The sequence below is a fragment of the Eurypyga helias genome, unplaced genomic scaffold (assembly GCF_000690775.1).
Source record: "Eurypyga helias isolate BGI_N326 unplaced genomic scaffold, ASM69077v1 scaffold9265, whole genome shotgun sequence".
Taxonomy (NCBI): domain Eukaryota; kingdom Metazoa; phylum Chordata; class Aves; order Eurypygiformes; family Eurypygidae; genus Eurypyga; species Eurypyga helias.
Genome location: NW_010252073.1, coordinates 1,776 through 70,091, shown reverse-complemented (window position 1 = coordinate 70,091; position 68,316 = coordinate 1,776). Strand labels below are relative to the sequence as shown.

Genomic DNA, 68,316 nt, shown 5'->3' with positions numbered 1-68,316 from the left:
GACTGCAGTATTGCCTTCTCTTATATTAAAATGCCGTATTTCCACTATGAATTTGCCTGACTTAAAATCAAGCATACAATATTTATATACTTCTGTTCAAGCATGTGGAAAGTAGGATGCCATTTCTTACGCCAGTAGCAGCGTAAAAGGCAGTTCTTTTACTGTGGCTTTTCAAAGCCCCTTATTCACTTCCTTGCGCTGTCACCTGCAAACATTAGCACAGCTCAGAAAAGAAATTTCCAAATAATTAAGTTTTTTTCTGTTTCCTGGGAGTTCTGAAAAAGCAGTAGAAATAGTTGCCTTAATATTATGGATTTTAGGGGAGTATGAAAAAGCTCTAGACCTATGAAACAGGTTTTATTAATACAGAAGGTAAGGCAGCAGTGAGTTAAATTTATAATAGGGCGTGAATGTCATTCACACACTGCAGCGATGGCACAATTCTAGCATTATATTCCAACTGTTAAAGCATTTGAATTTGGGTTCCCATCTCAAAGCCCTAAAATCTCAATCAAATAATATATACTTAAACTGCATCACAATGAAAAAAACCCCAGAGATCTGCAACAACTAAAAAACACTATACAGAGAAAGAATGACAGGAGATGCAGTACATAAGTTGGTGTTTGGTGGGTTTTTTTTCTTTTTTTTTTTTTCCTTAAGAATGTTGATCTCTTTCCACTTGGTCTTCAAAAAGGGCCCACACTTGGAATCAGCTAAAAGTAAGACATGCCATTTAACAATCACTGGCATGTCAGATAAGAAAGATCTTCATCATCTTCAAAATCCCTCTCTGTGATGGATATGCCTACGGATTTTCTCAAACTGTTCACTGTCAAGCAAATGCAGTAATCCCTACATCAGCTGGCAAGGCACCAGCAGACCAGAATTGCAATACACACCGTCTGACCTGCGCATCTTGCTTTTTCATGCTAGAAATGGAATGCCTGTGTAGCACCTTTGCACTGTTCAGCAGTCAGAGAATCCTGCAGCACAGACCAGCATCATGTCTTCGTTGTGATAAGGAGGCAATTTGTGTTCCCTGAAAAGAGGATCACAAATCAAAATGAATGTGATGACAAGTCTTCAAAAAGCATGCGGTACTTCATTCAGCAAATATATGGATTCTGAATCCAGCATTTGCTCTTGCCTATTTTTCTCTTTCAAAATATGATGGTTCTGTATCACTACAGTGTTTCTCTGCAGAGAACATCGCTATACCAAAGTTACATAATGGACTGCAAATAAATTCAATTTAGCCACAGCATGAACAATGGAATCCTACAAAGCATGAGGAAGTTGTCTTTAACAATTTCATGTTGTAGTATATAAAACTTTCTCCAAAAGTTTTAGATTATTGAGATGTTTGCTGCAAAAGAAATGTAATGGGGACAAAAATCATAAAACACAAAAGTTCTGGCTGATTCATGCATAAAATATAAATCAGATTGCCTCATAAAATTTAGGGGTAATGTTACACAAACACAAGCAATATGATAGAAGCCTTTTTAAGACTCATATTATTTCGTCTGCAAGAATTTTAAGAAATCATCTTATCCTTAATACCTTAGAATTTACGGGTATCTAAGACTTTTACTAATGACATAGCAGTGTCCATGTTTCATGGGGTTTTGAGCACACAGGTCTTTATAGATTCAGATCAGAGAAAAAATTATTTAAAACCTCCCAAAATATATTCTGGAGTTCAAGCAAAAGTGTCCTTACGATGTAATTTTAAAACTTACTTCCAGAAAAGAGATGAACAGAAATTTTAGCAGTCTCATTCACAGCTTTTCAAAGAAAAATAAACTCCATTCTATCCCAGAACAGAAGTAAAACTGTAGTATTTTAGAAAAATGCCTCATCACTGATGCAATCAGCTGTCAGTGTCTCACTGACAGTATATATTTAATGTATTTTTGTGGGGTTTTTCTGGGTGTTTTTTGTTTGTTTCTTTAATTATTAGTTTTCCAAATACACATAAATTATACACAGTATATTAGTACTGCAAAAAGGCACATTTGCCAAAGGAAACAAACATCTTCTAACTTTGGAGAAGCTATGTTGCAAGTTTAACAAGAAATTGTTGTTTGTTTGTTTTTTAATACAAGCATGAAAAGATGCCTACTTCACTTTCATGGTCCTAATCATAAGACAGTGAAAATACATCTCAGAACCACTACAGCTATCCTCAGTGTAGTTAGTTATCTACCTGAATCACAGGAGTAGTTGACGAGGCCACACAAAACCTTTGAGCTTCTGCTCTCTCACAGTTAAGACTGGCTTTACAAGAGGTGTTTACCTAATTGTTTCTGATTGACATCAGCCATCTATGAAAGCACATACACAGCCTGACAAACTTGCACGGCATTCTTTAATTTGACTAGAAAATGACTGAACATGAGTTTTTTATAAGGGGAGATATTTACCCATATGAACTTATCAGCAACAAGTTTTTCTGAAATACAAAAATGCATTAGGCAAATATACACTTGTCAAAGGAAAGCTATGTAAAGTTCTTAAAATATAGTATTTTAAGAGTAAAATTTAAGTACCGGTTGCACTAATCTGTTCTGGCATATTGCATTTTTTTCTAGTAAATCAAATATCCTCTGCTCAAAACCCCTTCCACTACAGTCACCCTACCCAATGCCATGATGGAAGCGTACTGATGAGCCAGGAATACTGCATTGCTTTCTTTTGACAGGTATCCAGCAAAACAGAATGGACAGGGATTGGTTTTGGCATGTAAATGTTGATTGGGGTCACAGACACTTTTTGGTATAGTCAATATGTTACCTGTCCTAAAGTACTTCTGTCCTGCCTGATACCGTTATATGAACATGGACAATAGTCAGGACAAATTGATTACTGAGACAATCTGCTCTCTGGTCCTTGCTTTAATGAGAGAAGAGTCATGGACAGCATAAAGCTAATTTATATATTGTAAAGCAAGGACAATAGCTTATTACTTTTCTAGGAAATCACGAAAAGATTTCTGAAGAGGTTCCTTAGAGCCTTAAATTGAAGCCAATGAAAAAATACTTAGCACATATGTTCTGGATTCAGTCAAGAAAGAGTTAACTCTCTTTACCGTGGCTGCTAGGTGGCTGTGTTCCTGGATGCAGAGTGCAGTATGAAGAGCAAAACCATATTATCATTGTAATGTTTAGACCAACACTGTGACATTTTTGCCAGAAAAATACCAATTTTTTTTTTTTTTTAACAGATTGATTTTGCTTATTAGGAATTAAATTATTTCTTATCTTCAGCTTCACAGACTCACAGACCTAGTTTTGTACCTATACAAGGATACAAGTGAGAAATTGAAATCTACCCCAAATAATTAAAAATAACAGGAAGTATGGGAAGCATCTTGTTACCTTTACTTTTATGGCTTATAAAATACAATCCATAGTTGTTGAATACAGAGTAAGCTTATTTCTCTCCACCTAAATACTTTTTCACAACTGTAAATATATAATGAGAGCTGTACCATAAACTAGCCAAGAAAGCAAGTCTGAGACTTACAGTTCTTTGCACAGTTTCAGTAGGGCCAATAATCACTTGAAACTGTGTATCCTTGACATTTTAAATTGCTGTACAACATTTGCAAACCAACAGACCATGCCACATAATTAAGAAATAAGAGGTGTCTGGCAAGATTTATGGGTTGGGGAGAACCCACTGAAACCTAATACGTTTTTGACAGGACTGAAAAAGAATGGACCAAACTTATTGACTATACTGGTGGACCATATAATTTCCTGACTAAGGAATTTCTTTTAAAGTTTTGTATTAAGTTTATTTGCTTGAAAAACAAGCAATTCGGGAGACTGTCTCAGACTCAAAATGGAACTATTTATATTAGGCTATTAGTGGAACTGTGTGGATTACATAACATAACACAGGAATTTTCACCTCGTTGTGTTCATATTCCTCTGCTATATTGAAGAGGTGAAAAATGGGTGTTCAGCCTAGGGTAAATAATATAGGAAAAAATATCAAAACTAACTTTGAGAAAAATGAGGAAGATAGAGAAAATAAAGAATAAAATAAGCTTTCATTTTTCTTTATTGCAGCCAGGCAATGAGCTTGCAGTTGAGTTTTCAGGAGGTGATGTCCTGTGAAAAAGCCTTCATGGAGCTTCTACTAATAAGTATAACTAAGGATGCAGGTCTTTTGTTTTTTAGCTCTCAGTCTTGCAAAAGCTGATTTATGCATCTAGCATAATGAGTTAACTACATGCTGGCAATGCATGATGTTTGGTATAGATAAATGTTTTTGCAGGACCGAGGAAGCCTCTTTTCCTCGCTCCCTGTGGTGGGGGAGCAAGGCCATTACACACCTGCTGCAAAGGGCAAACAAATAACAGGGCTGCTGCATTTCTGCCATATTTGGGCTCCTGATAAGGAATGATCTTAATGGTTAAGAGCCTAAAATTCCTTTCTGACTGTGTGCCTCCAAACAACTCTTGTCACTGGAGCCCACACTGACCCGAGCACTGAAGAGTCACTTCTCCTTCCCTGCAAGGTTATGGCACAGCAGGGCCTTCCATCCTGCCCCTCTTTGTGCTCCAACTATTGCAGTTATTCTGGGGACTGAAAAAAAATCTGAGTTATCCTTTATTTATTTATTTTTAAACAAGGTTTACTTCACTAGACTTTAATTGATACTTCTGCAAAAAAACCCAGGATAAAATTAAGAAGTTTCTTCAAAATTTAATGCTTCATATGAGTGTATTATAAACATAATTATATATAAAAATGAAAATGTAAAAGAAAACTGAAAAAAACATTCAGTTACATGCAAGTTTTGTTCAGTGTTAATGAAAATATTGAAAATATAAGATACTTAAAGAATTCTCCACTTTAGAACTAGGCAACTATAATTTTGCGGGTTGTTGCAGGAAGAAAATAATTTTTTTAGTGCTATAAAAAATAGGCAGAGTAATCTTCACCATTTTATTAAAGCTTCTTGAACTCTACCAAGTCTGTGAAAAGAATGTGATTAAAGATCCCAATAGATAAATTACGTGAATCGCAGAACAGCTTCTTAGAATTTCTGTATTGTTTCCTTTAGAGGATAAAATATGTGTTATTTTCAAGAGGACCGTACGTCCTAGTAATACAGTAATGCCTTTTCTGTGGCATGTACTTGTTATTATGTAAGTGAGAGGTCTGCAAGCCAGAATGATTAGACGTGTCAGGCAGAAAAACAATGAGGTGTGTTCAGAAAGCAATTTCAAAGGGAAAAAATACCTAAATGGATCAGCAAGACAGAGTTATTAAGTAAGGAGAGGCACATAGCTTTTCTTTTCCCACTGTTTTCTCCCATAACATTTTCATTAACATGAAACAGAAAATTATGAAGTAAAGCATTAAAAAATAAAATAAAATGAACTGCTAACAGTGATTAAGAGGCAATCACATGTCAAAGACTTTTCTGCACGCTTCAATGGTTAGCTGAATCTTGTATTTTAAAGCAGTAAATTTGGCAGGTGTTTTTTTCCTGTGATTATTAATTCCACATGAACACTTCCACAATTACAGACTTTGTTCTTTAAAGCCAATTGTATTTAACATTAAAATGGTGACAGTGTTTAGTATTCCTAAATGTTCACCATACCAAGAAAGAGTAAAGCCATCAGCTACTAATTAACAAGAGTATCAGTAACTTAATTTAGGAAACTCAGTAGGCCAAAACGTCAAACACACTCGCTCCAACCGTATCAAGCACCTTAAAATGTGTTCTAAAGCAAAGTAAAAGCACCTTATGACCTCTGATGTTAAAATTGAGATCTCAAAACAATTTGATGTAAACAGCCTTTTAAATCAACATAAACAACCACGAGCATCTCTCGTGTGTGACATATGCTAAACTATATTAGTTAGATATTGCCAATTTATTTCAGCAGAAGTTCAATTTCAGGAGGCTTGCTAGGCTTAATTTCTTCTAGAAGACCTCTCTGGTAGTGTATTTTCAATATGATTTAATTTATTACAGTACTCTGCTATTCCAGAATTTCTATATTAAATGCATGCAGCTACACGTATTTTCCTTAATCAAAGAGAAAAGGGCTACCTTCCATTGTCATATCTCATCAGTACACATACATCCATTAATAATGGGTATTTCTTTTCTGCATCTATTTCTGCACTTCAATGGACCTTTCCTGACATTATCACAGAAGGACCAGAAAGTCCTGCTGACCAATACAGTGCTGTAGAGTTGCTGGCTTCCAGACATGCAGACTAGACTATTTGCATCTCACTCAAACACCTAAAACTGAGCTTAAACTGGAAACTTAAAATAGAATTAAAGTTTTTGTTATAAGGGCTGCTTGTCTACAGCTTTTAACACAGAAACTCTGTTTTCATTGATGTTTGGGATGACACAGGGGACACCATAATTCGCGTTCAAGATTAGGAGGTATGGGACTGGATCAAATAAGACTATTGATGAAGCTTTGAAGAAAAATCTACAGAATAATCTGCAGAATAATCTACACTATAAGAAGAGATGCTGTTCTCCATCACATCCCTGTCCTTGTCTGTGACTGGATTTTTCAGCTGTTTTATGCTAAATAATCAGATTTACTATGTTGGGTTATCTTCTTCTGTTTCTCTTTCAACAGGCTGTATTTCCCTCTTCCTTTGGGAATCTGTCATTAATAGGTTTTGCTCAGAATATTGTATGTTATATTCAGTAATATGTGCTTTCTGGAGGTTTCATTTGCAACCTCGAGGCGTCTTGGCAGCTGAAAACAGCTAGAGCCAGGCTGAATGACAATAATATTGTGATGTGGATATATATGGCTTTTTGTCAAAGTAAAAATTAGTTTGTGCTTTTACAGGTGACATGACCGAAAGGATGGTGTCAGCATGCTGGGAGACAGCCTGCTGACAGAAGAGTGGTTTACAGTACTTTTTCAGATGTGCTTTGACCATGATGCTTATAATCATATGATTTTAACAAGTATTCTGTCACTTGCATTCTTATGGCATAGCAAAGGAGTGATCAAACATCTGGGAAAATTGGTAGGAATACTTATAAAAAATGAGAGGGAAACTGAAGGTAGAATTGGGGTTTGATGGATCATTTTGCTACAAAAACCCAACTGTAACAGCCTCGAATTTACTTGCTTTACTCATAAAACATCACATGCTTCTCTGTGTTAATCTAAAGGTAAAGCAGATTGTATACCAGAATGACTGTTTCCATGCTTGTAGGTACAACAAGCCAGCTTCTGTGAACTTGAGTGCCTGTGTTCGAATCAATATGTGTACTGGAAGTTAGATAAGTCATTAAGGAGAAGTGACTGCCTCAGACCTCTCAAACACCTGCCCCGAGGCAGGTTATTTTTCCATGAATAATCAAAGAGCTCTGTAACCTCTGATGTCGATGGTTTTCGAGGAGATGCCTGGCCACACGATCTAAGGATTTTTCATTGACATATATAGTGCCTTTCATGAGCCTCAGAAGACATTTGTAGGATTAAAAACGAAATGCATCTAAGAATCATTACATTCTACAATGCACAGAAATACAAATGTCTCAAGGGCATCCCTCTCTTGAAATTAAAGGCAGAATTGATTGCTTTTTAAGAGACAATGAAAAAGAATCACATTCAAAGAATTTACCAGAGAAGACTGACCTTGGGCATAAGTCCTTATTCTGTCAAGGCTTTGAGATGTCATACGATACAGACCTATACTGACAAGAGTCAAATCTAAACACTAGGTTTTGCTGAGGGTATGCCAGATGCCTTCCATATTCTTTAATATCCAATGATAATAATTGGTGGATAAAGAAGGGTTGTAATAATCACTTAATAAGCAGAAATTCAAGTATTTTCAACATGAACATAACTATCACGATCCTTTTCCTGTTATGGAATATATATCATATGCTAAGAATCAATGCTTATTTTGATACAGTTTTAACATGTAATAAATGAAATTAAAATTTGCATATACCATTCTGCTACTTAGTAGGTAAGTAGTCATTATCTTTTACTCAGCACGCATTAGACCACCTATGGAATACTGCCAAGTTTGCACACACACCCCCCAACAGCACAAGAAAGATATTGATAAACTGAAGTGAGTTCAGCAAATGGTCATGAAAATGGTTGGGGGCTGAAGCACTTGCCCAGGGAGTAAAGGCTGAGGGAGCAGGACTTGTTCAGCCTGGAGGAGACAGTTTCAGCAGCCTCCCAGTGCCTACAGGAAGGTCATCAAGAAGACTACGCTAGGCTCTTCACAGAGTATGGTGGGAGGAGGAAAGACATCAGGCCGTGGGCATAAATTAAAACAAGGGATGTTCAGATACATTATAAGAAGAACTTCTTCACTATTAGGACAGTCAAGCATTGGAAGAGGATTCCCAGAAGTGTTCTGAGATCTTCGTCCTAGAGTTTTTCAAGATGAAAGTAGATAAAACCTTGAATAACCTGCTCTGACCTCCTACTTGTCCCTGTGCTGATCAGGAGGTTGGGATAGAGAGCTCCTGAGGTCCCTTTCAACCACAATTATTCTATGACATCATAGCAGAAAAAGGTAAGGATACATTTTTGTGTGATACAGCCTATTACAGATTTGCATAAAAACTATAAATACTGTTGTTTAGAATATCCCCATATCTCTCAACACCACATTTTCTCAGTCATGTTGTGTAGGTAATTGTTTTTCCTTTGGATTCAGATTATTATTAAAAGAGAAAGTTCAATGCCAATTTATATAGGAAGTAGTGTAGAGTTAAGTTGATGACATCTAATAAAGAAACAATGCAGACATACTCGCATTTGCTTCAGTTTCTATTTGTAATAACTTGTTTGTATATTGGAAACATTACTATCAAAAAGGAGACTGTAATCTCTCAGTAAAATGGAATTAAAATACACAGTTTGTGTTTCACGGTTTAGTTTCATAGATAAATTTCCAATTGCTTGGTTAGTATATATATATTTTTTCACATGGCAGTAATGAAGACAAACTATATTTAGATCCTAGCTGCCTACCTAGTGTTCAATGTTACTGCAATAACAAGTTCATTCATGCATGCATCTTGCCAATGACCTGCTCAGATCTGTTTTCTTACAATAAAAAGGCTTGCCTACAAACTCTTATAGAAAATGCTCTTGCAGAAGACAATTAAGGGCCACTGAGAGAAGAATGAAAACAATTTGTCCTGGAGTACTCGAACTAGTAGGATACTTCAAGAATAAGCAAACAAACCAACCTTCAGATTAAAGAAAACCCCAAAACTGACAGACTTTTTCTGATTTGACAGTAGATATATTAGGGTTCAACTTTGCACTTATTTCTAGGAGTTGTGACATTTGTGTGCTTCTTGGAGTTAATAGGGGAAAAGGGATGTTTCCTGCATTTCTAAAACACAAGATGTTTGTTCCAAGTACTTTGTGCATTTTCCAGAAAACAACATAGGAACTATTAAATCAGTTACAATGGAAACAAAAGCTTGCTGTCCTCTCGCACTACAAACCTATGCAAACTATGTTAAGCAGATCAAACTTCTGGTAACTTTTGTAATAAGAAATATTAAGCTTGATAAAGAAGTGTTGCAGCTTAAAGACATGACTTTTCAAGACACTGAAGCAGCCTATTCCTAGCAAACTAACGCTAGAAGTTATGCTGAAACAGGTAGTAGCTACTGAGAATCCCAAATGAATAAAGCTACTTGCTTGAAATCTTTGGGGATAAAGGGTTTAGAAAATTGCATGAGATATATTAAGTATCTTTTACACATACAAAATGTATATTAGAATAATTTTATTGAACTCTCTGACCAAAAAGAAGAGAGAGTATGTCAGTAACAAGCAGAACCTGGATCACTGATGATGGCTTTTACTACCTCCCCAGTTCCTTGAGAAGTTATCCTTTTATTATTTGCAGTAGCTATATGGTTACAGCACAGTGTATCACACAGTGACTTGTAACATTTTTACGCTAATAATAACAAAGCTTGATTGTCAAGATCCAATTTTTTTTAAATTTAGGGGGTTGCTTAGAATACAATAACATTGTGAACATTAGTTTTAATCTATGTAGTTTATACTGACTATGCATGAAGTGACTGATTTATTAATATGTTGATCTTAAAGCCATAAATGGTGTATGTCATGTTTATATCTGAGTTTCCTAGTCTTTAGTAACAGCATATATGTCATAATGTCTTTTTATACTGTGTTCTCAGCTGACAAATGACCGTATAGGTGGTCAGTGGGAAACTGATTAAAAAATTATTTTCTCCTCATGTCTTCTTTTTTTTTTAAAAGCCAGCTTAAGATTTTTCTATTCCAAATACAATTAGTTCTGTATGCAATTATTTCTATTTTGCAGTGAAGAGAATTTTGTTTTGAATAGTTTTTCCCATTTTAGGTCTTAGATAAGTCTAAGTCCTATTTCCCCTCAACAAAGATCAATAAAATAATATAGTTTATTTAAATACTTGGCAGAACTTAGAAACAAAGACTAACCAGCCAGACCATCAATACCCTTAAATATTTAAATTCAGGCTAGTATCTCCACAGACTACAAAGTTTTGCTCTTACTTAATTGGTAAAAATCTAAACCAGAGTTTTTATCAAGTCATATATTAAAACACTTGTTTCTGAGACTTGCAGAACAAAACATTTCCTAGAAATGTAACTTTATTCCTCAAAAGAAAATCAGTATTAAGTCTGAAATTTCACCATGGAAGTTTCATAAGGATTTTTTTCATCTTGAGTATATTTTAAGTTATTTAAGACAAAATTTGCTTGTTTAACCCTCTTGGAAAAATGTTTTCTTAGAAATGGACCCTTAGAAATTAAAAATGCACCTATTAGTTTTCTACTCTATGTGTAATAGTATGCAAAATGCCATCTGTACATACAAAATTACAGACTGCCTTTTTCTGGTTTTGCTAATCCTTCTTGATAGTTGGAAATGTTACACTTCATAAGGGGCAGATTTTTTATAAGAGTAGCAGTTCTATGTAATTTATCTTCATAAGAATTCCATGAGTTTGTACATCAAGAAAGCCTGAAGTCTTTATAAGTAGCCTGGGAAGGAGCTGAGGAAAACCGCCCCCAGCATACCTCGTTCCAAACTCTCATACCAGCTGGCAGAGATTTAGAACAGTCACGGCTTCAGCAGAAGGGAAATGAGTTGGCAGAAGGTCTGTGTTACAGCTGTACCACATATCTGCAGGCTGAAAAAATGGATGCTGCAAACTGGCAGCATATTTAGAGTACCATTTTCCCTGTTAGTGTTGAACAGGGTAAGAATCATAGAATCACAGAATGGATGAGGTTGGAAAGAACCTCCAGAGGTCATCTGGTCCATGGTAAACCTTAAGGAAAAAGATAAAAGTTAGAGAAAATTATCTAAACTGAACAATATATTAAACTGTTCAACACAGCTTAACTAGCTGTGTTTTGGAAAGTGCTATCTATGTTTCTGTTTCTCAGATCTCTCAGGTAAGGCATCCAGAATACGTAATAATTTTGGAAAATCTTGGCCTTAACTCTTTGCCACCTTTCTTCATTATTCAAATCTGTTGGCAACTATCTTTTCTCTCTCATCTGCCCCAGTGCCTGACAGCAAATAATAGGCATATTTTGATGGGTTGAAAAAACTTGTTAGCTTAGGCAACTGATTTAATATTTCTGGGTACAGCAGAAGAACAAGTATGATAAAAGGCTGAATTTCACACTCAATGAACTCAACATCATTCTTAAGTTTTTCTACCTCTTCCATTTTAAAATGTTGTATTGTGGTCCTTGATTTTACCAGTAGGTAATTAAATAATTAACATAAAACAATTGGATTTTCTTGGACACAACAGTTAGAAAAATCAAGAAAAATGTCAAATTTTACAAAATATTATAAAATCAGTATGAAATATTTTTATGCTTCCTTGCATCTATCCACATTTTTCCATTCTTTTATATTTTGTTCTTGACCTGTGACAGGAGTTTCTCTTCAAGTGGTGTGTTTGAGCTTTCTCTTGCTGTACTAGTGTCATCACTTTCAAGTCCTTGCTCATGAGAGATCTTTCCCAGTCAGCTGTAAAGTGGATATCTGCTTTTTCTTATTACACTGTTAATATTCTGGTTTCATTTTGAGGCTGACAATATTATTCCTGTTTAGCGAGGTATTAATCAGACTTATTTATACCAGACTTCATTCTTGCATTCCTTTCCCTTGGATCTTTTAGAAATGCTGTGTTTTCTTCCAGTTTTGGCATACAGCTTTGTAGGTGGGTTGCAATCTGTGGTACATTTTCCAGTTATTCAAGGAAGAAATTGCATTTAAATGTGTCAACACTTTCCCTGAAGTGGATCATCTCTACTGCTTCTTTCAGTAGGAAGTATCAAAACTAACTGTCATAAACTGATCTGCATTTGTTGGGATTTAAATTTTTCTTTTAAAAGAAAGTTTGACTTTCCTGCACATTTTAATACATGTATTTGGTTTTGGTTTTGTCATGTTCTTTTCCATTTAACGTTGACTTCTGTTAATGCTGGTGCTGTGCTATGCAGCTGTTTCCTGAGACTTCTCTTTTGCAAAGGATGGATTAATGGGAGTTCTCTTGAAGCACTATTTTCAAAACAGTATAATGAAATATTCAATTTCTTGTTCTCTTCATGTGGTCTCATATGCAGTATTAGTACACAGAGTGAGTACACAGACTGTGAATACCCTGTAGCATACAGTGTTTGGGCAGAAAGCAATAGCTTTTTTACATAGGACTTCATTTACTTATCAACAATCTGTACATATGTAGATCTTGTTATAATGATTTCTCCAAATGCAAGCACTGTGGAGTATAAAGTACTGATATGAGCTTCTAATTAACTTCACTTTCTAAAAAATGTAATGTAAGAATAGACATCAAATGTCTTGGAAATGAGAAAAATTCTTGACTTTCTGTGCTCAGCTTGCTTTATTGATTGTCTCATTCAGCATATGCAGATTTTTCCTATTTCACTCAGTGAGTTTGGCATTGAAGACCTCTGGTCCAAAGCTACCCTTGACTTTCATCTAATAAAAACCCTCATTTTTTCTGGTCTGTCTCACATCCAGCAAATATCTACTTCATTAGCTCTTGCTAGTAACGTAGTCCTTGCAATAGTCCTGACTTCAGAGTCCGTAGATGGTATCTTTTTTGAATTATTCTACAAGGAAGTTAGATAATTCCTTTTTATTATTCTTTGCTAGGCTTGTGGGAACAGAGAGCTATATTTCTAATAGGCTTTTCATACATACAGTATACTACCAGCTTAGGGCAAAGAGAAAACGAGGAAGAAATCATTTGCTTTGTCACTTTTGCGAGAAGAATAAACATTACATAACTGCATTAATATAATCTGCTTGCTTAAAGTCTCAAAAAAAGAAATTACCAAGTTATTTAACTAGAAAATCTGGACATTTTTAAATGCACTAGAAAACTCCTTTATATAAAATGTTTTAGTGGCAAATGACCATGGGATGCAGCTCTAGCTAAAAGTAATTTTTGAAATTTATTTAATACATGATTTGTGATAGAATATTCTTAATTTCTTCTCATAGGTAGTTTATGACAAAAATGATTTTAAAATTTTCCAATTCAAATGTCATATTAGGTATTTACACTTGTAATCTTAAAATTATTATAGACACCTATTTAGACTCTTCCTATTAATATATATCTTTCAGATTATCTGGAAGTTCAGCATGTTTCTACAAACCTTTTTAAATGATGCTCAATTTGCTGCCAGATGCCGTTCTACCATCCTATTTAGTGCAATTTCCTAACCTGGAGAGAAGTCTTCCTCAGCTTATACCAATTGAAACAAAAGGAGGTTTTCAGAGACTTATTTTTTCTCAAATTACTAGCAAGCTTCCAACGAGAGGAACAACTAGAAATCCCCCACAACTGCCGGCAGTGATACTTAGCTGTTTTGCTACCAAACTGGAGTCAAGATTTCTAGAAATGTATCTCCTCTTCATGGCTGACAACTACATTAATTTTCCTTGGCTCTACTGTAGCCATTGGATAAGCATCTCAAACACCCCCTGGCATGTCACACAGTCACAGAATTAACAGGTTGGAAGGGACCTCTTCCAGTCTGACCAGCTGCTCAAAGCAAGTCAAGTTAAAGCAGTTACACAGGACCTAGTCCATTTGTGATCTGACTTTCTCTGAGGAAGGAGAAGCCACAGCCTCTCTCGGCAACCTCTTCCCACATGCATGACCACCCTCATGGGGAGAAAGATTTACTGGGTCTAATCTAACCATATTTTCCCATTTTACCAACATATGCCTGTTGCTTCGAGGCCTATCACTGGACACCTCTAAAATAGCCTGGCTCTGTGTTCTCTGTACTCTCCCATTAGGGAGAAGACAGCAGTAAGATGCTCCTGAGCCTGTTCTTCGTACAGTTGAACAAATCATGTTTTAGCAGCCTTCCCTCATCCATCATATGCTTCAGCTGTCTGGTCCTCTTGGTGGCCCCAGCTAGACTTGCTGCAGCCATTGAAACTCCTGTTCTTTGGAGATTTCCAACCATGAGGGGGGAAAAATAATATTGTTTTGGTGAATATCTATCTAAATTAGGAATAGTAATAACAGAAAAATCTTTTCACATTTAGAAGTTGGAATCCAGTCAGAGATATTCCTAAAAATATGTTAGAGATTTAGGAAGAAACCAGCATGAAGTAATTGTATTCACATTGTATTCAATTTCAAGGGAAAATACTTTTCTTACCAGAAGATGGATCTATATGATTAAAAGCACGTATATGGCATGTGTACGTATAAAAATGGTGCAGATTTATGCCACATACCTGCTTCTAATCATTTCAGGCCTGAAATTTTAGATTATTAAGTCACTTATACTGTCCTAGCACAGCACATCGAAATTTTAGCCAGAATGGTAACAAGCTGTGTGAAAAATAATCTACTTATGCCCTACCTGAAACATATTCTGTGCTGACTCAAGGTGACTTTTTGAGCAAGACCATCTCTTCAGCAAATTCCCAGTTTTACTATTTTAATTTTAGCTAGATACACTTTACATCTGCAAAAACAGGTGCTGAGTTAGTAGGAAACAGTGTAATTCATGAACAAAGTACTGTTTGTACATTCTTAAGTAAAATTCAAGGTATATGCTTTTGCTGATATCTGGGAATAAAGGATGACTTCTGCAAGAGTGATTTAAGGAGAGGAAATCGACGAAAGCTTTGTGAGATGGTGAAAAAATATGGATTAAATGTGTCAGAGCTGTTGCTAAGTGGAACTGACAGAGCCACTGAGATAGCTCAATGAACCTGATTAAGACAGTAGTGAGAAACCGTGCTCTGTCCACCTCCACAAGACTTTATCATAAAATATTTTGTTAACTTGGTATATTGAGTCTCCCTCCTTAAAATAGGTCTCAGATTGCATGGAGGCCACGCTGAGAAATATAAATAGATACCACTAGTGTCTCATTACTTTTACAAAATTCAATAGAATAGCCTCCATGTTCTCAACAAGCTTAAATTGAAACCCAGTGTTAAACTCACAAGCAGGCCTTTATATACCTTCATCTTAATATAACTTCCTAGAGTTAGAACAAGTTTTCTAGTTCCTATCATTCCTATAACATAAATGAAGTCTTTTAAAAGCATGTTCCTTTAAGAATACTTACAGTCTGATATTCTAAAACAGAAATCCATCTACCTTTTAATTTTCAAGTAAATATTACACAAGAACACAGTTTGCCTTAATGAAGTATTGTTAAATAGAGTATTATTTTTATAGGGAGCTGCACCAATTTGGGATACCCATATGTGACATTGTGGCAATCTTTGCTGTTCTGTAAACCGCGTGGGAAGAATCTTTAAATGCTGGGAAGAACAGCGGTAGAGTAGAAAGGTCCTTGCGTCAGAGCTGCAGAGACCCAGAGCCTGGTGTCTGAATATAAGCCAGCCGTTGCTGGGCCTTCAGTTGTGAATTTTAACTGAAGCAGCCAAGGCGCATGTGAGTTCTGATAACAGCTGCGAGAACAGTAACCCGTAGCAGAGAACGGGTCAGCGATGGGAGCGATTATGCCAAAGCCCTGCAGTAAGGTTTGCTGGGGCCTGTATTTAGCACACCCAAATAGTTTATTTTTTCATATTAAAAAAAATTCTTATCTGCAACCAAATTTTTCTTTTTCTGTCTGTCACGGACACTTACCCTACTATCAAAATCACATGTTAATGTACATTTTACCACAATACCTCAGCCTCAATATTCTACAGAACAACAAACATGCACTGGTAGGTCTCTCAATATCCTCTTTCCACAGCTTCTTCCTTTCTGCCTTTGATGGCCAAGTCTTTCTCATAGGTTTCATTTGTACAGTCTTTTCTTTCCCTCTATATATGTCTATATCTAAATAGTGTAATAACTTTCAACTATATTACTGTTCTAAACTTGTCCTGCAATTTCTCTCACATGCATGCAGTCCGTGATACTACACATAATTTTCTTGGACACCGTGAATAGGATAGGAGCTTGACAGCCCAGTGTAACGACTGGTGATTCCTTAGTCCTATCCTCTCATTTTGCTTTTTCTTTTCAAAACTCTACTTCACATTTCTCTGTTTGCATTACATGCAGCCAAAAAAGAAAATAAAGCAGATTTTAGCGTTTGAAGGGTCAACATCCCAATAGTAGAGTTTAGGAAAAAAAGAAAAAAATCACAACACAGGAAAAAGAAAGTTAAAATGGGAAAGTCTGAAGAGGAGATGTAAGAAGATGTGTCGGAGAGGGATATTCTCCTTAGTTCTAAATCCTGTTGTACTGACTCTGTTTTACAGCTATTTTATTTCTGCATGCTGTTTACAGTTGTATATATCATGAGTAGCAAACTGTAAAGCATATAATATAAGGAAAAATTGTGGTCCATTTAATTTTTTTCTATTTGTATGTGAAAACATTCTGTGTACATGGTTTCAAAACACACAGGGAACAGTTGTCAGAGCCCTGCCTGTAAACGAATGGATGGGAATGAATAAATATCCTCTATTAAATTTGCTGAAAACACATTACAGTGTACATTTTTAAAAGAAAGGTGTTTTCTAAAAAAACTCATACTCATTTCATTGTCCGTGAGAAATTAAGAGCAGGATAGCAAAGAGTGTTTACTCAGGCACTTAGCCAGGAAACTGTGTTTTCCACAGATACAGCCATTCAGGGAGCACATCTCTGATTTTCACAAGCTCCGTCCCTCTCTTCTCATACTTCAGTAATTATATCGAGAAATCTATCTGTAGGTGAGAAAATACATACAGTTTATTCAAATGCTGCCTCTTTCCTTTAGGCAAGTGCTACCACACTGAGGCCATTTGTAGGAATTTTACACAGCAAGATAAACAAATGAAAACCCCTTAAGGAAACACATGAACTGCAGGATAGTTTCACAGTGAATCGTTACCAAAAATCTGCGTAAGATGGCTATAAAAGAATTCTCTCTAAATCTTCTGTGAAATGCAGCACTGCTTATTAGCAGGCTTGATGGAAAACCTCATGAGGCAGAAAGTCTTGTCACTTTATTTGTCTGTGCTTTCCTGCATCTTAAGTTGCAGCTTAGGATCCCTCAGGATCATGTGAGGCTGGGTTATATATTAGAGAGCTGTGCTATAGTGCTGGGAGTGTGTAAGCCTAGCAGCTGGGTAGTGTTATGGTTGCTGCTTTCCTGTGCTAAGCTGATTTACTTGTTTAAGGTCTGACCTCATCATCCTGTCAGTATGGATTCCCACCTATACAGTTAGCAGCAGCTTAGCATCGGCTTGAAGAGCTTGCAGTATATTAATCAGAAGAGAGAGGGAGAGAGCTACCGGTATTTGTTCTTTTGTTGTCTTTTCTTAAGAAGAGGAGTTGGAACACAAGAGATAACAAAGAATCCATTTCCTTTCTAAAAGAATAGGCTTTTGCCTTTTTTTTTTTTTTCCTGTAAAAAATGTCAGTATCTGGAAAGAAAGAGTTTGATGTGAAGCAGATCCTGAGGCTCCGCTGGAGGTGGTTCAGTCACCCCTCGCAAGGCTCCACAGGCACGGGGGGCTGCCATCAGCAGGGAGGATATGAGCACAGAGGGACACCGGTTCAGAACAGGTTGAAGAACCACGCTCGGGACAGAAATGGGCTGAAGAAAAACAGCAGTCCTGTCCACCACAATATACTGGCACCTGTGCCAGGTCCAACCCCAGTGTACCACCGATCTATTCAAACCTGGCATCAACAAAATCTCATAGAACAGCTTCGATCAAATGAGGATATTCCCAAAACAAGCACAGAGGAAAACAGTGTCAAAGAAGATTCAAGTAAAACCACGCAGGAGTTGCAGATGATCACAGAAGAAAATTCAGATGAATCTGCAGAGAGGTAGGAGTTTTAAAGTCTGCACTTAGAAAGCTTTACTTCTATCCAAGTTATTCCCTAAACCTGTCTTTGTTTCTAACCACAGTTTCTTACTGTATTAGTCCTACTTTATATATGTGCACACCCACACTCAAATGAATACACATTCACATTCAAAAATGAACAAGAAAATTGTCATATGTTGATCTTTGCTTAAGAAACATAATTTCATAACCACTCCATAAAAATAAAATCTGCTAGCTTGTAGGATTTTCTGTGTTACAGTTTATAGCATATTATTTTTGGGGGTCTTGATTTATTATGTTTAAGTGCAATGAAAAAATGAGCCTTCTGAAATACTGCCCTCATTCTGACTTTATCAATGGGTGCAACTTTGACAAATGGGAACTGCTGGAGGTGCACAGTCTGTGTGGTTGCCATCGATCTGCCAAATTTCTCACGGCTTTTTTTTTTACTGCCTTCTTGACAAGTATAATTAACCTTCAATAAAATAGAAAGGAAGCATCATTGCTTGCTTTTTTAAAGGTTTGTTTGATATCACATTACTTTCACAGCTTGATTAGTATACTGAGAGCCAAACACTTTCTGCAAGGTCAGGTGAAAAAACATTACAGCTATGAAACCTTAAAGGTATAAGCACAAAGGAAGAGCTATGTTAAGATGTTAACACAGAGAAGAAAATATTAGTACAAGTTATATGAGTAGTCAGGCCACTTATTTTTTTATTATTTACTTCAAAATTGATGTCAATATTATTAGCTTATACAGCCACAATTTTACCCCACCTTGAACTCAAATTATGCATTTATAATGTGATTATTTGCATCGTTTGATGACATTGTCATCAGTCTTCGGGAATAATTTAGGTTTCTTGCATTGTATTTAAATAAAAATCTATCTTACTTGAAGTTAGAGTTTCTCTCATTAAAAACAAAGATGACAGTTTGTGTATTTTTAGCAGTTATTCTTTTTCAAGTTGTACATCTGGTATAGGGAACATCTGCAGACTGAACAGAAAGTAAATGCATTCCAAAATGTCATTCTGAAAACAGGACTAGTAGTCAGTGTGCACTACATAAAATCATTACAGAATAAAATCAGTGAGATAGGCATGTGGTAGCTCTGTATGTTTACTGGGGTACAAGTTTTTAATGTGTATCTTAGTATAACTTGTTTTGAATGGCAGTACAAATTTCCTTGGGGGAGGGGCGGGGGGGAGGGGAAGTAATTTTAGACACACCTTAGAAAGAAAGTCAATTTAATTTGAAGAAAGATCAGGAACACTGAATAATCAAAATAAGATTCTATATCAGGTGAAGAGGAAGGAAAAAAAAAATCAGTTTGGAAGGTAATAAGCCACTGTCTTCTAAAATATGATATTTCATTTTCTCCAGCTATATATAAACTTTATGCTAAGACATCATGAAGTTTTGTGCCTTCATATTCCATCAAATGTAAGTTCTTCTCTTGAGCTGTTTAAATTTACAGCTTTTAGAGAAGTTTTGGGAATATATACCTCTTACAAAGTATTGTTATATTCAAGTGAGTGCATTTTCTTTAGAGTTCTCAATAAAAGCTTTTTATGCATATTGAAGGTTAAAACCTCTCTTAATATACACTTTAAAAGGCTGAATTTGAAAGAAATTCTTTAGAAAGTGATTCGTTATTATGAGTTTCTCTATAAGTAAAACTTAATTTCAAAAAATTAAAATAGATGATTAAAGACACCTCAACATAGCTCCAATTTTTTAAATATGTACCAACAGAAATCATTAAGTAAATCATCATTCTCTTCCCCTATAGCATCCAGCACAGGCCACACAGAAATTAATATGTTAATTGATTTGGTAGGAATGAAATATTGAGAAGAAGACATGAAAAGAAGCAACCTTATATCTAGTTGCTAGATATATTTGCCATCTCTTCAGAACAATAACTTCTCTTATACCTTTGAAATCATCCTTTTAATCATCCAAATTATTTTGGGCCTCCTTTTTCTTTGGATGTTCCAAATAGTCACAATCGATTGTAATCAATGGGATCTAATAGTAATTAACACATCTGAAAAAATAAAGCATTTGCAGGATTCCCTGACTGCATCTTCTTATACTATTAAAGCCACTGCATCATGGAGTGTACAACTATTGCAGCCACATGATCTTTCACATCCATACCTGAGGACACCGAAGACAATCTCGTACATATTTGCCTTTTATTACATAAAAGGAATTCTATCTTCAGTGGTTGCCCCTAATCCAACGAGTTTATCTCTGCCTGTAGGAGTCCCATTTTTATCTGGACTCTTAAGAAGGAAACTGCTACATGTCACCTGAACATCAAAATAGTATAAAAGTATAGAAAGTCAGGCCATTACCTCAAACTTGAGCAGACTACGAAAGTGATTTCTACTATCAGCTTGATGCTTCCTACCAAAAAGCTTTGGGAACATGAAAACAATATTTTCAATTTTTTTCAGAAAAAATTGAGATGTCTACTCTAGAAACTCAGGACGTAACTCTTTCAGTGATAGGGACATGGTACCCTGGGGCTTGTTTATTGAGGAGGAAAGATAAATAAAAATTCCAAGCAATAGTTCCACTGTTAATACACTGTCATCAATACACTAGTTTCTGCTTTCTTCAATCTTTTTTGGTACTCCTGCACCCAAAATAAGTAGCAACTAAAGAACCCCTTCTGACCTACACACTTGTTCCTGAATGACAAATGGCAGAAAAAGTAAATGACAGCTTAAGTCACCAAAACTCATTAGTTTTGTATTAACAGTAGCCAGTTAAGATGGGAACAACCAATAAATGCTAGGTGCATAACACGTGAAATGCTTATTGGCATAAGGTTCAGTAAAGCCTCTCTGTGTACTTGGAGACTGTCTTACCCCATGTTGCTAAGGGAACATACTCAAAAGGTATCAAAAAGTCTTCTAGAAACACCTAAAATGATGGGCCTTGACCCATTCTAAAATCCTTATGGAAGTTGCATCTGTGGTTTTGAAAAAAGTCTAACAGTGGAAGATGCACATTGCATTGACCGAGTCTGATTCTCACCAATCTACTCCGTGAATAAGGACTGGTGCATTTTCCCAGATGAAAACCAGAGAAACTAGCTAAAACCTGAATAGATACCAAGTTACTTTGTTTACTTGTACACTGTATTTCCCACTATGAAATATTATGGTATTACTGGGATGGTCAGAAAGCTAAACCCACAGAATATGGCCAGGCAAATGAAGAGCTAAAACCTTCAAAGATTTTCAGTTTGTCTTAAAGTAGTGGCTTAAGTGAGCTCTGAAACTGTGCATGATATTAAACTGTGAATTGCTTCTGATTCAGAAGGTATGGTTGTGGATTTCTCTGCACTTTTGTTAGCTGATGATCATCCCTGATCTCCTCTAACTGTCTAGAATACATTGGGTTTCAGGCTCCTCCATCAGGGAGACTTTGAAGCAGTTCCATGTCTTTCAAAGAAAGTGATCTGGAGGGTCCAAAGAAATCAGCAGAAACTGGAGGGATTTGATTGTTAGAGTTCGGTTGATGGTCAACAACAAAAAAAGAATCTATGATATTGAATTACCTTGATTACCTCCCTTGATAAAGTTTGGACTCGCAAACACCATTGTATTGACCTTTCAATATGAATACGACACCCAATATTTATTAATATTGTGCTATTTCGCGACATCCGTTTATGCATGCTTCCTGGGAGGTATGATTCTGTAAGTGTACAAGTGAAGACCATGTGTGCTGGTAACATATGCGTGAACCTCTTCTCCTAGTTGCCCAAAGGCAGTTAGCTTTCAGGAATGAATGTAGCATCCATTCATCAATTTTCTCATGCGTTTTTTCTAATTACGTGGCCGAAAAATTGCTGACAAACCCTAGTTGGTCGACACACTGTAGTTTTGCTGGAGATACATGCTTTCTAATTTACCAGATGAGGCAAAATATACTTCTAATTCATTTTAATAGAATATTTTGATGTCATAATCCAAGAATTCAGTACTGATGTACATGGAAACAGATATTCAGGAGTATCCTCTTAACTGAGGCAATACGTTTTTTGCAGTGACTACGATGTTCAGTTATTTTGATAGTTTATCTTAAGACATGAAAACTCATCTTTTTTTTTTTTTTCTTTTACCAGCCATATGGACAAACCAGACCATTTCCCTCACTGTGTCTGACATATACATATATACACACAACCATTTCAGATATTGTTCCTTATATGAGGGTTTTCCCTGAAGTTCTATTTTTATTCCAGTAGCAGATAACAGCCTTGGCTCACATTCCAGTGTGAAATAAAGGTACCACAAGGAAAAAATACCCCTTTAATTATTGCAGTATCCCAGAAGATACTGAACAGGTGGAAATGAATAAATGAGTGTGCAGTGCCTGACCCCTATTTCTTGCACATATGATGCCATTTTTTGGTTAGGTAAACAGATCAAGGAAACATGCTGAGCACTTTTTTGGGGAGATCCATTACACTACATATTCATCATGCCCTCTAAAGTTTGTAACAGGTACTCATTGAAATGATGTCTGCTTAGTTTTCTGGTGCAAAATATAATTTCCAAAAAAGAAAAAAGTTGATAATTTTCCTGGTGAAAATGAATTGTTTTATGAAACCACTGGTCAAACCAGAATGAGAGGATGTTTTGCATTAAGAGCACAGTTCTGGGTATCCAAATAAGCATTGCCCTACCACTGATACACAAGAATGATTGGTAATGAATGGCAGTACACCTAGTAAATGGAAGGCCTGCGGTGTATCCTTTGCAGAGAAGATGATAAAGTGCCACAACCAGAGTAGTACCTCATGATACTATTTTCCTCTCTTGTGTAAGAATTCAGTTTCATGAACCATCTCTGTGAAACAAAAGCTTAGAAATGATCATTCCTATTCTCACACAGCAGCAGCCTTTATTTTTAAATGAGAACATGACTGCTCCAATTTTATTTTCACTGAATTTACAACATTTGGGAAAAAAAGCTTTCAAAAATCTCAACTTTAACAAATAAAAGGTTTGCAAATATAATAAAGGATATTAGCCATGACAGCATGTCAATTCTATGACAAAGTTGAATCAACTATATTTAGGTGTTTCCTTGGCTATCTGTAGTATAATTTAAGTTCCTTATTTCCTTGATCTTCTCCCCATGGATACGGGTAGCACATTGTTCCCCTTATTCTTATCCCCAAATAATTTTTTACAGCCCAAAAATCCCCGAATTCTTTACAGCCTTTTTTACATATTTGAAAACTGCAGTAGGTCTAAAGTACTGCAATTACTGAAACCCTTTTTTCAGAAGTCCTATGATAGACAACTATGATAATTTGCATTGCTCTCCTGACTTTCTCCAGGATGTCTGTCTGTACTTGCTGTACTATGGTCAGATTCAAATTCAGTCGTAGTGGAACTTCGGTGGGAAGTTCCTTAGGCCCACTTTGATTTAGCTACCTATTTATCAGCGAACCATTGACAATTATTTCAAAGTACGATTTCAAACCAGTTTTGCATCCATTCTGTAATGGTTTACTCCAAACAGTACTTCAGGTTGAATTTACTAGTATCTGGTAGGAGACAGTGTCAAAGAATATTCTTATGTTCAAGACACAAATGACTGTTTCTTTTCTGTTCTCCATAATGCCTACTACAACCTATTGATGAAGGACCTCAGTTTATTTTAACATGTTATTCTTGACAAATTCTTGCTGTTAGACTTATCTTTTTTTTTTTCCCCCTAAGTGCTTAGAAATAATTATTTTACATTTACACTGCAGAATTTGGCAAGAAGTAAAAATTAGGAAAAGAAACTATGTTTCTCTCTTATGGAGAATTTTGCCATTTCTTTAATACTTATAAAATTTAATATATATTTCAGCAGTGTATTTTAAAAAGATAATTTTATGCCAGTTTGCTGTGGATAGCCAAAATGTTTCATTGTTACCTCAGGGACAAGAAAAAACTAATTGCCTTCTAAAGCTGACCTTTAACTAAAGGTCAAAATATGAATTTGAAACTGGAGACATTTCAAATGGGTTATTTAAGATATTGTAGCTGATCTCCTCTCAGAAGGGATGGTTGAACAGCTCATGTGGCCTTTCAATGCTTTAGTGCAGTGGAAGAGCAGTTTGCAGCAGGGGAGTAGGAGGTGACATCCTAGGCAACCAGGGTTGATGCACACCCCATTGGCATCATTGAGATGCTGCATCTGCTGGTGCCAGAGATTACAAAAGCACATTATATGCACATGAGGTAATTAGTGACATTAAGCTGAATTTTAATAACATTTGACTGAAATTCCCTCACGACTGGTTGAAAAAAGCTAGTTGAGAGTAACCAAGAAAATTTTTCTTTGATACCTAATGTTTGCTAAGTGTAGAAAATTTGTGATATTATAGTAAGTGGCATCTGACGCAAGATTAAAATCTAAGAGCAGATTTACCTTTTTCACAAAAATTGATCATTCACAAGGAGGATTAGGACTTTTTAGGTAATGTGTAAATGCAATGAACAGTGACTAATGAAGACACTCTGGCCAAACAAATGCTGTTGCCACATACAAGAGCTCCTGGTACAGAAATTAGAATCAATATGTCTCAAAGGAATCATCAGCAGACTATTCCTACTTTCTTCTACTACGAGATCTTATGAGAAACTTGGAAAGGAAAAAAAGTACATAAAAAATAGTGGGTTGAAACTGTTATTAAAGAATAAATGAAGAAGTAAGCTTATATTTTAAAATTAATTTGATAGCCTCTGGAAGGAAAGAATTACATATTCAAAAGATCTTTTTCATAGCTACATAAATAGAATAATAGAATAATTTAAGGTGTAAAGAACCTCTGGATGTCATTGTCTAACCCCAACTCGCCCACCCTGCACCAAGAAGGCTATGAGAAATAATATGACTTACTAAAAATACATAATATTTTACAGGCTTACATTTAACATGCATAGCTTTCAAAGATGAATTATTAGAGGCAAGAGAAAATAATGCCATTTAATAGTAATTTAAGAAACTAGGACAATTCTATGCATTTCAAAACAATTTCTTTATGATCCAATTATCTTCACATTTCCACTCCATACAGCTTGCTCTCAGCAAAGACAGCTGTTAAATTACTTTTTAAAGAGTTATTACTGGTCTTAAAATCACTTCTTAATGTCTCCAGAAAAAGTTAAGGAAATGATTAAACACATGCGACCAATGCAGAGCAGTTTTCACAAACATACTGAGCATATGTAATTGCAAAATCAACAGGAAATCTTAGGGTTGTTGAAGCATTCTTGGAAAAGGGGGAGAGAGTTTGCTTGATGTGAAAGTTTTACCTAGACAACAGTCTGAAAGAAATGAACAATTTATTTCCGCTGTTGTTTTGTGACTGAATTGTTTACTTTGAACTATTTTAAATATTGTAATAAGGAACATTATTAAAATCTTTTATGTTTAAAGAAATAAAGGCATTGGCTTGTTATAGTAGTCAAACAGCTAATTTAGCCCAATATATACCAATTTGGTTTAGCTCCTTTCATTCTTTCATAGAATAAAATAAAGATACTGTATTTAGAGAACAACTATATCAGGTGATAAGATAAAGAATATGGCTTGTGTATGGTATACTTGTAGGTATGTAAGTTAAATGAATTAAAAAAATGCAGCTTAAGTATTGTAGGGATTCACAGAAAGAACTTATGGTATGTATAAGGAAATAAAAAATAATTTATGAAACAAAGATATAACAAAATTTCCTCCTCTGTGAGACCAGACTCCACCTCAGTGACTTTGTCATCAGATACACTGGCAAGAGAACTTCACACACAGCTCTGAAAACAAATCTCCCACCCACTCCCCTCCCTTCTTTTCTGAGTAAATGCTAAATGGTCAAGACTCAATTCAAAGCTAATTAAAATAAATAGACCAAGACCTTAGAGCTTGACTCTTCCCAATAATTCTGCTCACCCATTAATTATTACCATAAACCACTTTTCACTTCATTCTAGTAACTGTTCCTATTCTATATGATCAGCCAGGGTATTTCACTGAAATCTGTCTGCTGCTCACAGGTAACAAGGATGACTAAAACATTACATTAAAGCCTTTTATCCATTACTTCATTTGAGGTTGAACTATATTATATTGTATCTAAATAGTACAGTTGAAAAATGTTTTTTCAGGAAATAGGTAATCTATTCCCATGCTCTGATCTACCATTGTTTGAGGCTGCCTTATTTAGAAATGGAACAAGCACACAGATTATATGATTGAATGTTTTGTTCAGTGTTTCCTCACCTAACAAGCTAAACAAACATATCTAGTGGAAAAGAAAGCAATGTCTGATACCTGGTTCTATTTTGGTTTTGCTATCTATATTTTGAAAATCTTTGGAGAAGAATCTAGATATCTTACCTGTATATTTACATTTGATTTCATAAAATTCAAGCTCTCTCAGCCAGCTTCTAAATTTGTAAACATATGACTTAATGACTAGTTGCATTAGGATCTGAAAAATCAATATCCATGGGTTCTGTCTCAGATTCCTTGCTTGCTTCTTATATGAACTCAAAAAATCACAGCCTCTTTTTATCACAGTTTGCTCATGTTATAGGTACCATTTAATAACTATTTTCCTGAAGACACAATAAGAACTGATCAGTGTTTTCAAGCACCATAATTTGCCTACAAATTGCTACTAAAATGCAAAGTGGAATGCGTGTACATTAATTATCACTGATGAATTTTACTATATAATTGCACAGATTACCTTCTCATGATAATGACATAACAAAAATCAAATTCGACTAGAAGTTTTCTGTTACAGTAAGGAATAGAAAACCACCAATATACTTATGATGGAATGTTTTGAACAACAAATATAAAGGGAATATGTTTGATAAAGTGGAAAGCCACTGTCACCATTTACTATGCTTCAGTTTACCTGATAAATTAGAAGTCAACGGGAAGGCAGGCATTTTTGCAAGGAATTAGCATTTTCAAAGCTTGTTCATTTTAATAGAAGTTGAGAAAAAGAAGAACCTTTTTGAACTGGGCAAACATACCTTGATTTAAATGGAAATTGTGAGCAAACCACCAAGAAATCCTAGGAGTTTGAGAAAAGCTATTTTAAGCTATTACATATGGTTTGTGTTGCTAGGGAAACCTCTTGTACAGTGTTCATTTAGCACAGATGCTCAGGAAAGCTCTCTGACTCCATGTCATATGATTTCAGAATGCTTCAGAATGTGAAGAAATAGAGATGCACTATACACACATGCAGACAAATATATCTCTGTAATTTCATCTTAGTCATGTTCTGTGTTTTTGGTGGAAGTTAGTTCTTTCCATTTCTGCCACGACCATGGTGGTAAGTCCAAAGCTTTGTGATTAAAAACCTGTTTCCAGACTGAAGATATTTGTTCAAACATTCCTTTTGTTTTGATCCATTGTGTTCATATTTTAGACAGTCATCTATTTAAAGCAAAAGATTTGCCTGTAGGGAAACTGCAAGGGGAAAGACCAGCTCTGGTGGCACCATTTCTGACCCATCCTTTTGTCCCTAGGGCAGAGGTGACTTGCCAAAATATATCATATCACCTGCTCCGTGCAGGCTTTACTGGCACAGGGCTCTGCATCCTCCCTTTACCTCTTTAGTGCCTAGGTAGGTGACAGCCTGGAAGGCAGCTCCAGCCTGTCATGGTCAGAGATGCCTGCCGCTGCTGAGCAGGCAGGAGGGCACAGACCCTCAGCATGCCACTGAGCAGGAAAATGTATACTGCTTTTTCTTTCATTTTTCAGAGTAACAGCTCCAGAAATTTAGAAAACACAGAATTTGAATTATTAAAAAATAATTATTTTTTCAAGTTTTGCAATATTTCAGTGTCTCAGTTTTAAGAGACCTCGTTTATATTTTGAGGAATGGCGTATTATTACCGTATACTATTATCTACTCTGGGTACAGTCCTGGATACCTTCTATGTGCCAGTACAGTGGCTTAGGATGGACTTTTGATCTTTCTGTCTGAGATGCTTAACCCAGTAAAATCATCCAGCAGTACAGCCAACTCAGTCTCCTGATATATTTTGTAAGAGTGGATTTACAAGCAGTGTAAGACAGCTTTCTGGGAAGGTACAGAGTTGTGATTGTGCAGGAGCCACAACACAACGAAACAGTGAGAAAAGAATGGAAAGGAACAAGGTTGAAAGTCACAGGACTTTTTGTCTTAATTTGTTTTTTTAATTCACTTAATGGATCCAAATTCATCTATTAAAGAAATTTATAGTGGCTTGGTGTTACAATATGCCAATAAAGTTGCTCAGCATGAAGCTGTCATGGGATGCCACAAAGCAGTAGAGCTCATGTGTGCCTCTACTTTCTCATTCAATATATAGCTCAATTACTAGTTAGCTGTATAAAGTTTTCTTATACTTTACAGTGAATTGGAACCTGAACATAACACACTTAGTAAAACAACAAAGGCAGGACTGGAAGGACAGTTTGGCCTGTTCAGTGGAGCAATAAAGCTCTGAAACGTTTACTAGCGAGGTACTGAGCTTTTATTCTTCCTCTGGAAACTGGAATGATTTCCTTATGTATTTTAAACAATACATCAGGTTGATACTTCATCTCTGAATTTTCACAAGTTATTTTCTTTTAAATCTCTACAGTTTTTAAAACATCCTTTGTTGTTCCCCCTACGTCAAGCCATTAAGTGAAAAGGCTGTTATTTCACTTCTACTGGCTACTGCTGTGACACTTTGTAAATCAGCTGATGGCAAAACTCACAAATTTTTGCCTTTTTAATAAGTAGCTTTTAATCACAGACATATTTTAAAATAATTTTGGAGAATAACATAGCTGAAATGTGAAATTTGTTATTTCTAGACCCAGCACCAACTAAAAAAACATGTTATCAGTACTATTCTCAGGGCAAATTCAAAAAACATAGCCTTATATCAGCCACTGTGAGGAAAATTAATTGTGTCCTAACTAAACCCAGCACATTCCACACTCCTTATTTCATACCATTTACGTTATGCTCAAGTCCCACATTATTCCATAAATTCTCATTAACCAGCTCCCCCTTTCCCATCCCGTGCTACACACATATCATTCCCTTAGTCTATGGAGCATCTTCACAAAATGTCCATTAAAATGTCCATTAGTCCATGACTTCTGGTTCCACCAGGTATGGGAGTCATTCAGGACAGGAAAGGTGGAGTGTTGCGTGGGATCATTGGGTGCTGAAGCCAGCTCAGCTCAGGTCACCTCAGCTCAGCTCAGGTCATGCTGTGATACAACCACTCAATGTCATGCTCCTTGGCCCAAGGAGGCTGTTTCGGAAGTGAGTCCCTTTGTCTGATTCAGTCCTTTCTGGGGTACCATGTCGCCACAGGACTTGCTTTTCAAGGCCCAGGACAGTATTTCGGGCAGTGGCATGGGGCACAGGATATGTTTCCAGCCACCCGGTGGTTGCTTCCATCATTGTGAGCACATCGCGCTTGCCCTGGCAGGTTTTGGGGAGGGTGATGTAGGCAACCTGCCAGGCCTCCCCATATTTATATTTCAACCACTGCCCTCCTTAGCAAAGAGACTTTACCCTCTTGGCTTGTTTGATGGCAGCACGTCTCACATTCATGAGTAATCCGAGCAATAGCATCCATGGTCAAGTCCACCCCTCGGTCACGAGCCCGTCTGTATGTGACATCTCTCCCTTGGTGGCCTGAGGTGGTATGTGGGTATTGGCTTGACACACTTTCACAGCCAAGTTTGAGCATGTATAATCAGACTAATAAGGAACACATAGGGCAGTAGATCCCAGTACAGGCACTCAAGGAAAAAAAATCTGTCATATTAATACTATTGGCAATATTTTCTGCAGTTCATATCAGTTTCACCTGCACTTTTCTTTTGTTTTCATGCACTATTTTTATTTAGATTTCATGTTTTAATTTCAGTTCTATTACAGTGATCTCACACTGACATAGATCCTGGCTCGCTGGAGCAGTTATCACTAGTATCTGCCAGGATAAATGCCAAGTCACCAACAGCATCAAGTGTACAGGTTTTCTTAGGACATTTTGTCAGAAATAGTGTTAAATACACTTGATATTGTCAAAGAAAAGTGGACTTATAGCCTATCTGTAAAGGTTGTAAAGACAATTTTCTTTCTATCTTACAAAGATGCTATGAACTCATGAATAGAGGTCTCCTTAATAAGCAAATATTGTAAGATGCTGTCTGAAAACTCTACTTTTCTGAGGAAGCATACTAGATGTTCAGTGGACATTAATTTCTGACATTAGCAAAAATGCATATAATAATGGACACTAAGCTATTTATCAGATACTATAAAAGTGAAAGTCAGTGACCAAGCGTAGAAGCAGGAGATAAAACTCAATACTCTACATAATTGATAATGTTAATATTTCCTTCCAGTACATATCGAAGAGCAGTCAGTGTATGCTGTATCTATTTCACTAGCTTCAAAGCAAATCCACTCAATTGAGCCAGATATGAATGCAGGAAGTTAAGTTATTTCAATAACTTTCTATATCTAAGACTGAGTTATGTTTTCTGACACGGAAAACCAGAAGGTAACAACCAGCTGGAGAATACTTTGGTATCAGGGTATCTGTACCTATGAACACATAGGAATATTTGGCTGTAACAGAGGGAAAAACTCTCAGGGTATAATTACCCATTGAAGAAGAGGGAGGAATTGGCCACAGATAAAATTATGTCTCTAACAAAACCTTACAGAATAGAGAACTTCAGTCTACCTCTCAAGTGTGTTTTCTGTCTGTGAGACTGACCATATCTTTATACACATTCTCTCTCTCTCCTGTCTAATTATGTTATTTCTAATTACTCTAATCTGTAATTATGATAAGCTAAAAGGAAAAGTATCTTGTATTATTTTTTGGCTATCCATTAAATGAAAATACCACAAGATCATGTCCAGCATTTGGCGATTACTTTTCATTTTGTATGTTTTGACAGCTTGAGCTAGCGCTGTATTGTGTCTTCTGGTCATATCATTTTCTCTTCTTTAGAAAGATGCTATTAATTTTCCTAACAATGTTATCACTAGCTACAAAAAAGTTGAGCAAGCCTCACTGAATTTCTCCTTCATGACTTCTAATCTCTCTCCAACATAATCATGTAAAATAATGTTGGATTAGAGATTATGCATTGCCGTGATGACTGCAGAATGCTTCGTGTACTGGTGGAGTATGTGTCAATGAAGACAATGAAGTATTCCTCATAGTTTACATTGTATCACATCTTGCATGGTAAATTTCAGTGTACAATGACATAATATTGACTTTCTTGTTTATCTTAGGAAAAATGAATGTTAATTAAAATACAATTTTATTTAAAAATTAATTGTACGACACCACCATGCCAGACACACAATATTACCACGCAGGGAAAAACTTCCTTCTTCTGCTGAAAATGGTTGAATTTGCACATAAGAGGTTAAGCATGCTGGTTCAGAGAAAATTATGAGCTTTTGGTTGCTATAATAATAATAACTGCAGGTCCTAATCATCACTTGTGTAAATAACATCATAGCTAATGTTTTCAGTTTCTATGAAGTTGCTGCTTCCTACGTCAGTATTTAACCTAATATTTTCTAATCAAACTTCCAAGTCAGTTCAAAAACATCTATTGAAGGAAGTCCGGGTCACTGCAAGCAAGGCCACAGAGGCCAGTCGAAGTCAGTTCATGCCCTTTCCCAACCTCTCATTCTGATTTAAGAGAAGTGATAGCCAGTTGATTCCTAATTTTAATGTCTCTTGAAATTTGTGAATGGGTCTGCAATAAATAGCTGAGCAACTGTCCAATCTGAGCCCCAAAACTCAGCAACAAAACCTTACAGGCAGTGACTCTTGGATAGGCATTTATATAATGGTGAAATCTTTAAAGGTTTGTCTTGAGCAGTTGAAGAATAACCATTCACACAGTGCAACTAAAGAAGAGCTGGACCAGATCTTACTGTGCACAGAGCAATAAGTTACAGAAACCATTTACTATGTACACAGGAACATCCCATTTCTTAATTATCTGTTTACAGCAAATTTTACGCATAAAACCCTACTGTAGAAACAAAATACCAATAAAGGAATGCATGAAACTTTCAAGGAACTGTCTTCGCAGTAGCAAAATATCAATAACTCAGGGAGTATGCATGCTAAGAACAATCTGCATTGCAGTGAGCCAGGAAAATAATTTTATAATTAACCTCCTCTGTCAAAAAAAAAAAAAAATTACAAAAAAAAAAATCTTACTGGGAAGAGTGTTTGGATTTACCTCTCTTTGTAATGTGAAATCATGATGTGGCCAGAGCTGACACCAGCATAAAGGGGTGTAGAGTGCTCAAGGGCTCTGCAGGTTGGTGGGAGCCTCTGGTTTCCAGCAGAATTACCACACCAACTGCATGCTTTCTTTTCATAAGACAATTCACAATATTCTAATCCAAATTCATCCTGATATGAATCTTAGTGGCATTCATCTGTATATTATCATGTCTGGGGGAAAACCAAAAGCGAAAACAGCTGCAGTACTTTGCGTGGTATGCTGAAGCTCCTGTGTTTAATGATATGCACACTTGTAATCCCAAATGGGAAAAGTTATTTTAGCTAATGCCTACTGAGGAAAGTAGTAGGTTTAAGTTAATATTAGCAATAATAAAAAAGTTTCAAGAGCTCCAAGCTCTAAAGGAATTTTCAGTATGAACTTTCAATTTAGATAGAAGTCAGCAGCCTCTCCATTAACTTAAATAATTATAAATTTCCACTGCTTATTTCTTTGTATGTTACATAATTTTCTGTCATTGTTACTACCTCATGTTAACATGTTAATGTACCTCATGTTAATGTTTCTCAGCAGTCACCACCACAAGCTTTTTACCCATACTCTAAAATCTTCAACACTATCTTTAGCTGTTGTGTTTACAAAGAATAAATAATAAAGGAGAAAATGTCAGTAGAAATTTACAGGCAGAGGTTGGGACAGTTACTGACGAGGCATAATTATATCAGCAGGCAATTAGTACAGGTGCATCAACTTTATCATTATTTTATCTGTGTTCAGAAATGGCTTCCTAACTGAAATACCTTTATTATTTCTCAGCCAACTGATGTTATGATGTTTATCTCTAACAGATGGTACGGTCCTATGATTTGACCTAGGAAAACAGCATCTCTCAGTCTCCAGCCCCACGACACTGCACAACAGACAAAGGGTCAGAGCTCAAACAGCTGCATGAGAGAGACTGCCTGTGTGTGGGGCCTGACTGCAGTTTTCTTGAATAAGCAGAAACAAATGAGAGAAAAAAGGATGAGTTGCATTGTAAATATTGCTGCACAAACAACCTGAACTGATGACGTTGCAGCTTTGTCTCATGCCTTGTCACCACTAAAGCACATACAGTGCACCCCAGAGCTGTAGTCACATTGATGTTTTCAGCTTTGATAAAGTCCTTCGGGTATCTAATGTCTCTAACTGGTAACCAGTTTGCTGCTGATGGTTGGTATGATTTACAATGCAGAGGTGAGCTGATCCAGAATCAAAAATCTGTAAGGGAAACTGATAACTGGACTGTTGCTTGACTAAACTGAATTTCACATATATTATAACACATTAATAAGGTACATTCAACAAATACCCAAAAGAGAAGTGGTCATCATAAAACCATAAATAATAGCCTTATCACGAACAACACATTAAAATGCTGCATTTCATCACCTGGTTTTCATAGAATCAGAATAATTTAGGTTGAAAAAAACCTTTAAGATCACCAAGTCCAATTGTTAACCTAGTACATACTGCCACATGAAGTATTATGCTTCTAAGCTTCCTTATAATCTGGTTTACTTTCTGGTTTTTGGTCATAGGCACACTTAATAAGGCTCTTTGAGAACATACTGAATGTTAAAAAAGACATAAGAAATAAATTGCATGCATGTTTTATCTTGTTCTAATTAAAAAATGAGGAAAATTTATATAAATATATACAAATTTATATAAGTATGTAAAGGAATGTATCCCTTATATACTGATTAATGTAGAATGCTGTGCTGATTAACGAAGAGTACTTCAAGTAGGCAGAAAATAATTTTAATGTAATTCAGAAATTTAAATAATTGCAGGTCTGAAATGAGCCACAAAATTCATCACATTAATTCTCCTGACCAAAGAAAAGATTTTTACCTCCACAACACCATTTCTGAGTTACAGCTTGTCTGGGGACCAGTACAATCTAGCTGTTACCTCAACTGTTCTTTCCTAGCCTGTGTTTCATTCAGGTAATTACTCCCACGCAAGCGTGAGCAGGTCTTTCAAAAGTAAAAATTTGCCTAAAGTTAAAAATAGACAAAGGAAAAATGTCTCTCTGAATTTAAATTCTGTACCAAAAAAGTTTGTGACTTGCTATAATATATCAAAGTAAAAATTAAACCTTATTTCTATCTTATGCTTGTCTGAAATAAAAGTATGGAGTGGTATCAGAGGCAGAATTTGCCTGGAATGCATTCAGAACATCGTCTGCCTTTGAAAGTGAATCCCTGATAAATTTTCAAGAGTAGTTATACAAGCTGTTCATATCTCTTATATTTATTACACTTAAAACATGCCATTCTAGCTCGATTTTGTCAGAAGTCATGTAAAAGTCAAGATGATTTCTGACATGTAATATAAGCTTTGTTATCTTGTCAAAAAAAAAAGTAATGACATGATTCATTCTGAGCAGCCATGCTGTCTGGTATTTATCTCCTTCTTATCATCTAGATGCTTAATGCTCTTTGATTATTCAAGTTTTCAGTTTATATTGCCTGTTTCAAAATTTCACGTTGCTTCTTTTTAAAAATGGTGCCATATTTTCACTATACTTCACAAATCCTTACCGGAAAATTCTGAAACAACTTCACTTGGATCTCTGCACAAGATGAAATTCATAGAGCTCAGCTGGTATAGAATCATTTAAATATAGATTTATCTCTGCTCTCCCTAGGTCAGTACATGTAATAATCCATTATTGCTAACGGTGTTAACACAACTCAGCATCCTAGTGAACACTAATGCAAAGATGACATTAAGTAATTTAGGTTTCTGGTTCTTCAGAACAGTTCACTGATAATTTTCCTTTCTGATTGAGTGGAAAACTAATTCCTTGACCATCACAGTGCTAATGCACTTTCGGAAACTTTTCTTACTGAATATCCAGGTTTTGTTTGTCCAAGCTTGTACATATTTTATAGAAAACAGATATTTCCCCATCATCTAGATGCATCCTTTCTGGGTAGATTCATGTGAACCTGAGTTCTCTAAATGTGTTGTTCCCAACACATTACCCCATACCACACAAAACAAGATGTGACAGGTAGACATACACATACTTTTGCAGACAGCTTGCCTACCTTTGTACCACAACCCACAGTATCCCCTGTTATAATTCAACATAAAGGCATCAGACTCAAGGATATTTTTACTAATTTCTTCCTTCAAGGTACTTTAATCTCTGCTTTCCTTAGTTCACTGATCCCTAGTACCTGAAGGTCAATATTTAAATTCTCTGTAGTGATAGTCATACACTAGGCAAAATATACAAACATTTCTCTTTGAATTTAATTTCTCCCTTCCATAACATACTATAGTTACCATTTTAAATCACCTCCTGAAGGTAAAGCAGAAATTATAATATTAATATTAACAAAAATCAATGGAACATTATTTTTTGCTTCCAGTACTTTTCAGTCTCTATAGACCCTTGTCTTTGAAATAATTAATTATGTTAATGGTATTTCTGCTGTGGTTAAAGGTCACTCTAAACCCATGTGAAAACAGTACACAGGACTGAAGGCAATTACCAGACTTTAAGTCCCCTTGTAAATATTTTCTCTATAAATGATTGGTCTACCCTCAAATATGTACAAACTATGGGAAATTATTTATTTCAAGAAACTATCTGTGCTTTTGCAATAGGGATGGTTGAGTATTATTTTAATTGATTTCTGCAAGCATCAAGGGTAAGTGCAATAATAATACAAACAAATACAACACTTAGAGTGGATATAATGAATCTGGCAACAGATATTTTGAAAAAATAATTTTCTCAAAAACATTAAAGAATGTTTAGGAGGTAATTGGCAAACATGAACGTTACAGAGTAGGAATTTGGCATCGAGTAGCTGATGCAAAACTAATGAGCATATAATCCAATTTTGCGGCTTCTTCATTTTCAATGAAGCATTGAAGGAAAACAAATAAAAAAGTATAGTCATTAAACTCACTGAAACAAATTAATTTTTTTAAGTTGTAAACTACAAAGGATACACATTATAGGCGAACTTGATTTGCCCCTTTTTCTTAAAAAAAAAAAAAAAGAAGAAAGTACCTTTTAAATTGTAAAAAGCTTCAAAAGGAAACTAGAGAGTTAATTACACTGATTTGGTACGACTTAATATGTTTGCAATTAGTAGTCTAATTTAAGGTTGCCTAGACAGAAACACGTGTGCACATAGAGTGCACACAGAGAGTGTGCCTGAGGAGTTCAGATGCATCAGGTGTGCTGTTTCTCAGGTGACCTAGACATATACCTGAGGGTGACATACCTCAGTCATACCAGAAGAATGTGTCTCTGCAGACTGTAAATGATGTCACATGTCCAGTGAGTCTGGCAGGGCAAGGCCTGAACAAATTTGTTGAAGTCTGATGCATACTAACTTTCTTGTATTGCAGAAGGAACAGAAAATTTGTGTCTCAATTCCATATTACATTATAAATTGATTTTTAATTATTCCCCATGAATTCTGATTAGCTATCTCATGAGATAGGATCTTTGAAAACGTGTGCTCTATCTTACCTATTTCTGATAACATTACTGATTCAACCTGATTTACACATTTTTATTTCTATATTTTCTAAACTATATGTTCAATTGTGAACGTCATCCACTATTCTGCTAAATTTTATACGTTAAGTTCACTAAGAGATTTTATTTCTCCTAATCATTTATGAATATGCATTAACAGTATCAAAGATAAACAGTAAATTTAGTCAACCAGCTGCCATTATTTCCTAGCAGGGGTTGGAAATTTAAATCACACATGATTTACATGTTAATAATATATTATATTAAACTGAGAAAAAGTTTTTCAAAAGAACTCTTTAACTAAAATAGTGTTGAAGATTGTGGCATTTAAAGATATGTGATATACACATATGTCAACAAATGCATTCCTATTTTACTAAAAACTGATGAATATAAAAATAAACATTTTCAAAGAAAATATCAAAATGGCATTTCAATCTGCAGCATAATCCATATAAAAAAGGTAGTAAGGAATGATGTCTTAAAAACCCCAGTGAAATAAGAATTGTTTTTATAGTTTTTATGAGTATTTATAAGTGGAACAGCTAACAGAATTCTGGAGTGGGAGGAATATATTTATAGCGTACGTTTCGATGAAAAGGCAGAGAAACTAGCTTGTCTATTACTTGCATTCAGATTCTAAATGCGATGTAATGTACTGATTTCATCAGCTTTTAGTTCGGTAATGTGTTAAGAATTATATGGTCCTTGTCAAATTGTCTTCTGATTCATTCCCATTTAGTTATGCAATTTAATGTACAAAATATGAAATAAAACCTAAAGACATGTAATATCCAAAATTTCATACCACAAAATATTTTAGCTATTAGTATCCAAGGCAAACAGGTTTGGTTTTTATGTATATTGTTTGTGAATGATCTGGAGGCTGTATTTATCATGTCAATGCTGGGCAAACAGTGCATCATTGACACAAAAGTGATAGGAAGTAGAAAACTCAGTAGCACCACCTACTATAGTTAAGTGTAGCTAACTAGAGTTTATGTGCAGCCTTATAAATGAAAACTTGCAGAAGCCAAACAGAAAAACATGGAAGAAGGTATAGTAAGACCAGGTTCATAAGAGCTTTAAAATATCTGCATATAGTGTATAATATATATAATATTTTTGTAATGCCATTGGAACAAAAATTATATGAAGAGTGCGATCAGAGTTTACAAGGTTAAACTCATCACACTGCCTCTTTCCTTTGCAGGCTGTCAACGACCAGCAGCTCACTGCTTGGAATGAACACCAATGGCTCAGATGAGTATTTCCAGTCTACAAACCATGCAGAGCAAACTTTCCGCAAAATGGAAAATTATCTGCAGCAGAAGCAGCTTTGTGATGTTCTTCTCCTAGTTGGTGACCAAAAGATTCCAGCTCACAGGTACATTTCCCAGTATTGTTTACATGGCTTCAAAGCTTAAAATTGCCAAATTAGAGCAATTTTTCCATAACCTGCTTGGTTATCATAGAATGGTTTGGGCTGGAAGGGACCTTAAAGCCCATCTAGTTCCAACCCCCTGCCATGGGCAGGGACACCTTCCACTAGACCAGGTTGCTCCAAGCTTCATCCAGCCTGGCCTTGAACAATTCCAGGGATGGGGCATCCACTGCTTCCCTGGGCAACCTTTTCCAGTGCTTCACCATCCTCTCTGGGAAGAACTTCTTCCTGACGTCCAATACAAATCTCCCCACTTTCAATTTAAACCCATTACCTCGTCCTATCACTACAGGCCCTTGTGTGTCTCCCCCCAGTCATTATGAATGAACAATTACTATAATTAGGATATTGACTAACTATGGAATAAAAGGATGTGATCAAGGTTTTATATTGATTATTTCAAATAAAATGAAATTCAAATATGGACTACTGATATTGTCTATCTTGCCTTCTTGCTGTTGTCAAACTATAGCGAAAACCATGAAGAAAATCTGCTCAAACAGATGCTCACTATGGGAGAAAATGAAATTACTAGTTACTCTTTTAACTTTTTTATTGCTCAATGCCATAAGATTTGAAACCTATGCTGAAGATGTTGTTTCTATTGTACACACAATTAATCATATAAAAATACCGAATTTCATATTTGCTGTTGAGATCATGAAGTAATTTGCAGTCCTCCTAAAATGCTTCTATTTCAAGGTTGGTTCTCAGTGCGGTGTCTGATTATTTTGCTGCAATGTTTACTAATGATGTACGTGAAGCAAAACAAGAGGAGATCAAGATGGAGGGAGTAGACCCTGATGCACTGAAAGCTTTGGTGCGCTATGCCTACACAGGTAATTCTCCTACATTACCCACATCATTGTTGTAAAGGAAGATAAAATCTATTCAATGCATACATAATTGTTGCCTCTTCTGTTTCATATCAGTACATAAATACATGCATAAATCATTCATAGGTGATGTAAACCTTTCTCTAGCAAGGATGAAAATAAATATTGCTGATTATATAACAATTTATTCTAGAAAATATGCAGCAAAGTTAACATATGAATTTGTCTCCTACTAGATACAAATTATTTTTAGGCATTTTAATGAGAGAATATTTTGCTTGTTGCCTAACTTCATATCGACACAGAAGAGTGTACTCTTCTCTCTCTCCTCAGTAACTATAGAAATGGTCTGCCAGGGGTGCCAGTTATTTTGGCTCACTCGAGGCTCATGAATAGGAATAATCAAAGGAAAACAGGAATATGATCACACCCACGAGTAGAGCAACTTTTATCGTGAGAAAGTGCTGCCATATTCTGAAAAAGGTTACTTACGTTCTCTTGAAAAAATAGAGATTTTATCTTAATGAAATGAAATATTTTAATGCGCTTTCTATATATATTTTCATTGTTTTCTCCCATTTTCAACATTTACCCTTGTATTGCTAGATCTGAAACGATTGAACCAAATAGCCCAAAAGGCCAAATCAGAGACCTGTGAAATGTCTTTCATCTGCTCTGTAGTGAACAGGGAAAAATGCTGTAGAACATGACCACTATGTTGGTATATATTACAGTTAGAAACATCCAGACCATTCAAACCCGTGCAGATTCTGGTAGTCTGCACTTTCTGCTATTTGGCAAGCCCCTCAATGCAGATGGCAGCTAATCCAGCCAGAAAGGTAAAAGGGAAACTCTTTTCCCCCTACCAAGCTGTGCAGTTCTGTGACAAAAAAAAAAAAAAAAGCCCAAATCTCAAAGGGATAAAATTTCTCTCCAGGAAGTGAAAACACTTAGCTGACCACAACAACAACTTTCTGAATTTATGAACATTTGCTCATAAACTGATCCATCCCCTCAGCTAACAGCTATTGTCAAAACCATTTGCTAGATCCTTGTCATTTGATGTCCCACACAGGACATAATTGTTTGCTTTTGAATGGAATAATGCAAATTCGATGCTGAGTCAGAAAGGTTGGAAGATGTATCAAAGGTATCTTGATATTTTCATAGTATTTTAAAAGGACTTAGAATACATTTTTTAAAAAGTAAAACAAAGACACTGTCATATTCACCATGTTGGCATTAGCATAAATGTAAAAAAAGGAGACTTCTTCACTTGCTAGGTCAGGCACTTCATAAATCTGGACTGTTGCATAAAGAGAGAAATCTCGAGAAGGTCAAGCAATCTGCAACCCCAATCAGAAACATACGTTTCTATACACGAAATAGACCCCATTTCTGGGCACAAACAAAGGGGTAAATACAAGCGGCGAGAGGGAATGCTGCACAACATGTATAATGCATCACATTCAGTGATGTGACACTGAATTAGCATACGTTACCTGAGGAAACAGATTAGTACAAGTGCAAAGAAGCTGGGTGGTAGGCTGCTGATTATCCACATATATCTCAAAATCGTCCCACTTGATTAAATTTCACCTCCTTTAGTTTTCTTAATGCAAACCATACAAAAGAACACATATAAGACTACAAAAGCAAACACCAGACTATGAAATAGTGTGTTTGTTTGTGAAATCAGGATTCCCTCTTTGCTTTGAGACATTATATTGCAATCTTTATTCACGAGAACATGTACCAATTTTGTTATATACATTCAGTAACTACACTGCGTTGTACTGTGAAACCCAAACATTGCCCTATTCTGCACCCTGCCAGCCCTTCCTCATTTCTTACAGAAGTTGGAAGGTATTATTTAACTTACAAAACAAGGGACATCAGGAAGAGATGGGGTTGTGCTAAGGTAAGACTGCTGAAGACTGTTATGGAAAACTAAATTTTCCCACTGCCTCTGTCATAAGTTTTCATGTGATAACAACCAGGCCTCTAAACTGAGTGCTACTTTTTTCCTAGATAATGAAATATAACTATGACTTTCACAGATGAGAGATATAACTTTCAGAATTGTTTACACATTCTACTGAAATAAATCAGAAGTGAACCTTGGACAAAAAACCAAATTTCCATTCTGAGTATAATTTTCACTGTAATCTCTCAATACCACCCTTCTCCCTGCGTTAAATGGAGATGGTGTAAATCATGCTTTCACAGAATAAGCTGGAAAATAAACTAATGTTTCTAAGACAATTGGATGTTGTAATGATGAATGGAAAATGCAGTCAAAAAAAAAAAAGCATAGTTCTTTTTTTCAGAACAGGATGTAAGTGCTGTGTATCAGCTAGGGAATTGAGCCATCCACTGATGAACAAGAATTGAAGAATCTTAAATTAACACCTTCCAGTCTATCTAAGAACCTAAGAAAATTCTCACATCATGGAATAATTTGATTAAAAACTGTAATGCACAAGTAAATGATGGAGTTTCAGGTTTCCTGCACGCAGTGCTGGCATATCCTAGTTTGGATACTGAAGTTCTTGTGTGTAATATAAACTTATGATATATTTATTTTTATGAATGAATATATGAATTTTAGGAAAGATTTTTCTTTAATCACATTTTTTTTTTAGGCATAATCAGATCTAATACTGTTAAAGCTCCAATAAAAATATTCCAATTATTGTATTAAAAATACACCAAATCCATTAAGACTGTTAAAACATGTTTAGAAAATCCTTCAGCAAGAAAGGAAAGTGAATTTGTGAATCATGAGACATTTCAAAATCTTTCAGAGGAGAAAAATTCAGGAGTGGGAAGCTTTCAGTTAATAAAAATGCAAAGAATATGACTGAAAACTCTTTTTTTTCCTCCCTATATGCAAACTGCACAGGTATTCTAGAGTTAAAGGAAGACACTATAGAAAGTTTGCTAGCTGCTGCTTGTCTTCTCCAGCTATCCCAGGTTATTGAGGTATGCTGCAACTTCCTCATGAAGCAGCTCCATCCTTCCAACTGCCTGGGGATCCGCTCTTTTGGAGATGCTCAGGGCTGCACAGAGCTCCTGAAGGTGGCACACACATACACTATGGTAAGATGGACAACGTAACTGCTTTGCAGTTATAATGTTAAGAGAAAATGTGAACACCCTCCTGAAAAACCCATGGTCTTTGGTGAAGCAGGGCCAGCTGAACTCCCTCAGGGCTGCTGCTCTCCCCAGGACTGCTGCAGCAGCTCTGCTCTTCCTACGCTGGCAGGGTCAGGTCTGTAAAGTCCCTGACACAGGGATATCTCTGCCCAACTCAGTCTCCAAAAGGGATATTTAAGAGCTGTGACTGCTACAGAGGCATTGGAAGGAGGGAAAATCATGGTCAGAAAAACAAATATTCAGTTCTGTTGTTTCCTGTTTCAGAGTTTCGCTTTGTAGAAAGACGTACTTATTGAACTTAAATTTGCAGTGCGATTGATATGTATTTCTTCCAAAAAATGTAATAGGGCTTTAACATGGCTAATGTCAAGGGGCAAATAACACAAAGAAAATTCTAAAGCTGATTTTAAGGTGAGGCACCCATAAAAAGAGCCAAAATAAAGAATGGAAAAGATTTGGAGTGCTAAAAAAGAAGAACATCCCTAACTGGAGCATAATCCTCCTCTGGCTTAAAGCAAGAAATGAATATTCAGAGCGTGGGAAAGGGAGAAGCAAGATAGCTTGCTGTGAAATGAAATCAAGGGATAAATATTCAGGGCAACAAGATACGCTATAGCAACTTTAAACACAAAAAGAATAGCAACTGCTACGGCTAAATAGATATAAAAAGAAGCACTTGTTAGGAGACACATGGCAGCTTTATCCTTGAAATATTAGTGTTGTATGTCAAAACCAGTTTAGAGTCTTCATAATGCTGAGAGCATTCCAGCAAGAGACTGTACACTTCCACATGCTGAAATAAATGAGAGTGGCATGTGCAGATTGAGGGCACTGGTTGTGCTCCTTCCTGTCATACTAATGAATGGTGTGTTTAGCAACAATATAGATTCCTTTTATATTTTAAAGTTTGAAAAAGGGCATTTAAGATAGAGGTTCACACAGCCTCTATAAAATAGTGTTGTCCTTGTTGCTCCACACCATTTTATACCCTGCCAAAATCATAACTTCCCCCTCCACTGTGACATATGATTTTATGGTGTTATACAATAAGAGAGCTTTTTTTTTTTAACCATTTGAATCCTCGATTCTTCCCCAGGAGTGAGACTTTTACTAATTTTTAAAACTGTGTGTCACAGACATGACAGTTGGGTCTTTAAGAACACTGCCTAATGTGAAGGATCATGATGAATCTGAGACTCAGCAGTGCTGTGCACAGAGGCTTTACACTATGTCTTCCTGAAAATAACCATGAGCATTTCCACCTTTAAAACCACCTCCTGTATCTTGCATGCAACACAGAATGAGAATGTTGCCATGACAGAGAACCTTGCGTGTCATGAAACCACCTACCACCGACAATTTAGAGACAGAAGAGAAAAAATACACACCTCTTTAAAATAACCTTAAATAAAGCTCTATTTTAAACTGTTGAAGTGATATTAAAAAAAAAAAACAAAACAACTGTGGAGAATTAGGGATGAAAACAATGCATACATACACGTGTTGTGCAAGAGGATAAATAAAACATTCTGAGTATTTCATGCTAACCTTAACCACTTGGAAATATGTAGCTTAAGGGAAAGACTATAAAGTTGCACTGTAAATACAGAGACTGTTCAAATGAACTAGTAGTATTTAAACTTTTTCAGAAGATAATCAGCTATAAACATCATATCCATGCAATAAAAACAGACACAATGGAGACCCTCCCTTTCAATTACTTCAGTCATTGATGCAAAGTATTAACAGTTTCCTGCTGGGTATCTTTTCGTGCAGATAGAGCTTGTTCTGATAAACATCTTGTGCTATATTTGTAACTAAATGTGGTCTGGCCTTCCTGTTTCTATTCTCTGAATGTCACAAAATATTAAAGCAGGATACGGATAACAGAGCAAAGTTAACATCTCCTTTAATCACTGATACCTCTATATTTACATCCTTCATACTCTTGAAAAGAGTTACAGAAAGCTAAGAAACTACTGAAAACAAATAATACAAATATCAGTTACTTTCATCTGCCTTCAGTCGGGTTCCCAATTAAGATATATTACTTCCAGGAACATAAATGGAAATTAATATTTCACATGCAGACATTAATTCCTACATGCATTTCTTTGCAAGTAGCAGAGTGTTGTGGTTTAATCCCAACCAGCAACTCAGTACCACACAGCCGCTTGCTCGGCCCTCCCTGTGGGGGAGGAGAATCAGAGGAAAAGACAAGGAAACTGTGGGTTGAGTTACAAAATATCTAATAATTGAAAAGAAAAGAAATAAAATAATGACACTAATAATACTAACAATACTAATATTACTACTACTGATACGTAATGAAAGTAAAACAAATGATACAACTGCTCAGCACCCGCCAACCGAGGCTCCACCTGTCCCTGAGTAGCAAGAGCCAGAGAGAAAGATTGTACCAGAGCGAGTCCCAACAAGCAAGAGAGAGCAGCCTAGAGAGAGAGAGACCACCCCCCAATTTATATACTGAGCATGAGATTTTATGGAATTAAATGCTTCTTTGGTCAGTTTGGTCAGCTATCTGGGCTGTGACCCTCCCAGCTTCTTATAGAGAAGCAGTTGGACACACAGATACAAGAAACTGATAAAGCCCTTGACTTGCTATAAACATTACTTAGCAACAACTGAAAACATGAGTGTGTTATTAATAATCTTCTCAGCATAAATCCGAAACACAGCCTCACGCTAGCTACTGTGAAGAAAATTAACTCTGTCTCAACTAAAACCAGCACACACAGAAAACCCATCTCTCTCAACAAAATTTCTTTTTTCCTTGGGAATCAGCACAAACAAGCATACTTAACATATTTCAATATCAGTTCTACTATTGTTGTAACTCAACTGTACTCTCTCTCTATATATATTTTTAATAATTATTTGAAAGGTTCTAGGGATTTAATATTTGTGGCTATTCCTGGAGCTGATAGGTTTTATCATAGCAATAGCTGAAAGTCTGAGACCCCTTGGTTGGAACTTCTGCAATTTTCAATTGCCCAAAAGGTACTGTTAGGAAAGTGAGTTTAATTTCCCTTCTTATATTTTGTGCTACTAAGAGTGGAGACATACAGTGAACACCTGGCACAATTTGTTGCAAACGGATTGGAAGGTTTAAATATAATTTGCTTAAACTTTTGAATCAGACTGTAACACAAGTTCCACTGTTCATTTGAATGCCCACTTTGCATTATATTGTCACATACATGCACATTATATCGTCAAATTGTGTTTCTGTTAAACTGAAGTTTTAAGACCACACTGATAGACAAAACTTCCAGAGGCAAATTCTTAAGACAAGAAATACTGACAAGAAGCCTGACAAACACATGTGTAAGCGTGACAGTGTGAAGATGAGCATTATTCATTTCTGAAAGAATAAAACAGCGAAGAGCAACCAAAATCTCAATTAAATTATAGAAGGAGATTCAGTGATCTGCAGGATCTATATATATTGCATTTCCCTATGCTGTAGAACAGGAATGAAATATACGCAAAACCTACATTATCTAACAAAATGTTATTTCAAAGTGTGAAAATCGTCAGCGCCTTGAATTTTTTTTTTTTTCTTTTTAGGAACACTTCACAGAAGTAATAAAAAACCAGGAATTTCTTTTGCTCCCTGCCAATGAAATTGCAAAGCTCTTGTCTAGCGATGACATCAATGTTCCAGATGAAGAAGCCATATTCCAGGCGTTAATGATGTGGGTGAGGCACGATTTGCAAAACCGGCAACGAGATTTAGGAATGCTTCTGTCTTATATCAGACTGCCTCTACTTCCACCCCAGGTAGGAATGTGAAGGGCTTGATTGCTTCAAGCAACATTTAGACAGAGAAAAGAATTCTGTGGAAAGGTTCTGGTTTTGACTGCCATTTTTAATGTTGGGGTTTTTTTGTTTGTTTGTTTTCAGCGAGTGTTCTTCCCCTCCCCCTGCCTTTTTAAAAAAATTGTATAGTAGATATATTCATCATTTGTAAACACAGATAAAAAAACCCCCTCAAAATGCCAGTGTCATTCCTAGGCTCAGAATTACCTCTATAAAAACCTCAATCTAATGGTATTATAAAAGTATATTGTTTCTTTGTTAGGTAGCAAGGGTAGTAGTTTTCTTCTTGTAACACAGCAACTTAGATACCATACAAAGATATTTACGTAGATTCACCAAACTGAAGGACAGCTAAGGCACAATACCTATTTCTTTATGGCCATAAAAAACAGACAAAACCATAGATAATAGATAAACTCTAGATAATTTCTGCCTATTCTTAGGATGTTACTTGTCTTTTAAGACTTGAAAGGGACATTTCATCTAATAAGTTCCAGTTCTGGACATACTGTGTTATAGTGAGCTGACACTGTTTTACCTGTGTCCTAAAGAATCAGTACATCTCATCAGAAAGGCTTATAGGAATTATCAAGACTGTCAGGACACTACAGCCACTTTATGGATGTCTTTGACTGAAGCTGCAAATATTCAACTTTGGATTAAGCATCAAAGTAATATATACATTTAATTGATTTCAGTATTTATTTAGTCTAATACTCACAGAGATATCCAGCACTGTGTGTTAGATTTGCTTATACTCACATGGAAAAGAGTTTTTCATTCAGAGAGTGCAGTACTACATTTCCAATTTTAAAGTTTTCTAAAGGTTAAAAGGTAGTTTTCAGAAAAAATAAAGCAAAGACATTATACTTAAAGACTATTTTTCCCACCTTTATATCGTTTTGCTTGCATTATACCAGAGTTTCCAGCAAAGGTTGGGAGGTGAACGGAAAATGAGGTTTTGTAGCTCCATACACTTTAATTACTAAAGTACATAAATTGTCATGATTTAGATATATGTAAAGATCCTCACTTTTCATTTTTTAGTTACTAGCCGACCTAGAAAATAGTCCAATGTTTGCAGATGACCTAGAGTGTCAGAAACTTCTTATGGAGGCTATGAAGTACCATCTTCTACCAGAAAGGCGGTCAATGATGCAGAGTCCTCGAACTAAGCCTAGAAAATCTACAGTGGGTGCACTTTATGCTGTAGGAGGTATGGATGCCACTAAAGGTAAGTTCAGAAATTAATTCCATTATATTAATTAATTGTATTACAGATGCCCAGAGAATATATGACAATTGTTTCTGTTAGGGAAATAGCTATTTAGGGATGAAAAAGAGGAAAAAAATAATCACAGAACACAAACCTATGTGCTAGATGTTCTTCTTGCAACAAATCTATGTTTGTAAATGATGTACGTACATCTTGAAGTGCAAACTAAAGAAGTTTGATTCAGATGGTGATTTTAAAAATTAATCCTTGTAAGAATTTGTGTATATAATTTGACTGTACAAATCAGAAGAAAACATTAGTATTCAAAATATTTCATGTTGTTTAATATTGGTTTAGATCCCTGTGCTGTGTTTTTCAATAAAAGTTAGATGGCATGAAAATTTTTTAAAGAATAGGAAAATATAAACCAAAAAGCATTACTGAACTATAGAGAACTCTTAGCTAAAGTTTATCAATCCTTACAATAAAACTTCACATGGAAAGACTTGCACTTTTCCATGAGTGCAACAGTATGTGCAGCTTTGTTTCAGGGCTCCATACAGTTATTTTTCAGGTTTGTAGTTGAAAGATAAATGTTATAAATGTATTCCAGTTTTTATTTGATTTTCACAACTGCAATCAGCTTACAGCTTTACACATTACACTATTCTCCTTAGTAGACACTATATTAAATCATTTTCTACAGGAACCATAACTTCAAACCCACAGCTTGGAGCCAAAGAGCTATAATTAGTTTAAAGTCTAGCGACTTGCTAAACAGTATTACTTTTAGCTGTGTGAGTTCACTTCTAATAGAATCACAAAGAAGCTAATCCATTTCATAGTTTGCAAAAGGTGCTGATGACTGATTTTTCCTATATGAGAGATCTTTCAGTGCTACCTTACTATCTTTATGCAATCAATTCAAGTGCAAAATAGACATTCATCAGCATCACATCATGAAAACCCTCATTCCGAGGACAATTTAGCACAATGAAGTTAAACTGCAGCAATTAAAACAGTTTCATTAGTGACACTTATTATTTATGAATTATGTAAAACAACAAAGAATCCAAGGTGATCCTTAAACTAACTTCTACCAAAGTAAGAATAAAAATAATGTTTTTTTCTCAGTAAAGGTTATGCAAAGAAAGGGCTATTTCAGTCAACATCTGCACTTCCTGTTGGTGCCTCTTTTACTTATTAACCTGGAAGAAAGCCAATTGTTTGAACTTTTGCCTTTTGATGGTTGGAAGAACAGCACTTCCTCTCCTCCCTGCTGTCCTCTACAGCCCTGACTCATACTTGAGCCTGAGCTGGATTGTAAGATAAAGGAAACGGCACCTAAGAGGCTGTGATGCACTGGAAGAACAGCTCTGAGAAGAGAGTTAACTACCACCTCTGGCAATAATACGCTTTCTGTGATAAAGAAAACTCTCAGGGAATGCCAGGTTTGGCTTTGCGCTTATCTCAGGTGGTATATGAAGTCAAATCTCAACTTCAAATGATCAAAAGAAGATCAAAGAGCTAGTTTGGGACTGGTATTTTGAAATATGTGAACGCACCTAAATCACATTGAATTTCAAAACCTACCTTCCAGTCTCTGTAAAAATTACAGCCTACAGGGTATGTATGAACACACTGTATACCTTAATGTATTTTACCTATTTTTTAGTGAGTGTGTGAGATATTTCTTTTGAAGCCGAGAACTCTGGGGCACTTGCATATTAGCATAGAATAAATGAGAAGAATCAAGGCAAAGAAGAGCAAACAGACTACCAAAATGGAAAGAGAAGTCAAAGAAATCCAGTTGCTCAGAATAAGACAGGAAAAGGGGAAAAGTAGAATTTCTTTCTTTTATTGCAGATGGATCTGGTAGTTTCTTTCACAGCCTAAGCATCTGGAAAAGGAGGAGAGGAGAGAAAAGATATTCCGAGATAAGCTCTTCTTTCACTAAATTTATTCAGTATAGAAGATGAGCTCTAACAGGTCTCTAAAACGAATGCTATCTTTCTTTTCTGCTTTATTGCATGGTGTTTTGCTGCTGTAACTCAGTCCTTAGCCACTCAATGCCTATTGTAATTCTCAAAATACTACTTCTCTAGTCTCAAAATCCAGTCAAGGAACAGGCAGATCAGCTGTTTTTCTTGTCTAGTTGCCTTTAGCTGAACTGAAGCTGAGCTCCAGGGTGCAGTGTGCGTGCAATTGCCTCTTCTACCTTGGTTGTTGCTCAGCCATCTCCCCGCTGTGCTAAATCAGCTCTCAAAGGAGCAATTACAGCTGCCGAGTGACTGACAGGAGCCAATGCGTGGAAAAGTGTCAGTTTTGAATAGCAGAGTGCTGGGGCCTTACGAACTGTTGCAGTAAAAACATTACTAGAAATTCAGTGACCTGAAAAAATTGAAAATACAGATGATATATTACAGCAGACAAGTAGCTATTGCAAGGCTGCTGCAGAGGTGAAGCTCGGGAGAGCTATCGGTGGGCACCAAGTGTGTACTCACACACAAGTCAATCTTCTGCCTGACTCCATCATAAAAAGGAAAATATCCTATTCATGAAGATGCAGGTCCAAGGCCTAAGACAGATTGACACTTGGATACATTTTTGAGTTTTGATATCAATAATGGTTTAAACACAAACATGGTTAAAGACTACATAGTTGTGAGGTACCATATTCATAAGGAATATAAAAAAAATAAAACAAAACGCTATAGAAACCTACCCTCATGGTATTTAAATGAGTGACAGGTTTAACTTATCTCCAAAATTTTCAGTATTGAAAAATTTCTCACATTTAATCCTGCATCTTCTTTCTCCGGTTTATTCTCATAGATTTGACAATCATGTATGTATGCAATTAATGCAGCTTTCTCACTACATTCACGTTTTGTAACTGAAGTTCTCAGGAAGTCACAGTAAAATCCACGCACACAATTTCGATGTTTTATGATTTAATCATGTTTTGTGTTGTACTGACTGCTGGGTACTGACCGGTTCATGGCTGCCTCAATGCTTATGCTTTTAACAGGTACCACTACAATTGAAAAATATGACCTTAGAACTAACAGTTGGATACAGATTGGTACTATGAATGGTAGACGATTACAGTTCGGAGTGGCAGTAATTGACAACAAGCTCTACATCGTGGGAGGAAGAGATGGACTGAAAACTTCTAATATTGTTGAATGCTTCAACCCTATCACCAAAGCTTGGACTATAATGCCTCCTATGTCAACACACAGACATGGCCTAGGTAAGAGGTGCTCACTCTTTGTAAATACATTGCATCACATACCAATGAATTTTGATTGACAAAAGCCCTGTTGACATAGCTTTGCAAAGCATTTAAGAACAGGTGGCAATATTGGTAGAAGATATTTTTCAAAAGCAGAGTCTCCTACTGTCATAATTTCATGACAGTGTTATTTATTAGTATTCACCTAACTTGCACTGGTCTTCGAGAGTTAATTTTGCTTTTAGAAAATTCCAAAATATATGCAAGATAGAAAATAATCAACTCTTCATCCAATTTAGCAGTCAAGAGATATCTTTGCAATACAATAACAATATGATTTTTTTTTTAAATTATGACTTAAATTAAGCCCATAGGTACCAAACACCTCTGAAAATCAGATCAGAGAATTACCCACACTGAAGAAAACATTGTGAGAAATAAGTACACCTTCACTAATTTTTATGTTTTAATTATAAGAAGTTTTACAGAGCTCAGCCATGGCTTAGTATCTATGGGTCTTTACTGCGCAATAATCCTTAATATGATTCACAGTGAATAAATAGTATGAATGTGAAATCTCGAATCTATAAAAAATAAGGATAAATTTACAGCTGAGGAGACTGTAAGGAAAGGAATATGATGATTTCTGAATTATTTATATTTCACAGTTCTTATGAACAAAACTGGCTTCTCTTAACTTTACAGAAACAGATATTGCTTGAAATCATTGGTAAGCTCAAATAACATGGACTGTTTTTATTCTACTGAATAATAGAAATGGATTGATCCAGAATCATTCAGTAAAACCTTGTGGCCTACACCACCTTCTCCACTGTAGGGTTCTTACCAGCTAGTCTGTCAAATTTATAAAAACAAATACTAGTAGATAACAAAGAGAAAGAAAACAAAACAGATTAAATAATTCTCATTGAAGATTTTATAATAACCACTTGTAGGGGCATAATTCTACCCAATAAATAGCTCACAGCTGTAAATTTGAGTGCGCAAAGTTAGCTTTGTATCTGTTCATCAGCCTGGTTTGCAAAGCTGCCTTAGACTTATAGCTCCTATAAGCTTCAGTGTGATTTTATGGAGAGTTAGCACTTTTGAAAAAATCAGGCCATATATATTTAGGCATGAAAAGACAGATTTAGAAAACTTTCAAGCAGTCAGATTCAAACGTTTTGCCATACCTAACAAAGGAAGCAAACAGCAGCTCCTCAAAGTAGAGGCACCAAAGCTCTTCTCTCTGGAGGACAATGACACAGGATATGTCCACACAGAGCTTTGCAGATACAGCCAATTTCACTGTCCTGTGCCTCAAGAACAACAGATACAAGAGCTGACGCTTTTATCCAAAAGCATGTTGCCCTTACGGGCATTAAAATGTTATGGTACTTCAGCTACTAAGGACAGCCAGCTAACCACCCACTCAGGCTTCATACTGGCAGGACTACAGAGCCTCAGCTGGCTCAGAATAATGATAGGTGGTTGGTTTGGGCATATTTTTCATTGCCTGGCTCAACCTTTGCCTTTCTTTGTAGAACACTGTAGACTAGCATTGTTTCTAATTTTTCTCATTAAGGGGCTCAAATTTGTTTCAGAACAATGTCAGGAGAAGTGGAAGAGAGAAAAATCCAAGAAGAGAATACCAGAACTAAAGCAGATTTCCCCTAATCTTTTAGCAGAAGACAATGTTTATTCTGAAAACTGCTGTATATGAAGCATTTTATTTGTTTATTCTGCCAAATAACAAGGCAGCTTTTAGATAGTTTAATAGCAGCTGAAATTGCTTATCTGCGTATAGGGAATTGAAGCATAAAGTTAACACACCACTGGTCACTTTAATTATTAGATATTGTAATTTGTCCCTAATTCTATCTTTTAAGGAGTAGCAATGCTTGAAGGACCAATGTATGCTGTTGGTGGCCATGATGGATGGAGTTACCTTAATACTGTGGAAAGATGGGACCCACAGGCACGGCAATGGAATTATGTTGCTAGCATGTCAACCCCTAGAAGCACCGTAGGGGTTGCAGCATTAAATAGCAAGTATGTCAACAGGAAAAACTCTCTTTGGTTTTTCATTTACTTCCTTCATTGGAAATACAGTTTCTTAAATTTTCTTTACAATCTCATAGCAAATGATCACCCCAAGAAAACAAAGAGAAAATATATACAAAAATAAGAAAGGAAGGCTTTTCCTCTGTCGTGTGGTAAATTGTTTTCAAACTTGCAGTCATGTTTTAAACATATTTCATCCCTTTCAAGTTATAGCAATTTGAAAATGTCATTACATATATATCAGAATATTAGCTAGAATATAACTTACGGAGATATAAGAACAGCTACTTTAAAAAAACACTGCAAGTTTATGTTTATATCTTAAAACCACTGTCTCTAAGGAAGAATCATTTGAAAGAATGTGTACCAGAACAAAGTCATTCCTCTGTCATTCCACACCTCCTGCGTGCGTCTACAAATTTAACATACAAGTTCACAGTCAAGAATTTTTAAAAGCTTAAAAGTATATGGTGTGTCAATGAAAGGAGGACAAGTTTAATAATTAGGTACGGAATAAACAGTCTTCTGTAATTCTTACCCTACCCAGATTTATTCTGCCTTTCATCCACTGCTTATATATACTGAGATCATGTGTTCACTGTACCTTAGTTTTCATAACAAGATTTTCAAAACTTATTTAAATATCCTCCTAAGACACTAAAGCTACTCAAGCATTTTTACATGGGAAATAACACACGCATAAATCTACTGTGTAACCTGTAGTGAAGAGTACGTTACACCTTGCTGTACATTCCTATCTGAAAGTAGCTCTGTTTCGGCCTGAGGAAGAACAATTCATAAAATAATGCCCTACAGAATTCTCTTTTCCTTCTTCAGCAACGTAGTCTGGTGCTGAAAACACAAAAGTCTTGTAAAAGGCCCCAGGTTATGTTGGAGAGCATAGCTTGAGCTAACTTTCCTTCTTATTTAAAACTGTGGAAAGCTCTTAGCAATTACAGTTTGTAGGGACTGGGAATGTTAGAGTCGTGGGCAGACAATTTCATTTACCCTGAAACTTTAACACTGTCTTCCCTGTTCACTTCTCAAATGCCAGGGAAGTGAAGGATAAAGAGCAGGATCAAAGATGTCAACAAACGGATATTTGCAAATGCAGAACTTCATCACTTATAAGTTCAGGTTTTACATTCAAACATGGCATGATTTTAATCATTAAGTCAAAAGTCCAGAGAAGCAGAACTGCTGTTCAAGTCCCTGTTGTATCTCAGAGGAAATGTTCTCAGCATAAACTTCACCAGAAACTCCTGTTGGTACCTTCCACAGTGACATGCAGGAAACCACTTTGTCAAAGAGGAAATCCAGCCTGATCCTGACTCTGTTCTCAGTCACTCCTGATACAAGCTGTCTCCAGCCAGGCTTAAGTCACGTCTGTTAGTCTAGTGATGTAATTTCTGGCATACCAGGGGAAGCCGAGATCAAATGTCCATCATTCAATGCTACTGCTGCGGTCTAACCAAGCAGAATGCTTCTCCTTTTCCTGTTTTCCTAAGTCATGCCATTTTTTTTCTATTCAACCACACCAGAAAAGGCTTTAAGTTGCTGCGAAGCAACACTTTTTGACCAATAAATGATCTATTGAAAACATCAGTCAATAGTGGTATATTTGTTCTTTTTGTCAGAAAATGGGAAACTCTACCACGTTTCTAGACTAGTTACGGAAAACAAAAAGCCCCAACCAATCTGTATATACAGTGATTTCCTCCCTCTGTGAAAGCTGTGTAAACAAGTAGTCTGTTTCTAATGGCATGATGTGAAAAGAAAACACATCAAACCTTCAAGCAACAAACTGCAGAACCAAACTGGTCTGTCTTCCATTCACAAATGTTTGAAGAGAGAGATAGAAATTTTGTATTATTCTAACAGTGGTCAAGAATTTTCTAGATAAATTATACATCAGAGTCGTCTAAAATTTTTTCCAGTCATTGGAGAAAAACAGACGCTTCTCAAGCAAAATTCAACTGATCGGTCTGAGGTGACACTCTGAACACGTCCATGTGTTCCCTAGGTGCCTAATTAGTTGCATTAATTAAATTCAAGTTCATGGCAGTAAATAATAGCCAAGATTTGAAAGGACCTGAGCAATTGGCACAATCACCATCTAAACACATCTGCTATTACTCCCAGTATGCATACTGTCATAGTCTAGTAGCATGCAAGTTAGCTTGAAATGCAAAAGAAATCCAGGCTGTGTAAAATCCATTGACAAAAGGCACGAACCCCCCATGCTTCTTAATGTGAATTTCCACCATTTCCTCTTACATCTTGTCCCAGCATCAGCTGGTTTAAATTTCCAGTTGTTTCCTAAGTGTCTTTAGGCTGAACAGACAAGATGACATATTTGTATGGTAACTTCCATCCAGCAGATTTTCTTAAACACAAACATTGAGGAAAATATATTTAATATATTTTTTCATATACTTTTGATATGTAACAAGATTATTAAAGTTCTTTTACATATTTACAGTATAGGAAAAATGCTTAGTGTGATACTAAGATGTCCGTAAGCTTGTCATAAGGAATATTATCCATATGTTTCAAACATATGTAGCACCTTTCAATTAAATTTCAACTAGAGCATATATTTAAAAACGCTGACATGCATTTTAAGCTTAATTTTCCTATGTGACTGCTTGAAAATTTACACTGTAAATAAAGAGTAACTAACTTCATATAGCATGCAAAACCCTTTATGCAAAGAAAGTTCCAGAGCGTAGCTGTCAAATAAACAAATAATGTGCATAATGATAATTTTAAAGTGATCTGAATGAAGTCAACCAAATAAAATACCTATTAAAGTGAGAGACTAAAAGTTGACATTGTCTGCCTTTCTGTGGGTAATTATCCCAGACTGTATGCTGTTGGTGGACGAGATGGCAGCTCCTGCTTAAAATCAATGGAATGTTTTGATCCACACACAAACAAGTGGAGTATATGTGCTTCAATGTCCAAGAGAAGAGGTGGTGTTGGTGTTGCAACCTACAATGGGTTTTTATATGCTGTGGGAGGTCACGATGCACCTGCTTCCAACCACTGCTCTCGACTTTCCGATTGTGTAGAAAGGTAAGGAATTTTTTTTTTTACATTCCAGGAAGGAAATATAAAATAATTTATAGCAGCTAGGGAAATCTCTTCACAATTGGAAAGTTACGTTTGTAAAATATATTATGCTTTTTAAAATATTTTGAACAAAGTAACTGATTTCCTGTGCTCTTTTGGTTACAAAACAATTAACCCTCAGAAGAAAATTCCTCCCAGCTCCCCCTTCTATTTCAGCTGCCCAGGAACCAGGTAAAGAGAACAAGAAAAACAAATTCAGCATGTGAACCTTCTATTTCTCAAGTGACCAAACCCAGGTTTGGGCTACTTGTGTCATATATTGTAGGAACTAAATGTTGTTCAGCTCTGTCTTCCTCCAATAATTTGGCTCATATTGACTAAAAGGTTAAAAATATAATAAATATAGCACACTCAATGCAGTAGTCACCACACAGGTATTTTCTGATTGAGGAGACTGGTAGAAAGAGCCTTGTTTCTGTAAGAATCTGTATTGCTATAGGAAATTGAGCTAAAACATATGCTAAGGGTCTGATTTATCAAGCAAAAAAAAAAAAAAAGGTAAATATGCAACAAAGCAAACAACTTAAGCTTAAATCCACTTTAAAAATAAACAGCACATTAATACATTAGCCTAGTGATTTTGGTAACACACAACCGTAAGCAGTGAAATCCTGGCTTTATATCAATTTCTCAAAGTAATTACCTTTAAAAATGAAAATACTGTTTATCTGATCCTTATTTAATCCCATCGTGCATTCTCCACTGATGAGCACAGTTCTTAAGAAAATGCAAATTCTGGACATTTCTTTTTCAGAAACAGAATTATTGTGTGCTGAATGTTGCTTTGCCGCTGTGGTGGCATGTGGCACAATGTAGGAGGAGGAGAGAACACTTGAGCCCAGGGTGATAAGGGCACATTAGGAGTGGGGACAACCCCTCCGGCTGTTTAATGGGCTGTGGGTGTCCATTAACACCCTTGTGTCATTTGAGGACAAGAAAGGAAAACTGAGCAAGTATTCAGCTCCCTGTTGTGAATAACAATGGCTCAGTTTTGTTCGCAGTTCGATGGTGTAAAGCTGGAACTACGCTGGCATTCACTTGGATTTATATTGGAAATTGACCGAGTACTATTGGAAATAAAGTCAACATTCGCATAAAATACTGCCGTGCATTTTGTGTTACAAACTTTTATCAACTGTATGAGATATATAACTTGGTTTACAGTGAAATATTCTGAAAACATTAGTTCTGACAAGAAAGAGAAAACAAAAGTCCTTATGGAGAAAGAAAAAAGGATATATTGAAATTAACTTTGCTGAGTCAACTGACAACTATTCTATCATTCCCTAAGGCCTCATTTATACTTAAAATGCACTGATTGTTTAATCTGATAGAAATGGAGATTGTAATCAAAAAATAAAAATATGATCATTGATGTGCTTAAAGACCCCTCTAGTGGCTAAATTATTTGTTCACTGTACTCATAATTCTCTATACTATTTAATGGTGTAAAATGAAATACAATACAGGAGAAAATAAGCAAATATCAGGAATTTGGAATGTGTTCTTACAATGTATTTTTCTGATTTTTATCGTAAAACGTCCTAGGTATGATCCTAAAACAGATGCTTGGACAACAGTGGCCCCATTGAGTGTACCTCGGGATGCTGTGGGAATTTGTCCCCTTGGGGACAGATTATATGCTGTTGGGGGCTATGATGGCCATACGTATCTGGATACTGTGGAGTCCTATGATGCTCAAAATAACGAGTGGACAGAGGTAATAGGAAGAATTGCCTAATAAATAATAGGAATTACTCCTGTGGATAGGAAGAATTGTCTGAATAATGGACAAAAAGTGATTATATTGCAAATTTATATCACTGGTTGTGTGAAAAATGATATATTAGGATGCAATAATCCTGTAGTTGGGCTTGTATAGAACGTTGGTTGCCTCTCCTGTGAAATAACTGTATACGATTTTTCAGACTAAAGGGTGGAGGCTGTGCATGGGCAAGTGAGCCAAGTTGCACAAAGAATTTTGTGCTGGAAGTGCTTAAATTTGCCGTTGTTCACGCTGGCATGCCTTTGCCAGCAATGCCCTCTACTGGAGGCACCTTCAGGTTTTCATATTTATGACCATCACCATCGAGACTGAGAGGAAATGTTTAAAACTGTCTCAATCCTTTTGTAGTCACACAGCCTGCACTTTAGGAACAGAGGATATGAAGGTCTTTTTACCAAAGTTAAGAGCAGCGGCACCAGCCTACACTCCTGTAACTCTCAGCAGCTGCTAAAGTCTTTTCCCAAAAAGTCAAAACTCTTCTCAGAGCCCTCGTTTAATCTATTTTTTTAGCAGTGCAATTGTTTGAATAAACAAATTGCTTTTCCTTTAATCTGCAAATAATTTCTTGCAGACCTACCCATAAGAGTGTACTAAAAATGTTTCTTCTTTTTTTTTTTTTTCTTTTTTCCCCCTTTTTTAGGAAGTTCCTGTCAATATTGGAAGGGCTGGAGCATGTGTTGTTGTTGTGAAGTTGCCCTGAGGACTATAAATATTGCGAAACTTAACTGCGTGGAGTTTTGTTAAGACTAAGTCAGGAAAATGAGAAACACCTCGAGAAAGCAGTACAGACTTCTTAGCACTCCTCCATTATAGGGAATACTTATTTCCGCACCACCATGCTATTAGAGCACAAAAGTGTCTTCCTGCATTATAAAAATGTCAGAATTTTGCATAAGTGAATTATTTTATTATGCCTAATACATAAAAATTCAATAATATGTTTAAATGGTTCAGGTTTGTTACAAACGTGTCTGTTATTTATAAAATACAACAGTAAAGTGACAAACGGGTGTATAAGATTTCAGAAACTTTTTTCTTTTCTATGTTGGCAGTAATGCTAATGTTTGTAAGAAGAGCTTTTATATTTTAAGTAAATGAAAACGAATGAGAGAAACACCTTCAACAGAGAACTGCACAGATGGAAATAGTTGTCCATGAATATTACTGGCAACAGAATATTCTCTGCAGAAGTAACTTCGTTTCTATATTCAGAAATGAAGTTACTAAATTAACTTTAAAATCAAAACAGAGCATAGAATTTTGCTGCTGTTCAACCTCCAGCATTGACAGTACTGTGACAGAAGACCCATTTTTAGCAGCATATTAGATTGAATAGTGCAAGTTAAGAAATAGTAGGACTAAAGTATCTTTATGTCATTAAGTATGTGCCAAAAGAAAGATATCTCTTTTGTCAAAACACAGTGCTAATATAATTTGTAATCATTTTCACAGTGCATAGATACGTGATATTTTAATATGTGTCAGATTATTCATGGATTTGTCTTTGCCCACTAGCCATCTGTCAGTATGCGTTAAACTAATTTGACTATTCTTGGGATAATCACAATACATTAAAATTTTTTAAAAATCATATAATTAAATTCCTAGAATATAACTTACGAAATTCAATTTTTATATCATATTGATATGACAATCTTTGACCTCAGCTGAAGATTAGCAGCTTTCTCTCATGTACAGCAGAAATATAGTAAGAAAAATCCCACATCCACTTTGTAATGTTATATACCATTTATATAAGCATGTTTATGTTTTATTTGAAATTAAGGGAATGCTAAGAATCAAGAATAAACAGGAAAAGAATCACCTGAAACAGCACATAATCCACATGCATGACATGTTGTTTTTTGTGTGCCAATTTCTAATTTCTAATGAAGGTTTTGCTTTATTTTGCATTAATTTCATTTTATATTTTATAATTTCAAATGCTGAAAGTGTATTTTAGAAAAAGAATGTATGTAAGATATTCTATGCTGTAAAGCACAATAACTGGACAGTATCTACTTCCGTGTTTGTTTTGCTGTTGTTTCTCAGTATCAGAAAATTCAGGAGAGATGAAAATTCTCTGAACATGTAGACTAACCTTCTGTGTTTTCAAAATTTAGCGATATGCTATTTAAAAAAAAGTATTACTATATTATAGTATTACTCCTATTAAATGCTCTAAAGATGAAAACTAATAAGCATATTTATAAAAGGAAAAACATTTTTATCTTTAAAAAAACATTATGTTTATATATAGCATGCTATATTCAAATAAACTTTACTTTCTCTGCTAAGATAGTGCAGACCATACTTTAACAACTTTGTGGTTTTTATTTTACATCTTTTCAAGAGTAGAAAACACACAAGTATCAATCTCATTTTTGTACTCTAAAAGAACAAAATATCCTGTCTCAGTGTCCCCATACCATCTGTTCCACATAAACTAAAATTCACCTTCCTTCTAGCATTTCTTTTTAGATGAACTTCTTTTTCATTCTCTGAGTCAAAAATACTTATCAATACTGTCACGATGCCCTTTCTATGAAAGGGGCTCACACACCCCAGCCCTTTGCAATCTGAGTTGACAGCACATTTTAAGATGTTTCTTTCTGGGATGATTGCATGAGGCTGCCCTACAACAGAAACCTATCAGTGCATCAGCTCAGAACTACCTTCATTTAGCTGTGACTTTCTAGACCAACACACTAGCTAGCTTGCTGGGCCACAGGACACTTTATTTCGTGACTATTTTAATTTTGTATCTATTTTTGTGGAGGAGGAAAAAAACCCCAAAACTCCAGAAAAAAAACCCCTACCAACCCAAACCAACACAAAGAGTGAAGATAATGGGGAACAAACCCTAAACCAGCTAGTGGGTCATGTGGTTAGACAAATCACATCAGAAGAGGCAGGGTTTTTATTTCCCATTGAAACAATAATCTCAAGAAAATGTGAGGGGCTAACCGCCAAGCTTGACAGTAAATATGCATAGCAAGGCATTTGGCATGGAATTTGAAGTTTGTTTGGGGTGAAACACATCACACAGCCTCAAGTGAGAGAAAGCAGGCATGGGTACTTATCTAATCCAGTCTGCAATAAGGGGAGAAAATGAAGACTTGAGCATAGAAGAGTTTGCAGAACAGAAACTGGGTGAATACCTTAATGCAAACACACAGGACCAGCCTTTGAGAACGGTGTGGCTTGCAAATGTTACAACCCCAGAGATGACAAACTGTTCACCTGCCTTTGTCCTCTCCTTCAGCTTGCAAATTTTATTATAAGTTTTATCAGTAAACAAGGAAGGAGACACTTAGGAAAAGCACCTAGATATAAACAATCCCCTTAAATATATCTTAAATATACTACCATTTACATAGTTTAATAAAGTCTCAAAGAGATTAGTAGAAGAAAATTACACTTTCTGAATTTCTTACTCTTATCTAAGGAAATCATGTCATGACATTTACTTATTTGAAAAATAGCATAAGAAAGAAAAATTGTAGCATTCTTTTAGCTTGCAGCGTGCAGCTACGTTTATCGGTACATTCAATAGCTCTTACTACAATAAACCACAACCAGTGAGAGAGTATGGGAATATTTGCATGTGTGTATTATGTGATGAGACAATCTTTTAATCTCAATGGCAAGGCATGGTAACTAGCACACTTTCTAAATTTTAAATTTTAAGGCTGTATCTTCTTATAGAAACAACACAAAGATAAATACAGTTAAGGGGAAATGGGGAAAGATGGGAAGGGTATGAAGCAGAGAAAAGTCAGAGAGCAATCTGAATGTATCCTTGTCAGCTTGGGGGAAGAATGGATTTAAAACCACGTTTGAAGAGCTGATTCTGCATGTCTCTCTCCTTGACTGAAAACTCAGGCTTCAACCTCTTTATGGAGAGGAGGTGGTGAGAGCTCTGCTGCTAAGGTGCCGTGAAAAGTAGAAGTAATAAAGTTTGTTTCTTTACACTGAGTACTCTCATGTGCAACTGTACAGCTGGGAATCAGGTTGTGCTCAGGCATATGACCTGGTTTGGAGAGGTTGATATTAAAGTTAATTTCAACTTTAAAAGAATAAGAGTAAAATTACGCACTCACATCCTGAACTAATTTCAGAATAATCTATTTTAGGATAAAATGATGCCAAGAATTATCGTGAGATTAATATCTTAAGTGCTAGAAAACATCAAAATGCAATTTCAGCAGATACTTGAATTCAAGCAACAAAATGGTACGAGTGAATTTTCTAGAGAAAGCAGTTTCTCAGTGTTTTAATACTAAAGTTCAAGTTTTTTCTTCCACATTATTTGTTCAGCAGAGAAAAATCATGTGAAAGGAAACTGGCAATTCACAGAAGGAAATTCGACACCTAACAGGAAGACAGAAGAAAAGCAGACTGGAGAGAATTTGGGGATGTTTAGACATTATTAGGTGAGAGGAAATACTAGAGATGCTCCCTGATGAGGTGTCATCCCTTCACGTTTCCTCTCTTTCTCCAAACATGAGTAGGTGCAATAGTTATGCAGCATCTTTGCTTGTTAGGTACCCTGACAGCTGCACGCACAGCTGGCTCACTTGCACACTGTGGGAAGGAGCCATCCTCTCTTATCTCTGACCCTGTACTGCTCTGTCCTTTTTGTTACGACTCTCCCTGGCAGAATGGTTATTATTTGTGCTATTTCTTTTTTTCCCAAATCATTGTGTTTTTTTCCTTTTAAGCCCTGGTCCTTAAACTGCTTTTTTCATCTTTGGACTGGGTGATAATCTTTACATGAACTGGACAAATAACGATGTGTTATATAATGTAATGTATGGGAACCAGGGACACCACTTACCCCAAGAAGTCAATTCTGGGAAACACTGAAGTTTCAGCTTAACCACTAGCATGACTCTATCTACCAGTAGGAGATATTTAGGCAAAGAGCATAAGAACCAACTAGCCCAGAAAAATCCCTGCCATTATTTGACAATGTGACTTTCAGTAATGTAACTGCATTACAGGAGCATTCATCTTCATAACACATCTACAAGGTAGGAAAGCAATACTACAGCTATTTACAACTGTCACAGAAAAAAGAAATTATTTCCCTGATGCCACAGTAAAAAAAACCCAAAAAACCCATGGTGGGGGGAAAAAAAATCAAGGGAAGCTTTTAGGCCCAGTTATTTCAACACCCAGGTTAGTTAATAGGCTAATCTGTTTCAGACAGTATCTCCACCGAGCCAACCAGGTTCATAGAGTTTTGAAACTTATCTGAGCTACCAATTCAACTAGTTCATGCTGCCTTCTTGGTTGAGGAACTTACAAAACCAGTTTTTCAACAGTACATGCTGAATTGGTTGCAGGCTGAAAATAAATCTTTTAACATAAAAGGAGACAAATAGTTCTGCATGCCTGGAGGAACATCCAGGGTAATTTCCTTGAAGTGAATCAATGAAGTGTCATGTGAGGCTAATCCTATCTCTTTCTACATACATATTTCTGTACATGGTTATTGTACAATGTAATTTTTTTGCTTCCCACCTGACCCTAGACTCATTCAGAGATCGGATGTATAACGCTAAATATATTTCAAGTATCTCAGCTTCAGTACCTGGCTCCTCAAAAGTAGAATCCTGCAATGAAATTAGCTCATTTTCTCTGACCCTGGAAATTATAAAAAATTGCATGCTGAATAAACAGCAATGAATTTATTTGCATATTTCTGCATAGGGAAATTACATTTTATTGGTTAGAATTAATTCCTGAAGAGATTAAACTGAACTTCTGTAATAGTCACAATTGACAGCATTTCTAAGAAGTTGTACACCAGGAATATCTACAGTTGATATTAGAGTATCACTTATTATTCCCAATCTCCTCTTACAAGGAAAGGTGGTAATTTTATCAGAACAGAAATCCTTTCACTGACAATTCCCATCAGGAAGATGAAGGTCTGATTTTTTCACATTAAAACTATATTCTTTTTATCTTTAAGATTTCTGCTGAGCTCACCTTTTGCCTAAGGAACCTGACAACAAAATGCTACATTCAATTATTCCCATTTTTCACTAAAGCTCTGCTACATCATCACAAATAGAGTCACTAAAGGCTACACTCCTTCTCTTCCTTATGCCCACATCCCTACGGTCTTTCTGTTCTTCATCACAATTCTACATACGCAAAAAGAATTAAAAATTCTCACACATGATTAATCATGTTTGCGGAGTGTACAGAAGAGGATGATACTAATTTCACATCAAGATTTTTCACAAACCAATCATATATGACTAAGAAGAAAACATATCTTCCACTTATTGCTTGGACAACTCATTTTGGAGAGACCATCTGAAATCATCTTTTAAATATGGTATTTTAAGTACAGATTAATATTTTATACTAAACAGAAGAACTGTATCTGAAAGCATGTTTGCATGTTACTCCAGCAGGAAGTTTAATACTAGACACTTTCAGTTCCACTTGTCCTTTTTGGTGAGAGAATGAATGAACATGTTTTAATCAAACTCAATGTCCAAAAATGTCTCAGTTTACAGGAATTTTTAAGAAAATATATTAAGATTTAACCCAAATTGATTCTGCATTTTGAAAGTAAAGAAAATGTTGAGGAATGGAGAGTAAATATAAGACTAAGATGATTTTGGCAAAAATGTGTGAGATTTATTACAAAACAAAAATATCATCAGGGTGACCGTAAGAACTTTGGCTTTTCAAGGCAGGATTTCTCCGTATTATATTTGGTCTTAGTTATCTCTTGTGTCTGTAATTTTAGGTGGCATTCCCCGATTCATTGGAGAATAGCCTGTGACATTCTCTTCTTCATTAGATGTAGGCCGATAGATATATAGAAAAAGAAAAAAAAAATCACACAACCTTGGTACCCAGATGAAATAATAAATCAGAGTACCTTTTGCTTTTAAGATGACAGATATTCTGTTACCATTATTGCTTTATCTTCTGTTCCATAGATAAACTACATAAAAGTAGACTGTCCCTTTCCCTGAAAAAATCTCACCATAGAAGCTGAGTAAGTTCCAGTAAGTTACAAAAACTAGTAAATGTTGCACAGTCACCAGAATGCCATCTAACTTTAACTGCAGTCATCAGAAACTGAAATGTCCTCTTTTCTCCTGCCCTTGAGAGTGAAGTATCCAGTGGAACAGTTTTATGACTGATGCATATATATATTATCAAAATAACACACCTGTGAGGGCTTTTTTCTATAACTAGGTTTTCTCTTTTCTTCTGGAAATACACTTTTCCTCTGAGCTTTACACTTTTGTATGCATACGGTTTTCAGTTTTTATGTATATGAGGCTACCTGAGGTAATTTCCTTGTACTTGGTGGTGTTTGTAATTTTTTTTTTCTTTTTCCCACCCCTTGGTTTTCTATAACCCCCTTCAATTTGTGTGTACTCATAAAATTGGTACCCTTTGGCCACATCATTTTCGACCTTTAAAGCGTCATAAACACTTTTCTATTCCATTGCAAAATAGATTGTTACAAAAATATTGCAATGTTCCTGTAAGGTATTACCAAATGTATAGCCCAGAAAACATTTGGTGATATTAAGAGTGTTGTGGTTTAACTCCGGCTAGCAAAAGACCACGAAGCCGCTCTCACAAATCCCCCTCCCCTCCTTCAGTAGAGGAAGCTCGTAAAATTGAGATAAGAACTATTTACTAATTAAATATAACTTAATATATACAAGTACTACTAATAATAAGTGATTAAAGCAACATAAAATAAAACATATGATACAGTATGATACAATATGATACAATTCCCCACCACCCACTGACCGATGCACAACAGGTGCTGAGCAGTGGGAGTCAGACCCAGAGAGCCCGAGAGCCGCAGCCCGAGAGCGATCGCAGGCCGAGGGAAACCTAACGAACGAACGAACGAACGAACCCTATCAGCGATAGCAGCCTGGGAAAGCTAAACAAACCCACCAACTCCCTCACAAACCAGCCAGCACAGGAGTTAGCGAAGCAGCTGACGCAGGAGTCAGGGTGAGGATTACCAAGCGTACGGGAGTGAACCAGAGAGAGTCAGGGAGGAAGAGTAATGGCGACCGGACCCCCTCCCCGCCTCTGCCCCCAGCATGACGTGCTATGGCATGACATACCTCTTTGGCCAGTTTTTGTCAGGTGTCTGCACTCTATGTCCCAGCACGCTTTGTAGCGAAACCGCGAGAGCTGGGAACGCAGCTGCAGTATCAGAAGCGGAGAAAAGACCTTGAAACTGGTACAGACATTCCTCAGTGCCAGCTAAGAACTTATCAGTACTACTCCCTGCATCCAGGAACAGCTTCCTAGCAGCCACAGTAAAGAGATTTAACCATTTCCTGGCTGAATCCAGCACAAAGAGCAATGCAGAAAACATACAGAAAAATAACATAGGGAAAAATAGAGTATAATTTTTCATTTAAAACATAAAACTGCATCAACCAGTTTCCTTAACCTGCAATCTCAACTGATTGGTGCTATGAGAATTGCAGAAACTGAGGACTGAATAGCTTACAGTCAAAGCTTACAGGAATTGGTCAGCATTCCTTCAATCTCTTCAGTAACACGCGACCTTTTTATCAACAGGGTGACACTTAATTTTCCACATAGGATATTCTCATTGTGAATTTCCTCAGAGTTACTTGGTGTTTGTCAGTGCATTTTTCAGTCGGGGAAGACATAAACCTGATAAACACAGACACAAAATCTGAGTTCCTCAGAAGGATGGATATAAATTTGCTCACGATCCAGTGCTGGGAAAGTCCGGTGCTGGCGCTCGAGGTTTGCTCGTAGGGCACGCGCGCAGCGGGAGCGCGCAGCTCCCTAATCGCCTGCAATACAGGGTTTGCGCGCAAGGTGGGGCTATGAGACAATTTTTAGAGGAGCCTGGCTCACTAAGCGACTATCCGGCTGCCTTATATTGATATTTATCCTTTAAATATAAATAAATTCTTCCCCATTTCCGAATGTGAAGACCCTACTACATATTTCAGTGGAACTGTCCTCCATTCCTACGCTTTCACCGCAGGCACAAACACACACGCTGCCGACCTCTTAAGAGCAAAGCACCTCTTGTAAATATTTCCAGTGCAACAGTTGGTGTCACTTGCCCGGCGCCTGTCCCATGGTTTTGGGACATTGACAAAAATCGGTTTTTCTTTTGCTGAGTGCAGATCATGAAAACTGTTTCTTTAGCTGCAAAGGCTTGACTTGAAAATCCCAGGACATACCAACAGAGCGATGAGAGGCCTGTATGTTCCAACTGGCCCGTTAGCCCATAAAAAATAGGCAGCTAGCCCACACCACCTTTCCCTGATTTAACCCAGATGCATTGAAGATGAAGCCCCTGAGACGGGATATAATCTTTACATCTCTGCCTTTTGTAAAAGGGACAGGTTTTCTAAGCAAGACAAGTCCATTGATGTTAAGACCATAAATATAATATAAAATTATTTTTCTTCTTTTTCCCCATTTTCCGTATTAGGAGAGTCATGCAAAGGGGACAGAGGTGAATACAATGTGCTTTACATGAAAGGTAAGGAAGCATTAAATAATCCTACTGTTCCTTTCCATAGGGTATGAAGCAGGGCGGCCTCTCTCCTCTGTAGGAGGGAACAGAGACTGCTCTCAGATATTGGAAGCAACATTCCCAGTTTTCTCCAACAGTCTCATCTCATCTCACCTCTCTGCAAAACTACTGAGCTTCAGTTTGCTTTTACGTATACAAATTACTTCCCCTATCACCTAGAATCGGTATACTATTGAACGGTACTACTTCTGGAATTCGGAAAGGGGTTCTGAAATACATTAGAAAAATACAACCTACGAATTATTTCCTTCAGAAGTATCTTCTGAAAGAGACAAGATTACAATCACCTTTTTACAGTTTACAAGACAGCTCTAAATAAAAATAATTAAAAAAAAATGTTGGGGAAAGTGAAGTGTAACACCGCTTGAAAACTACCCTTTCCTCTGAGACACTTTGATTAAAGGGATAACTATGCATTACTGTCTGACTTGTTTTGTCAACTCAAAATAAGTCCAGGATCAGAGATTTTTTACTATGCTATATCTAGGCAAGGTAAAACACCATAAATATATCAATAATCTGTTATGAACCATCAGTATTATATGGCAAATTTGCTGTTGATTTTTAAGGACTATCCCCCCAACTCCCTCAAAGACATTGCCTCAACGATTACAACTGTGGGGCAAAAGAAACCCCAGAATGTCTTTATTTCTGGGGTACAAGCAGTGGAGATTGAAAGCAATCCAAAAATCCAA

General features: G+C 36.2%; 1 protein-coding gene across 1 annotated transcript; it reads left to right on the top strand.

Annotated features, from left to right (window-relative positions):
• The first annotated feature begins 17,980 nt into the window (after window positions 1-17,980).
• Window positions 17,981-58,776, top strand: KLHL4 (kelch-like family member 4). Its single transcript, XM_010152222.1, has 11 exons — window positions 17,981-18,402; window positions 38,510-38,683; window positions 39,443-39,579; window positions 42,482-42,678; window positions 46,327-46,539; window positions 47,626-47,812; window positions 50,826-51,050; window positions 52,922-53,084; window positions 55,962-56,174; window positions 57,780-57,951; window positions 58,658-58,776. The coding sequence occupies exons 1-11, from the start codon at window positions 17,981-17,983 to the stop codon at window positions 58,715-58,717; spliced, it is 2,163 nt and encodes a 720-aa protein (XP_010150524.1). The 3' UTR covers window positions 58,718-58,776.
• Window positions 58,777-68,316: the final 9,540 nt, after the last annotated feature.

Bases quoted from the DNA above. Each gene is read 5' to 3' on its own strand.
- KLHL4 (XM_010152222.1), top strand. From the start codon at position 17,981: ATGTCAGTATCTGGAAAGAAAGAGTTTGATGTGAAGCAGATCCTGAGG. The intron at 39,580-42,481 runs GTAATTCTCCTA...CAAACTGCACAG, and splicing joins GGTGCGCTATGCCTACACAG to GTATTCTAGAGTTAAAGGAA. The intron at 46,540-47,625 runs GTAGGAATGTGA...TTCATTTTTTAG, and splicing joins TGCCTCTACTTCCACCCCAG to TTACTAGCCGACCTAGAAAA.